Source organism: Lycium barbarum, chromosome 10, assembly GCF_019175385.1.
Source record: "Lycium barbarum isolate Lr01 chromosome 10, ASM1917538v2, whole genome shotgun sequence".
NCBI classification, from domain to species: Eukaryota; Viridiplantae; Streptophyta; class Magnoliopsida; order Solanales; family Solanaceae; genus Lycium; species Lycium barbarum.
Genome location: NC_083346.1, coordinates 19,363,350 through 19,435,438, shown reverse-complemented (window position 1 = coordinate 19,435,438; position 72,089 = coordinate 19,363,350). Strand labels below are relative to the sequence as shown.

The following is a 72,089-nucleotide window of genomic DNA, read 5'->3' as shown; positions in this document are numbered from 1 at the left end:
CTTCCGCATACACATCGCATTTATTTCGCACATTTAAATGATAGCGTTTTTATTGCGCGGTCATTGCAACATGATATAACTTTATTATCCGGGTCTTTTACAATTACACATTTTTCGTACCAGGTGATATTCTGGCACCCTTAGTACATCGTTAATCAAAATGTGTCTCTTATTCAAATTTAGAAGCCAAACTATTTCTTGCACTCAGTCCGTATTTTGACTTACCGGACCCCAAATCAAAGTTCGATTAATTCCTAATACTTTTGGACTACACCATATTTTTATCTCAATTTTTTAGATCAGTCCATGTTTAATTTACTAGTCCATTCTTTTAAACACCCAGTCTAAAATTTGACCCGGTTCACAAATGGACCGGGTCCAATTCATTTTCAGCAAAATAAGGGAAACCCTTTTAGGGTTTCCCCTTCATTTTCCCCTCATTCCTCACTGCCGCTCCCACTCACCCCCTTTTCCTCCTCCTCCGCCGCTCTTCATTTCCTCTCCCCTTCTCCTCCTTTCCCGCTCCCTCGCCGCCGCTCCCACTCACCCCCTTTCCCTCCTTCTTCTCCTCTCTCCACTCACCTCTGTCCCCCACTTCGTCTCTCTCCCACGCTCCTCTCTTTACCAACGAAACCCTATAAATATAAATGCAAGTTGAATCGGAAGGAGGGGGAACAAGAAAAAAAACAATCTTCAAAACTTGATTTCTCCTTTCTGGTAAACTTTGGCCGGAAATTACTCAACGTTTTTCAGAGATCTTCTGAGAAATCAGTAGCTTACCTTAAAGATTCGTACCATTTGACAATAGTTTATCTGTTCTTAAACACTTCTCACACGAAAACTTTCGGGTCTATTTCGATCTGGGGGTTTGAATCTGTTCGAGCGTAGATTCGAGACATCGATACCCACTTCACTGCACCCACAAAAGGTCAGTGTGTTCTTTTTATTCCGAATCTAATGTCTGTGATGTGTTCGTGTGTTGTTGTTTCAGTCAGTTTAATTTTAGTTTAGCAGCTTAATCATATCCTGCACGTTCATGTTTAGTGAGTTTAGTTTTTTTTTCGATTTAGCAAATATTCTTTCCTTAAGTAGTTTCATTTCAGTTTCAGTAGCTTAAGAAATAGTCGTATGTTTCTTACATGTTTGTTTCAAGTGGTCGAACTTCAGTTTAATGATTTGTAGCATTAGGTGTGCTCAAGATTGGTTAATTTGGTTTTGGTTTTAAAGATGTTTGTATGTTCATGTCTCAATTTGGTTTGGGTTTTTGCAGTTTAATAGTTGGTAAAATTTATATGTTTATGCCTTATCTATGTTTGGTTTGATTTCAATTTTGTTAGTGTTTAGACGTCCGTATGAGCTCAAGGGTGTACGATTATATCGACAGTGTTTGGATCTCCAATTGGACATAGTCACACTTGATAAACTTGTTGGATTAACTTAGTCATCTGCTAGTTTTTTCAGTTTAAGATAAATTTCGTATCTAAAATAAATATATCCTTCAATCAAACTCATGTTGATTCAATTCAAAATAACTTGATATTTATATACATGTGTGATCATTGCTTTGTGGCTTACCCAACTCTGTTTACTTCCCTACCCTTTTTTGAATCTGTGTATGTTAATCTTTCCCCGCAAATTTGAATAACATGAGACTACGTTATCATTCCACATGTTTAATTCTTAATCAAAGTCTGAAATATCGAAAAAATATTAATCCTTCCTACCTAAATGTTTTGTCCAACTGTTGGTATCTCAACAACTTTAGATCGAACAACCCTTTTTTTTTGTCCTCTCGATCATGGTGGTTGTTTGTTTCTTGAATTAGCTTGCATCAGTCGAATTCTAAAATTGCATTAAATGACAGAAAGATCAATTCAATCCTGCCTTGCCAGAAACAGATGGTTGAACTTTTAGAAATGAATCTGTGTGATGCTTAGTTTAACATGGCTAATCATTATTCTCTTTTGATCTCTGAAATCCTTGTCAACTTATTTATGATGGCAGATGATTCTTGTGTTTAAGTTTCATTTCATTTGACAGTAAACTTCCAGTTCTTGGACTTATTAGATTCTTTCCCTTTTTTTTGCATTCCCATGTCTAAGTCTCATCTTAGTCTAAAATGTGCTTATGAATTATGTCCATTTATGCCTTCTTTATAGTTGTGAATGAAATGTTCATCATGAACCAAAAATGGTGATCCCGCACTGCTCGTATTACGCTGTCCTAAAATCTGCCCTGTTTCTTTTCTTGCTTTCACAGTCTGGTTCAGTTTTTCTATTTATTCAATGTGGGGATTGGCAGATGATTAAATTATGATGAGATTAATGAGTGTGTTTTAAGGGGATACATTGTTTTGGTATAATTGCTAGCAGAGTTAAGCTATAGTTTATGTTTAGTAGGCTAATATAAATTGGTTGGGAATCATATGCTTTAAATGTTCAAATGCCCCCTTCTAAACACATCTCCCCTCTGCAATCCCTCGACTATGTATACTGTATCTTTTGTCTTGAGCTGTTAGTAGCTAGTTTGCTTATACGAGAGTATGAAAATTCGTAAGTTTTCACATTCTTGATTACATTTAGGAACCTTGCACTATGAACTATGCCCAGTCTGATATTCTATTTGCCTTCTGTGGTGGCTCCTTAATTTGGTAAAAGTTGTTAAGTCTTACATAGGCATGAGAATAGATTGTGTTCCTCTAAAATCTGGTGGCTATTGCCCCTGTATTCACGATTGCAAAGATTGACTTGTGTCCTGCCTATTGACTTTTGTAAACAAGTAAACTGAAGTACTGGTTTAGGTACTATCGACAGCTATGAAAACTGGCAATTTCTTATTACATGAATAGGAAACATCATGTATTTATTAGGATGTATGTATGAGAATATATATGGTATATGCATGAATCATTTATGTTGGAAGCTGAAACTGCTCTGTTTTTATTCGTTGCTTTTGATTGCTTGGATACGATTTTGGATCTGTGCTTATTTCCCTCTAACTGTTTGTTGGTATGGAGTCTTACTGCCCATTTTGTTTATCTCTATATGTCTCCAGTTCGGCAGTGAGCTTTGTTTTGGGATGCCATTATTTGCGAGATGTTTTCCTTATTCTTTCCTTTCATCTAAATGCTGCCCTTATATAATTTGAACCCATATTAACATTCCCTCTTTATATATGCCGTGTAATCCTCATTGTTATTCTTGGACTATGAATTCTCATAAACTTGAATAAGACTGTTTTTCCTCATTATTGACACCATCTGTTTTTTTTTTCATATTCTACACTCTTATGCAACTTATATTGTGCTTTTGTTAGCTGCCTACAACTTTATAAAGCATGTTATATATCTGCATCTATTCATCTTTATATGCTAAGTATACTTGCAACGATTACGTATATATACGTATATGACTGGTATACTTTAGCTTTTACATCCTTATGAATGTGTATACATGAGATATATCTAAATATACACAATGCATACATAATCTATTGATTTTGTTTTGGGTGTATATTTTACGTGTTTAATCCTATTCATCGATTATATACTAATCCTTTCCTTTTTCCTTTTTTTTATGCATGACATATCGCATACGGGTCCAAGCGACTCGTCATCTCCTTCCGCATTTGGCTTTGGGCTGAAAGCCCAACGTAACTCCTCCTACGTCAGCCCAATTCGCAACCACAAATAGAAAACAAAATCTGGGCTGAAGCCCAATAGCCAAACAGACCGCAGCAGCAGTCCGAGAAAATGGGCCTAACTCATTCACTCTTTACTCTCTTTCTTATTTTTATTGTTGTGTATTTTATTTGATTTGTATGACTAACATTTAATTTGTCTTACTAGATGGAATGAACCATAGTGAAGTTAGTGAAACTAATGGGTTTGATTTTAGCAAATGAGTAGGAAGAAATAATATTTAATTCCATAATGCCATTTTCTCCTTTTATATTATAGTACTTATAATATTTATCTATATCATAACAATTGATCTTCAAGAGCGTAAAGCCATGAACACGTATTTTTAATTATACTCCTACTATATTGAGAATCTTAAGGTATTACTGACATACAAGTATGAACTCGAACACATTTTATAAACAATCCTTCGGATTTAAATCAAACGCATACATTTTTTAGCTATAGTTAATAAACATGATATAAAAAAAAAAAAAAAGGGGAGAAGGAAGATTTCATCTCATCCGCACTCTTAAAACAAAAAAAAAAAAAAAAATAGTTAAGGCCTTCCAGAGTTATTTTCAATTATGTTTTAAAACACTACATGTCCCACACTTTCAAAACTAAACTCTTCTTTTATACAACTTATTATTTTTTTTTATGTCTTATTTCTAATAACATTATTACCTTTTACTTTAAAACTTTAGCTATGTTTATAAGTTAATTCCCAAACATTTATAATACTATATTTACCCTTAGCCTGATTAATCATAAGTCCGGTCGGTTAACCATTATTAATGGGTCTTAAAGGGTGCCTAATACCTTCCCTTTAGACTAATTGAACCCTTACCTAAAATCTCAAGTTTCGCAGACCTCAAACAGAGTTAACTTTAAACATAACTTTAATAAACTTTAGGTGTCCTAATTCACCATAAATAATTAGGTGGCGACTCCTTTAAAACAAGCATATTTAGGAATCTCCAATACGTCATACTTTTAATTTAACCCTCCGGGGTTAAAAAATGGGGTGTGACAAGGACTAAATAACATATTACTTATCTGTAAACGTCTTCAAGATGGCATGAAAAGAGTCTTAGACAAGAATTTTACAGTTCCACAAAACAATTTCGTAGCCTACATGCATATATAGGTGAATTTAGAATTTCTAGAACATGGGTGCACCACTAACAAAAGAAGGAAAAAGATGTATTAAGTGAGAATGAATTACAAGTCCTCCGGGTAATAACTCAACATTCAACCAAGTGTAGCATTTAGCCTTCTTGTAGCATGGGTGCCAACAGATAAATCTAATTTTACGAAGAGACCATGTGTTCATGTGCCCCAAATTTAACATATAATTTCCCCTTCTTGCATGGTCGTTGTCCTGATCATCCTCATATCGGCCCCGAGTAAGAATAATTTTTACTGTGCAAATTGTGCTTTTTTGCATCTCTTGGACAATTGAAGAAAATTTCTTCAGTTGATACATAAATGAACCTTGGCAAATGATGTTCAACCCGAAATTGCAGCTGATAGATTATGTAAATATTAGTTAGAATATTTTGTAATCTCCTATTTTAGGTTAGAATATTTTGTAATCTCCTATTTTAGGTTAGAATATTTTATATATTAACCAAGTCAAGGAATGAAAGGAGACACGGAAAATATTTCCTACATGGTATCAGATTAGGGTTTCTTTCTTCTTCCTCCTTCTGCTACGCCCTAGTCCCTCTTTCTTCTTCATCTTTCTGTCACCTTCTTTCTCTACTACTTCCGCCATGGCCAATGCAACACCCACTCCGGTTAAGTCCTCGTTCCACCCGGCCCTCGCGGTCTCGAATATTAAGAATCACATCTCAGTTACTCTTGAGATAGAGAACTCACAATACGGAACATGGGCCGGCTTTTCAAAATTCATGCTCGTTCTTACAATGTCCTTCATCACATTATTCCTCCACCCACAGGTAGGAGAAGCCGGCTCCCAAAACTGATGAGGAAGTCGAATTATGGACGACCATTGACGCCACCGTGCTTCAATGGATATATTCGACAATTTCGAATGATTTGTTAAACACCATCATCGAACGAGACGCTACTGCCATGGACGCTTGGGTTCGCTTGCGTGATATATTCCAAGATCATCAAAACTCTCGTGCGGTGACTCTCGAACAAGAATTCACGACGACTCGTATGAAGGATTTTCCCAATGACTTCGCCTATTGTCAACGTCTAAAGAGCCTTGCGGATCAACTGAAAAACGTCGGGGCTCCCGTGACGAATAGCCGCCTTGTCCTTCAATTGGTTTCGGGTCTCACTGAAGCGTACAAAGGGGTTGGGACACAAATTCGCCATGCTAAACATCTCCCCCCATTCACAGAGGCTCGGTCTTCCCTTGTTTTGGAAGAACGAGAACTTGTGGCAATGGCGTCTTACGGGTTTGGTTCGGTTATGGTAGCCACGGTCGACGACGCGGCACTGCCCTATGAAAACACAAGCTCACGCCGAGGGAAAACCAAAAATTTCCACCTCCATTATTCTGGGAATGGCCGTAAAAGTGGTTTTGGCCGCGACTCAGGCGGCGGTAAAAACACCTCCGGTGGACGCGGTGGTTCAGGCCGTAGCAGCAGCGGTCCGCAGCCAGCGGGCTCCTCTTCGCAGCAGTGGCCTGCCGGACAGTTTGGCCACTGGCAGTGGGTACCGCAGCCTCGCTAGGTTGCTGCTCCTCCCCCCTGCCCATACCCGACCACGTCTTGGGCTCGTCCCCCGCCTAGCCCACCATGACAGCAAGGTATATTGGGCCCTCCTCTAGCCCAGCAGCTATACACGGCAGCAGTGGCACCTCATGGGTCGTATGTTGCAACCGACATCGAGTCCACAATGCACACCATGACCTTGAACCCGCCCAATCAAAATTGGTACATGGATACCGGGGCCACTTCTCATATGACATCCTCGGACGGTAATCTCTCATCTTATTTTAATTTGAGCAATCAAAATAATGGTATTGTTGTGGAAAATGGTCATTCGATTCCAATTCGTGGTTGTGGTCATACTAGTTTACCTCCCCCAAACCCCCCTTTATCCTTACGGAATGTTTTACATACTCCTAAACTCATTAAGAATTTAATTTTAGTATGGAAGTTTACTACTGATAATTCTGTGACTGTTGAATTTGATCCATATGGGTTTCCTATGAAGGATTTTCAGACGGGGATGGCACTAATGTAGTGTGATAGTCGGGGAGATCTTTATCCAATCACCACCATCAAATATCCAACCACCACTCCATCAACTTTTGCGGCGTTGTCCTCTCCTTTTTGGCATGATCGTTTGGGTCATCCCGGAAATTCTATTTTGGATTGTCTTAGGCTTAATAAAAGCATTCAATGTAATAATCTAGTCATTCTAGTATTTGTCGTTCTTGCGTTCTTGGTAAACACATTAAGTTGCCGTTTGATTCTTCTATTTTCGAAACTTTGATATCAATTTGATATTATTCATAGTGATTTGTGGACCTCTCCCGTGTTAAGTTCATTGGGTCATCGATATTATGTTCTTTTTTTGGATGATTTTTCGAAGTTTTTATGAACTTTTCCTTTAGCTAAGAAATCCGACGTCTATGCGAAATTCTTAGCTTTAAAACCCCACATTCATACCCAATTTAAACGTCATATTAAAAATGTCCAATGTGATAATGGGAGGGAATATGATAATGGTCAATTCGGGAAATTTTGTGAGTCTAATGGGATGTCATTTCGTCTTTCTTGTCCATATACGTCATCATAAAATGGGAAAGCCGAAAGAAAAATCCGTTCTATCAATAATATCACTCGGACTCTCCTTGCTCATGCTTCTCTTCTCCCTTTGTTTTGGCATCACGCCTTACAAATGGCAACATATCTTCTTAATATTTTACCAAGTAAATTATTAAGTCATGTTTCTCCTCTTCAAGTGCTATACCAACGAAAGCCATCTTACTCTCATCTTCGGGTTTTTGGGTGTTTATGCTATCCCTTCTTTATTTCTACGACTATCCATAAATTGCAAGTCTGGTATACACCGTGTGTATTTTTGGGGTATTATACGAATCATAGAGGGTATAAGTGTTATGATTTATCGTCTAACAAAATCATTATTTCTCATCACGTGATTTTTGATGAGAATGTTTTCCCATTTTCCAATTTACATTTTCCCACTTCAACTACTTATGATTTTTTGGATGATGGGATTTCCCCTTTTTGGTTGCATCATATGGCTACTAATCTGGATAATCAGCCAACACCACCCCACGCTGCACCCGTGACCCAGCCGACTATCCCTCCTCCCGCCGTGGCACGTACTGCCACCTCCCCTCCGTTGGCAGCGCATGGGCTAGCCGCCTCCCCTGCCGCCCTACCCCCTCCGTCTCCCACACCCACATAAACGTCACCCCGGTCGCCCCACTCTACCAATCCGCCCCGAATGGTGACCCGGAGTAAAAATGGTATTTTTAAGCCAAAACGTACGTTTAACTTGAATACCATGGTTACGAAATCGCGTTTCCCTCGTAACCCTGTGACTGCCCTTCGTGACCCGAATTGGAAAATGGCTATGGATGATGAATTTGATGCTCTTATTAAAAATAAGACGTGGGAGTTGGTGCCCCGTCCACCTAATGTGAATGTTATTCGTTCTATGTGGATTTTCACTCATAAAAAAAAAGTCTAAGGTGCTTTTGACACTACTAAAAAACTGCTAAAAATCGACGGATAAAAAACCGTCGCACTGGGTCGTTTCAAAAAACCGACGGAAAACCGACTCACGGAGTCGGTTTTTTGTATTTTTAATTTTTTAAAATTATTTTAATCAGAAAACCGACGGACGACGTCGGTTTTTTTGGCAGAATTTTGAAAATATAATTCCACCAAAATAAACCGACGTCCCACGTCGGTTTCATTAAAAAAAAAATTAATATAAAACCGACGTCGTACGTCGGTTTTATTTTAAAAATATTATAAATAATATACAATTAATTTTATTTTTTAAAAAAATAATAAACAATTTTTTTTAAAGAAACCGACGGACAGTGTCGGTTTCTTTTTTTTTTTTTTTAATTTTTGTGGTCAAAATCCGGTCAAACATGCGGAAAAAACCGACGGACAGAGTCGGTTTTGTCCGTCGGTTTTTTCTTTAAATTGGCAGCAGCGGGTTTAACACCCATTTCAGCTGCTCATCCCTCTTCCAAATTAACCCCATTCCCCCAAACCCTACCTGCCGCCCCCCTCCCCTCCGCCCGACGCCGCCTCACATTTTGCCGCCGCCCAACGCCGCTGCCTGCGCAGCCCCTTCCCACCTACCCCAAACCCATTTTGAAGGTTAGTTTCTCTTAAATTAGGGCATTTAAAATTATTTTAATCTTAGTTTTATTTGTAGATTTTAGGCCTAATGCCAGTCTATTTAGCTCTGTTAAACATCATTTGCAATGTTATTAATGTTGAATTTGTGAAAAAAAATGTAAACTTTATTTGACTAGTTTACTTGTCATTTTTTTTTTTTGTGGCTTGAGATTGTGCTATATTTCATATTCTTTGTCAATGTATTTGTGTTAGCTTAGTTATCATTCTTTGTAATATTGTTGATGTTGAATATGTGCAAAAATATATACTTTAATTATTTGACTAGTTTTTTTTTGTTGGATTGTGCTTTTTGTTAGAATTCCATAAGTTATTAGAAATGTTATTGATCATTCTAAATTAGAATTGATTGAGATTGTGCTTTTCAAAGTTAGAATTGTTAAGTTATAGTATTTCTATAACCTCAATACTAAAATGTAGATTTTATTTCTCTAGATTTACTTTTCAATTTTTAGAATTGGTTGGAATTGTGCTTTTCAAATTAAGTTAGAATTATTAAGTTATGTTAGAATTATTAAGTTATAATATTTCTATAACCTCAAAACTAAAATGTAGACTTTATTTGACTAGATTTACTTTTCAATTTTTAGAATTAAAGTTAGAATCGATAAGTTATTAAAGTTAGAATTGTTATTGAGAATTCAAAGTTAGAATTAGTTGGGATTGTGCTTTTCAAAATTATATTAAAGTTAGAATTTATAAATTATTAAAGTTAGAATTTATAAATTATTAAAGTTAGAATTGTTATTGTGAATCCAAAGTTAGAAATGGTTGGGATTGTGTTTTCTTAAGTTAGAATTCTTAAGTTATAATATATTTCTATAACCTCAATAATTTGTGGGTATATTTTTGTAGATGGATCGTATGTGGATGTATAATATGAATAATAGTAATTGTGTGGGTGTACATGATGAATTTGTTGAAGGTGTTGATGGGTTTATCACACATGCAATGACACTTATGGGTTGAGGACAGGGCTCGTGATTCCTATGTAAGTGATAATTTTATTATTTAAGTAATTATATATAAGTTTAATTATGATATATTCGTTATATACTAAGTTTCATTTTTTAATATATAGAGGCAATATATGGATCATGTGGACCAGTACAGCCAAACTCAGCCTGAGCATCCGAGCCGTCCTCCACCGGAATTAGAGATAGATTTTTGGTGTAGAGCAGTTGGGGGAGTACAAAAGGGTAGATCGTACGGTCTAGGCCCAAGGAACAACTTAAGTCGCCTTCGGTCAGGATTGCGAGGTGAAGGGTCTTCTCGACAAGCCGAGGGAGTTGATGATGTTCAGGTCGCAGCTATGGCGCAACAAATTGCTGAACTTAATAGGAAATTAGCTGAAACTGAGGCAAGAAGAGTTGAGGAAAGTAACACCATGAAAGCGAACATTGAATTGCTAATGGCACAAGTTAAAAGCCACATCGCATGTGGACAATTTGGTGTGCCCCCTTCTCCCCCCCCCCCCCCCCCCCCCCCCGACCCAGAAGATGATGATGACGGTGATTTCGTAGCCTGAACACCGGATGATCAGTTGTAGTAGTTTGAATTTAATAATGGACTTATGTTAAAACTAGTTAATGGTACTTTTGGTTGGACATTTAAATATTTCTAAACTTTAAAGGTCTATTTAGATTGTATTTGATGTGTTTAGATAGTGTTTGATGTGTTTTATTATTACTTAGGATGATTTTATATGTTGTAGCTCTTTTAGAATTGATTTGCAGCATTTTAATGCTAGTTTTGAGCAGCTTTCGTTACTGGTTTCTGAGTAGCTTTTGGTACTGGTTTCTGTACAGGTGTAGTTGCAGAAAATGCATGATTTGCATGCTGGAAATTTTCCAGAAAACCGACGGAAAACCGACTCTGTCCGTCGGTTTTATGGAAATTAATTTTGCAAATTTTCCAGAAAACCGACGGAAAACCGACTCTGTCCATCGGTTTTCTGGAAATTAATGCTTATATTTTATAAAAAAAACCAACTCACTGTGTCGGTTTTATAATTAAAATAAAAAAAATTATATAAAAAACCGACGCAGTGCGTCGTTTTTTTCATAAAATATATATTATTTATATATAAGATAAAAAATCAGAATTTAATAAAACCGACTGTCCGTCGGTTTTTTTTATTTTTTTAAAATATTTGAATAAAACCCGACGGACTACGTAACCGATGCAGTCCGTCGAAAAAAACCGACGTGGTCCGTCGGTTTTCTGAAAGCGAGGCTATGAAAACCGACAGACGTTAAAAGGTCGGTTTCCCGTCGGTTTCATTAAAAAAACCAACGCAGGACGTCGGTTTTTGTCAACGGTTTTTTCCGTTTTTTTAGTAGTGTGAGAGGCATAAAGCCCGTCTTGTAGGTGATGGAAAGACTCAACAGGTTGGCATTGATTGTGGTGAGACCTTCAGTCCGGTGGTCAAGCCGGCTACGATCCGTACCGTTCTCAGCCTTTCATTGTCAAAGAAGTGGCCTATTCATCAGCTAGATGTCAAGAATGCTTTCTTACACGGTGAGCTCAAGAAAACAGTGTATATGCATCAACCTCTGGGTTTCAGAGATCCCACTCATCCGGATTATGTATGTTTACTCCGTAAGTCCTTATATGGACTTAAGCAGGCCTCGAGGGCATGGTTCAAGCGTTTTGCAGATTATGTCTCTTCTCTTGTTTTTTCAAACATCAGATCTGACAATTCTTTGTTCATCTACAAAAAGGGGTCCGATATGGCATACATTATGTTGATGATATTATTCTTACTGCTTCCTCAGATTCTCTCCGATGCTCCATTATGGCTCTCCTTGCCTCGGAATTTGCTATGAAGGATTTGGGTCCTTTGAATTATTTCCTTGGCATTCATGTCATTCGCCATAAGGATGGCATGTTTCTTTCACAACTCTAGTATGCCGAAGAAATCATTGATCGAGCTGGGATGTCTTCTTGTAAGGCTACTTCTACTCCGGTTGATACTAAACGGAAGGTGAGCAGCACATCGGGTGCTCCATATGATGACCCGACTCACTATCGCAGTCTCGTAGGTGCACTTCAGTATCTTACTTTCACGAGGCCGGATATTTCTTATGCTGTTCAACAAGTATGCTTACACATGCATGCTCCGCGAGAGGTTCATATGCATGCTCTTAAGCGCATCATCCGTTACATTCAGGGTACACTTGATTTTGGTTTGCATCTTTATCCATCCTGAGTTACTGACCTCCTTTCCTACACTGATGCGGATTGGGGGGGGGGGCTGCCCTGACACACGTCGGTCAACGTCTGATTATTGTGTCTTCCTTGGAGATAACTTGATATATTGGTCTTCGAAACGCCAACCTACCCTCTCTCGTCCAAGTACTGAGGCGGAGTATAGGGGGGTTGCTAATGTTGTCTCCGAGTCATGCTGGATTCACAATCTTCTGTTGGAATTACATTGTCCTATTCATAAGGCTACTATGGTGTATTGTGACAATGTGAGTGTCATTTATCTTTCAAGAAATCCAGTGCAACATCAGCGCACCAAGCACATTAAAATGAACATCCACTTTGTTCGTGAGAAGGTTGCGCGAGGGCAAGTTCGTGTCCTTCATGTTCCATCCCGTTATCAGATTGCCGATTTTTTCACCAAGGGACTACCACAAGTCTTATTTGAAGATTTGCGGGACAGTCTCAGCATTCATAAACCTCCCGTTTCGACTGCAGGGGTGTGATAGATTATGTAAATATTAGTTAGAATATTTTGTAATCTCCTATTTTAGGTTAGAATATTTTGTATATTAACCAAGTCAAGGAATGAAAGGAGACACGGAAAATATTTCCTACAGCAGTCTCTCATAGATTGATTTCTTAATCAAGATAGATGACTATTAGATGATTATAAAGTGCTAATAGTTAACAAAGAATTTAACAACCGGGCGAGGGGAAAAGTTTGAAATTGGAGAGTACATAAATGGGTATTAAGATATCTAATAAAAGAACAATTATAATGGAAGGGGAAATGTTGGTTAACCGTATTCAGAAACTTCTTTTTCTTACTATTAAAAACTAGATTAATAAGATATATGTGGATGTATTGACATTTTTGTATATTATACTAATCTTTGTTGGTTAACATATTTTAAGAGGATATAAACGTCCATCAATATTTTAGGGATATTTTTGTCTTTCAACTTTAAATTTAGGATCTTCCACTTTTAATACTATATGATATGATGATGATATATCAAATTTTCAAATTTGAGATGGGTCTAAGTGCATTTCTTTTTGGGGTTTAGGGAGAGGTTTAGCTCTCAGATTGGTACAAGCAAAAAGTGGAATTTTGTCCTAATAATCTAGGTATGGATTCCTAACACTAAACTAATAGTTATACTTCATTTTCATGGAATTTGAGCCATAGAATCATGTAGAACATGAAGGATTAATTGTGTAAAATCTAGCCCTAATCCCCAAAAGGAAAAATTATTGATTTGAACTAGTAAATGATATCAAAATTAGTGAATTTAACCGCGCAAGAAAGAAAACAAAAGATGATAATGTTAGAGAAAACGATAGCTTTGATTTAGTATATATGTTTTATACATTTCTACAAACAAACATTAACGAATGTGATTCACTATTCATGAACTAATATCACAATTAAAAATATATAATACAAACAGAAAATCACAACTGATAAATAAAAAAAATGTCAAAATAGGAACAACTACCACATCACATTGCTATCTTAGTAGAGATTCTTAACTCCTATATGCCAACTTGCATTTTTCTCTATTTAGAAACCAAAAAAAAAAATAAAAAAAAAATTAACAATTGTACAAAGGAGAAAAGGTAAATAAAATAAAACCTTGATTTAGAAATTTACGAAATTATACTCTTTACATGAAAGTTGTTAGACATTATGTTTAGAACCTTTGAATTTTAATAAGGAAATTAAGTAATTAATTCAATAATCACAAGCATAAATTTTATGCTTGTTTGAATAATAGCAATGAGATTTCACGATATCATACCACTAGATTTGAATAAAAAGAGGTCTTCATTTGATGAAAATAAAAAGTACTATCAAATTTTGTTTTAGCTGATTTTATGTTTTTACTAATTTATTAGAGTATACAATAAAAGAGAAAAAATAAATTTACGTGGTCATGCACGTAATCGTTGCAGTTTGAATCACAACTTTTTCTTTCCTTTCTTATTTCTTGCTTCTCTTTTTATTTTTACCTTTCTTCTCACTTGTTACTTTTCTAAAATATATTTTGCAAATTGCAGCCGTGTTTTACAACTTACTGGATGCCATCCAAATTAACCAAACAAATTCCTTAATTTACTCCAATTTATTGTTAAATTGATTCTGTCAACATCTCATCATTCTCTCCTATAAATTTAGAACGACAAATTAATACTTTAATAACTATTTGTATCTATATAATATAAAATAACTATCTATATATTTTTATAAAATAACTGTCTATACGATATTTTGGCCGGCATTCTTAAAGGATTTTAATGTAGAGTTAATTTTAAACGCATAGAAATAGCTTTAAGTTTAATTAGCTACTTGATAAAAATAATGTATCACTCCGTTTTCTCATATTTGATAAAATCTTCACAAGAAAATTCATAAAATGACAGCCAATTCAATTTCTACATATGTTAGAAAAAACAAATATCACTGAAATCACCATCATGACAAAAACACACCCAGAAAGTTAGTATCATCTATTCAAATTCCAATGCCAAAGGAAAAAATGTTACTATTAAATAGTTATCAAAAAATCACCATAACAAAAATAAAGAATAAATAAGAAAATGCACCTCAACAACGAAAGAATATCTTTCAATTTCCTCCTTTTGCATATTCAAATTAAGAATCACATGATTATCACTCGAGGCACATCATCATAATCCTAAAGAAGCCACCTATTGAACATTTCAACATTTCAACTATTATAAACTTGTTTATACAAGTAAATTCAGCCAGAACTAAAAAGTATCAAATAGGTATATCAATCAAATTCTACATCATAAATCCACCCTCCCGATACCGGGAAAAATAGATAAAAGAGGACAAAGAAAATTACCTATATAAGTCAGCCTCTCTTTCTATGTTACTTCTAGTTGTTTTTGTATCACCAAAGCATGCACTGTTACATAGAAAAGGAATGAAGAGCGTACATATATGCCAAAAAAAAAAAAAAAAAATTGAAAGATCATTGCTCCCCAATTTAATGCAAAAAGTAAATGCAAGAGTTAGTGTTATTTTGAAATCGTTACCAGACAATCCCAAGTCTTACTATATGGGGGTAATAGGGAGGGGAAAGATGAAGAAACATAAACATTCAATATGCACCAATTATTCATTTTAATTAGAGAATTAAAATTTTACATTAAAGTCATGTTATTGCTGCTAATGTTATATATTACCGCTACGTGGGCTCTATATTTATTATTTCGTGGGCTGTTTTCCATATTTATTGCTACGTGGGCTGATTTCTACTCCTATTTATTTTGTGAGCCTTTTATTAATCTATTTTGTTAGTACATTATAGGTACATAAATGGGAAAAAAATGCAAATAATAAATAGAAATCGAGACCATAGAGAGGTGTCACATCACCTTATCTATGCCTAGCTTTATATTATATATAGATAGGATTTTGATTACTTCATTGAATCTCCTAGCTTATTGAATAATTATGTATCCTACTTGGATAATAGCTTGGAGGATATCCTAAGTAATTTGGGATTAGGGGTTTTTTGCAGCCTATATATACATGGCTTTAATTTTTTTCCCATTGAGGATTTCCCACGTAAAATTGTGTGTTAGTTTCTTTTTGTTGTTATTGCTTTCATATATTGTTGTCTCATAACATTGTTAACACATCCACAAATTTCGAAATAGGGACCGTTGATTTGAAGGCCGGGTTTGAGTTGACTTTAAGCTGAGGCGTCCTAAAATTGTGGGAATAGATCCCCTAGACTAATTTGGGCTGTTATTGATGAATTTGAATAGACTGAAGCTGTTGGAGCTCGTTTGAGTGGAGTTTGGTACTTCAACTAATGTTCTGGCTATCAAAATTCAAGCAAGTGAGGCTTTAACTCCTAGTTTGCTTGCTTTTCTCAATAACATGTTATATTAATGCTTGTGTGCACTTAAACTAGCTAGTTTGTGTGAGTTGGCAAGCATGAGCTATGTTGAGTATTTATGAAGTCTCTAGCTTAGACCAAAAGGGTTGCTTGTTGCATTTTTACATTGTTTGATACTTTTTATTGGTATGAGTATGCTGTGATAGTTGATATCTATTTAGCATTCTTTATAACATAGTCGAGCAAGCTACAACAATGCTGGATAGGTGGCTAGTCATGCAGTGCTTGGAAGATGGGGTAAGACGTGAGGCTACTGCACTGCAAAAGACATGTAGACAGGCACCTACGCTCCGAATATGGGTAGGATATGAGGTTGATGCACCGCTTAGGTTGGGTTCGGCAACCTATGTCCCATAGCTGCTTGTTATAGTTTTCATGTTGTGTTTTCACTTGCTAGATATATTTGTAGATTATGTTTAGATGCTTTACTTGATATCACTATTATAACCGTATTGCTTAGATTATGCATTTATGCATTACAAACGATTTCTAAAGAATAGCTCCGGGGGTAAGTTGAGAGGGCTAGTCCATGATCTTGTTAGGTCTTTACACTCACACTTCTTGTTTGGGTGTGTGCAGGATGAGCAGGTGCTGCGCAGGTAGCAGACCAGTGACTCCAGTATTCTTCAGTCATACCAGTTGAGGTGAGCCTCCCTTTGATTATGGTGGCCACTTATTCTTAGCGACTTAGTATTTTCTATATTACCGAGCAGCGTCTCGTATTTTATATCCTAGATATTAGTAGCTCCATGAGTTGTATACTTTGGGGTTGTGTGGACAGAATTATATTTTACTTTGATTTCCGCACTTATATCTATAAGCCTGTTTGGATTGGCTTATTTTAGGTGCTTTTAAGCCAAAAAGATTTTTAAGTATTTTTTTTTAGTGTTTGGGTAAGATAAAAAAGTATTTTAAAGCCGAAATAACAAAAATAAGCCATAAGTTAGGATTCTTAACTTATAACTTATGCTTATATGCCATAGGTTATGAGCCCATCCAAACAGGCTCTATATTGATAGAGTTTGAGACTATATTCTCTTTCAGTTTCTAATTAATTTTTGCATGCTTTAGTTTAGACGGTTCTCCTTATGGGTAGTAGCTTGTCAGGTACCTATCGCGGCCTAGGGATCAGATTAGGATCGCAACACTTCAACAAACATGGTTACATCCTTAGTTATGCTTATGCATTTATTGGTTAAAAACAAAACGATATATTTAATCCTTTGAAAAGGATATGTAACTACCCATGACTTTCTTGTTCTGAGATAGAGATTTGAGAAGTGGAATTCTCATTTTTGGTGAAATTGAGATCGGCAAATTTTGTATGCCAATAAATGCAAGCCATCAAATAGGAAAAATACCAAGTATGGACACTTGCTAATAAATGCCTACTGCAAAATATCATCTCAAACCTCATGTTTTTTGAAAAAGGGTGGCAAAAACAATTTCACCCACACCCATATTAAGGATTTTTTTTTTCCAGTTTTAAAAAGGATTGAGAAAATCTGGACTGTAGCATTTACTTGGAAAAATTAAAAAATAACCGTTTTATCAGGGCCAGCTTGCGTGCACGTCGACCAATTCCACAGGATACCTCTATTTACTGCTAAAACAAGAATTCAAACAAAGGGAAAGTCTCACCGGCTTTGCTTAGAAAATATTCAAAACAAGAACAAGAAATACTCTTGTTGTATAGCCCCAAAAGAATGGAACAATCTTGTCTGAATACCAAGTGGTTAGTGTCATACATCCATTGCTCAATTCTTGTTATGTTATCTATGGTAGTCTCAAGCTTTGATGAACAAGTTTTGGTAGACTTCAAAAGTAGAATAACTGATGATCCATTCCAAGTCATGGCTTCTTGGAACAATTCTCTCCATTACTGCAACTGGACAGGCATAACATGCAACCCCTCCATTCAAAGATTCATGATTCTTGACTTGAGATCACTAAAACTCGTTGGATCCATACCGCCTTCTATTGGGAACCTCTCGTTCCTTACAGCGATAAATCTTAGAAACAATAGCTTCCACGGTGAAATTCCACATGAGTTTGGGAACTTGCTGCAGCTACAACATCTCAATCTCACTTGGAATTCTTTTATTGGAACCATTCCTGCTAATCTGAGTTACTGTACAGAACTTATATCACTTGCTCTAGAATTTAATAGGCTTGTCGGGAAAATACCTAATCAGCTCAGTTCACTTTCAAAGTTGAATTATTTAGGCCTTGCAAGCAACAATCTCACGGGAAGTATCCCATCTTGGATTGGAAATTATTCGTCTCTTCGAGGTCTTTCCCTTGCAATTAACAATCTTCAAGGACCAATACCTCAAGATATTGGCCGTTTGTCAAAGTTGCGAATCTTCCAAGTTTATGGAAATCAGTTGAATGGTACAATTCCTCAATCTGTTCTCGATATCTCCTCTCTTTACTATTTCTCTGTTACTCAAAACTTGCTGTATGGAGAACTTCCATCAGATATAGGCCTTACTCTTCCAAATCTTGAGGTGTTTGCTGGTGCTGTGAACGAGTTCACAGGACCGATTCCGGTTTCATTATCAAATGCTTCAAAGCTTGGTGTTATTGAATTGTCTCAAAATAAGCTCAGTGGAAATGTCCCTACAGGTTTAGGACAATTGCAAGGGTTGTACAGGATCAACTTTGAGATCAATCGTCTTGGAAGAAACACAAGTGGGGATTTGAGGTTTCTTGATTTCCTAGTTAACTGTACAAGTCTGCAAGTTTTAAGCTTTCAGGACAATTTCTTGGGAGGCGAACTGCCTAAAACAATCGGTAACCTTTCCACAAGTCTCGAAATATTTGGTGTAGGTTATAATATGTTAGTTGGTTCTCTTCCTGCTGGACTAGAAAACCTTGTTAACTTGGCCAGTTTATCACTGAGTAATAACAACTTCAAAGGCAGTATTCCTGAGTCTTTAGGTAAGCTTCGACGCCTACAAGGACTGGAGTTGAATGGAAACAAGTTATCAGGAATGATTCCATCTTCTATTGGTAATTTGACATCTTTGACAATTTTACACATCGAGGACAATGAACTTGTAGGAAACATACCTCCGGAGCTTGGACAGTGCACCGGTTTATCAGTGCTAAACCTTATAGGAAATAATCTTCTTGGTTCCATACCAAAGGAGCTAGCAGGTCTTTCTTCACTCTCAATTTCTTTGGCCTTAGCGAACAATTCTTTGACCGGTTCCTTGCCAGCTGAAATTGGAAGGTTGATAAATCTCAAGGAAATGGATATTTCGCATAACAAATTATCAGGTGAAATTCCAAGCACCCTAAGCAGTTGTGTCAGCTTAGAGCGCTTCATAGCGGATAATAACCTGTTTCGAGGAAGAATTCCTGAATCCTTGAAAAGTTTAAGAGGTTTAGAAGAAATTGATTTGTCACACAATAACATCTCAGGAGGAATACCGGAGTTTCTTGGGAAACTTCCGTATCTCCGGAAGCTTGATCTTTCTTCCAATGAACTTGAAGGCAAAGTACCAAATGAAGGGATCTTTTCAAATGCAAGTGCAATTTCAATCTCAGGGAATCATGAACTATGTGGAGGTCCTCCAAACTACAATTTTCCTGCATGCCCTAGACAAAAAGATCCATCATCAAAGAAACACACGAGTTCAAGGACAAAAGCAGCAATTATTATTTCAGTTACATTTTTATTTTTACTTTTGTGTTCTGTTGCTGCTTGCTACATAGTAATCAGGAATTCACGAAAGAGAGATCTCAGCGCACGGTCCTCAAGAGAAAGGCAGTCAACTTTAGCTAATGATCCATTTTTGGCAACAAAAATAACTTACCAAGATATATTTAAGTCAACCGATGGATTTTCTGAGGATAATCTGGTCGGCACGGGAAGTTTTGGTTGTGTATACAAAGGACAGTTTAAGGTTTTTGATAAAATTATGGCAGTGAAAGTATTGAACCTACAACAAAGAGGTGCTTTGAGAAGCTTTTTGGATGAATGCAGAGCTTTGAAAAGCACAAGGCATCGTAATCTCCTTAAGATCGTAGCTGCTTGTTCAAGCATTGATTATCAAGGTAATGACTTCAAATGCATAGTCTTTGAGTTCATGGCTAACGGAAGCCTAGATGATTGGCTGCACTCAAAAGGTGAAGGGAAATACCTCAATATTATCCAAAGACTAAACATAGCAATTGATGTTGCTTCAGCACTTGATTATCTCCACAACCACTGCCAAGTACCAATTGTTCACTGTGATTTAAAACCGAGCAACATACTCCTCGATGAAGAGATGACTGCCCATGTTGGTGACTTTGGACTGGCAAAATTTCTTTTCAAATCAGCATGGGACAAACAGACTTCTATTGCACTAAAGGGTTCTATAGGTTATATCCCACCAGGTATGTCACTATCCATATTGATTTCTCTTGCGTAATGTCTATTTCCCTTATCCCACCATGTAGCCTAACATGTAAATGTTTGTGTACCTCAATTTCATATGTCTTTCTGATGCTCAAAAAGTAAATATTCATATGAGATTGTCATTTTCATGTGAGTGAAAATATGTTAAATGTCCCAACATAATTCATCTTTATCTTGCAGAATACAGTTCAGGTGTAAATGTGTCCACTCTTGGAGATGTTTATAGCTACGGTATCATGTTGCTAGAACTGTTCACTGGTAGAAGGCCAACCGATGAGATCTTCAAAGATGGCCTGAATATTCAGCAATACATCAAAACCGCTTTGCCTAGACGTGTTATGGAGATTGTTGATCCATCACTGCTTGTAGCATATCAAGAACACAGCAGAAACGAGGGCAATGCAAGTGATTTGGAAGAAAAGGCAATACTTCAAGATGATGAGTATATATCCCAGCTAAATGCCAGCACTATGGTAGAAGGATGCTTGGTCTCAGTCTTGAAAATTGGACTTCTATGTTCTAGCTCATCTCCAAGGGATCGGATGCCAATAAGAATAGCTTTGGACAAGATTCACACAATCAGGAACTTATTTCTACAATCTAAGAGGAGAAATAGTATAGATAGATCAGATGGTAAGCTTAAAGTATTATCTGCAGAATTTTATTGATGGACGCTAGTATGCACAGAACAATTTTGAAATGGAGATTATTTACAATTAATACTAAGTATTATATAAGATTGTAATTTGTACCTAGAGGAAGATCCTCCTTCTATTATCCACATCCAACTGCATCAAAATATTCAAAACTTTTGACTGAGGTACAACAGTTTATTCATTTTTTTTTTTGTAAGTAAACAATTTTATTTGCCAAGTGAAATATGTAGAAGCGCAAAACAGCCAGATACTTAGATCCTGGACTTGGACACAGTCCCAAGTACCAGGTCTATCTAAGTATGCATATCAAAACAACAAAGTACGAAAGCATAACCTGAAGACATTAAGGGAATTTTTTTAGCTCTCTGAGCCTGCATGCCAATTTCAACTGCAGTGAGCCTTTCAGGTGCACCTCCTGGATGATCATTCTAGTAAGCATATCAGGTGTCCTTTGTTTCTTTTTAAAGATCCTCAAGTTCCCCTCCTGCCATAGATGATAAACACAAGCAGCCACAATTACTCTATACACATCTACAGTCTCAGTCCATGCCAGCTCTTCAGTCCATCCACAAGGTTGTCTATCTATGCCTTGCCACTTAGGAGTTTAGTCCAAATGGTAGTAGAGGAGTTGCAGATACACAGCAGGTGCTCAGTGCATTCATCCGCTCGTCCACATAGAGGGCATTACAGGTCATCCACCACTCCCCAAAAATCTAGTCTGTCCTTGGTACACAATCTCCCCATGAGACTTTCTGGAATTTTCCCCCAAGTTTCAGGTACATTGCCTTAATAGAATACCTTCCCTAACATACTCAGCTGCTTTAAGTCCTTAGCATCCAGGATGACTGCTTAGGATAGATTTCCCATATTGGACATCACTTCCCATAGTAAGCATGGATACACTGCACCTACAATTTGTCTTTTTTGTTGAAAACATTCCAGAGCATTTTTCACACTGCTTCCTTATTCCATGTCACCTTATCAGTAATGTTCAACCCTCCAGCAGTCTGTGGCATGCAGAGTGTATTCATTTTTCAGTTGCCTGCATGAAAAGATAAAGTTGCAGCTAGTAAAAGCTATAGCCTCAAGCATTAGCTGGTCAAAGTTAGGTCCTACACTGTTGATGCAAATGTTTCTCACAAAATATGAATTGTGATCAACAAATTAGGTGTATTCACATCATAGAGCTTGGTACTTCAATGGCTGCTTATGCTATTTCATTTTCTACTTTGCGTTGTTTCAACAGATTTCTATAAGTATCTGTGCACTTGAGAATCTCACGTTTTTGTTCTTAACTCCAACTAGACAGAACCAGTCGCACTCAATCACACCGGGGACCAAGTTTTCTCAGAGGCATTGTGTCTTCCAGGTAAGGTTATCAACTAAAACTCCTCCAAGCTCACGTTAATTGTCAATGCATTTCCATACAGCACACCCCTCTACAGTATGTTAAAATATGTGAAACCGCAGCCTGAGAACGTTTGTTTTCATCTTATATTTCTTGCAGCTATAATATGTTGGCACATCTGGTTTTACTGATTGAATAACAGTGCTCTTCGCATCATACATTGCAAATTCCATTTGTTTAAGCTCAGCTAAACTAACTATCATTAGGCCAAACGAAGAAATGATTGAACACAGGAGTAAAATCTTCAATCTACAACAACAACAACATACCCAGTGTAATCCCACAAGTGGGGTCTGGGGAGGGTAAGATGTACGCAGACCTTACCTCTATCTTTGGAATAGAGAGGCTGTTTCCGATAAAATCTTCAATCTGCAAAAGTAAAATTTCATACTATAAGCGAAAGAAAAGAAAACAGCTCAACTAATCATGTACAATTATGCATCATGGGCCTCAAGATTTTCACCAGAAATATCAAGGTAGACGAAGTGATGTAAATTTTCGCCAGTTACTAGTAACAGGACGACTGGAAGAGCCGTCAAACCTCAAGCTCCTGAAACCAAGGAAAGAAAGACAACGATCAAGAAGAGAAAAAAAAAAGGGATAGATTTTTTCTCTTCAAAGTAACGGAAAGACAATGGAAATACATCAAGGAGGCTGCCTTACGAATTTCTGAAATATCTAGCCGTGAAACTGCGTGTTGCGCATAAGCTATTCAACTTCTGCTAGAAGATTTTATAGTATACTTTTATGGATATGCTAGAAGATTTTATAGTATGCTTTTATGGATATGCTAAACCGATAAACGTTACTCAACTTAGTTATGCAGATTTAACTCTAACTGTTGTTTTTAAGCATCTTAGCATTTTCTTCGGAAGCAATCAACTATCAGGTTTATAAATCACAATTGAAAACAAAGCTAGTTGAGTTGTCAACTGCATGTGTAGCGAGGAGAATCTCTCTAACTAGTTGCACTTCTTTTACAACATCCCCAAAATCCATCCTATCTCTCAGAGGTTTAACTGAACATGCAACTCCAATCTGTACTATCGAGATCATGCATTCCTGCGCATGTTTCATACTAGAATCATCTGGATTGATAAGTCCTTCCTCCTCTTGTCTCTGCTGCTGCTAGGTAGAAGCGTTGGGTCTACTATTTCATCAATTATTTCAGGTAAAGCCATTTTAGCAAAATTGTGAAGAGTCAGTCCATCTTCGAACATGCTGTCAGTAGGTCACTTTCCAGTAAACATCTCTAACAAACGCGGAAACCTTACATCCCATGCTGTACTCTGTACACAGAGGAAAGAAAACATGTAAAATCAATTTGAAAACTCTCTCAAGAAGACACTACTTTGACAAAGAGATAATTACGGTACAATGCCTTTCGGTGATCTAATTTACAAAATAACCAGAACATATATATGTTTTGTATATTAAATATACATATACATATTGTATACACAATTATACATATAATAACATAAATATACATATAATATACATAACCAGCGTATAGGTTTTGTATATTTTTGCTTGCGCCCATAATTAATTTTGGCTTACAGGCCAGAGATTAAATAGAACCTTTGAGAAACCATTTAACAAGAACCATTATAAAGATCTATATCGACTATGAAGTATCTAAAAAGCATGAGTAATGGAATCAGCATATCCACTTGAACTACTCTGATTAGGACGATATTTGCTCATGGCTTCTAAGAAAAACTTTACTAATCCAAAATCAGCTGCATCGCCAGTCATGTCATTGTCGAGAAGAATATTGTCCGGCTTCAGATCACAGTGCATACAATTGGTTTGTGGCAATGGTAATGAAGATATTCCAGTGCATACATCGATAGAAATGTTTAGTCTTTGAACTAGACTTAGGATCCCCACCTCATTATTTGAGGTAGGATGCCAGCCAACTTTTCTAAGCTCCCATTAGGCATGTATTCTAAACTATAAACGGACTGGACTACCTTCAAAACCACAAGTTGAACAGTCAGTATATATCTTATTCTCTCCCGTTCAAAATAAGTGTCCACTCAGCTTCTTTACGTCCTTAAGAAATACTAATTCCTAGAAAAAAAAAAAAGGTAATTTGATTAAATTATCTTTAATTAATAAGACTTTTGCTTATTTATTGTCTTGAGTAAATAAGGGCAAATCTGGACAAATGAAGTTAATTCTTTCTTGACCACGTAAGTGGATACTTATTTTGAATCAAAATAAAAAGATTAAGTGGACACTTATTTTGAACTGGATGGAGTAACAATTAATGATAGCTTTAATTTCATTTCACACGCGATCATTGAATTTTACTTATTAAATTTTTATTGACCCAAATATTTACATCAAATCAATAAATGCAAGATATATGTTTTACATACGCATCTATCACTCAATCATGCGACTTTTTTGGTGTTCTTTCCTTTAATTTTCTTGTTTAAATGGTTAGGCTGCAGTTTTCGATTTTATATTATTACCAATGAGTTTCTCTCTTTAGTTTTCTCATTTTTACTGGAAAAATAATATCCAAACACGCAAAATAATACGGTAGAATATGTGAAATAAATTCTAAAGAAAAAACAAGGAAATACCAAACCTCAAGAATGGGGAAATTGTAGAGAGTGGAAGAAAGAAAGAGAGAAAAAAAATGTCCGAATTAGAGCTTTTGCTTTGAAGTTTAATTTTGGAAATATTAAAACATTACAAGGGCTAGGAAAGTAAATTACTTGGCAGACATGGATATATTTTTAGTTAAAAGCCTTGTGTTGCCCAACTTATGACTTTGGCTTGTTTTAGTCACGACCTATGTCACGGGTTATGATGGCACCTACACTCTCTCCGGTAGGTGAACCATTCCTAAATCGTTTGACCCTTTTCGAAGCAAGTTGAATTTAAGTTCATTGAAAACACTAAGTAACAGTTATAGTAATATAACTAATGCGGAACAAATAACTTGATGTTTGCAATTCCCAAAACCTGGTCTTAATGTGTACATCAGCTTCTAATATGGAATACATAGTTTGAAAATGAAATACAAGCCTCAAATTCTGAAATAAATACTGTCTGTAGAAAAGAATTAGACAGAATACATAGGAAGAGATTTGGGGCTGCGGGTCCGGCTAGTAGCTCTCTCAAAATCTCTGATGATAGCCTCGGTAAGTCACGAGGCTCGAATGAATCTGGATCAAACTCTGCACTCCACAAAGAGTGCAACAAGAGTAGTATGAGTACAACACTAGTACTCGTAGGCATCATAGGCCGACAACGATTAGATAACGCATATAAATAAGAAGAAATCAACAAGTAGAGCAGATAAACAGTCAGGTACAGTCACTAAGCATATTCAAGTAAAAACTCACAGTAATAATAATCACACTAATCTCAATAATCTTAGGTCATAAGCCTAGGTGAAAGTCTCTAATCCTCAGGTTCGTCAAGTTTCTAAGTAGGTACCTTACAAACAAACAACCACTCAAGTAATTCACCAACCAAGAATCCAATGAGATAATATGTTATGCAATAATATGAAGTGCAATGCAAATGAAATGCAATGCTCCCCAGGCCTTCTCTCCGTATCGTACACATGCTAAGGGCAATGCATCAAAGTCATGACCCACGGGGGACCCCTGAAGTCCATGTACCAAATGCCATACAGGCCCACATAGATTATCATTGTTACCATTTTTCACTCAGGCCCACATAGATTATCATTATTACTATTTTCCACTCGGGCCCACACAGATTATCATTGTTACCATTTGTCACTTGGGCCCACACAGATTATCATTGAAACCATTTGCCACTCAGGCCCACATAGACTATCATTGTTATCATTTGCCACACAACTTTCATCACTTTCTCATCATAGTAACCAGTCATGCATGAAAATGGATGGTATGTCAATGCATGGAATTCAACTTAACAACATCGTAAATCATGGAGCTAATAATTACATATCATGAATACAGAACACAACTCAAGTCATTAATATGAATAATCCTTTTCTTTCCATGAGATAAGTGAGATATCAGGTGACTTAGTAAATAAAACAAGAATCACAATTTATTATCAAACACGACGACAAGCCCACATAACAACATCCATACCAAACTAGTGGATTTATCACCACAACCATACCTGAAGGCCTATCATGCTTTCCCCTTCAACATCTACCATTACACACGATTCTCTAATTAGAGTCTAACAAGGGTAAGTTGTAACCTACCTCGAAGCCGAGCAGGAGACATGGACTCGAACTTGAGCCTTCCCCTTCCGAAGTGTCTCTGAATGGTCCAAATCTCGATCCGGAGGAAGATTAAGTCTTCAGGAAGCTCTACCGTGTCCAAATTATCCGAACGAGTTCAATCTAGTCCAAATAGTATTCTACAAGGTTAAACGAGTCTAACGATACCTATATTGCTATGCTTCTATTCGGAACCCTAAAACAAACCCAAAATAGTCAAACCCAAGCCATAAGGGAAAAACTGGAATTTCGTAGCAAAATTAGGTTCAATATTGTCAAAACAGTAGTCTACGAGTTTAAGCGAGTCCTATGATACCATATTGCCATACCTTGATTCGGAACCCAAAAAGATAACCCCGAGCCTCTCAGGTGCAAAACTGAAATTTTATTTCAAAATTAGTTTACCCATAGCTTAATTAGTCTATTTTTAGAAAATCCATTCAAAAAGCCACCATCTTGATCCTCAAATCCATGATTTACAACTTTTCAACTTTTGGGTTCAAAACCCAATTTTCCCCAACCAAACACGGATAAAATCGATAACTAACGGAAATAATCTTAAGGAAACATCAATTAAAGGATAGATACTTACCCCCTTGTTCAGACGAGAACCACGCCGCGAAAATTATTTCAAACACAGCTCTAGAACTCAAGATATGCTCAAAATACTTAATGGACGAAGTCTGATTTTTAATACACAACGATTTCAACATCCACGGCTTGCCATGTGGCATTTCCGCACCTGCGAGCCTATTTCCAGACCTGCAGCTTCACAGGTGCACCCCTTTTTCGGCATCCGCGACTACACCAGAGCAGTAATCCTCTCCGATACTAAAATGGGCATAACTCCTTCATACGACGTCGAAATTCGACGATTCTTTTTGCTATGGCTTCGTAATTATGATACAGATCTAATGGTTCAATCGAAACATGAAACAAATGTCGTTGATCAATATGGTATCCTTTATGCCCAAACAAACTCCGCTGAAAACATCGAATACGAGCGCGACACAATCCAATTCCATCCGAAACTCATTGGAATATCACCAAAACTTATGGACAAGTACAAAATCATCATACGAACTTGTTGAAACTTTCAAAACATCGACATGGGCTCATCTTGACCTGATGTTGACCGTGATAAACTCTAATTCTTTAACTTAACTATTTTCTCAACCAATGACCCAAATCATATCCGATCCCTTCGGGAACTGAACCAACGACTACACTAAGTCATAAATCACTTTCTAGACCTAATGAAATCGACAAAACTTTGAAAAAGACTCATTTACCCCGGACGTTGACTTTGGTCAAACTTCTTCATTTCTTAACTTACGGATTTCCAAAAATATCCTTTTCCTTACCAAAAACTCATCTGAATGCCTCGGGAATTGCGTTACCTTTCCCCGCAAGTCATAAACATCAATACGAAGCTAATGGAACCAACAAATCTCGGATCCAGGCCTTATTTCTTCCCGTGACCATCTTTTCACCATAAATAGAAACCTATTTAATTGTCAAAACTCAACCAAACGAACTCTAAAATTAGCTCCGTCAATTTCTAAAGGTCATAAATAATATTTCAAATCTAAAAGAATCTTCAGATCACTAATTAGAGCACATTTTCCCAAAATAAATATTTTATCCAAATAATTGAATTTCAGAAATTCCAAAGTGAAACCTTCTCCCAAAGTGAACCAAATTACATCCGTTTGACTTCAAATTTTGCAAGCAATCAAAAAAATTATCACGGAGCTTCTAGAATAGACGACACGAAAAATAGAGCATCATTCTCAAAACGACTGACCGGGTCGTTACAATTTTAAACTTCTAATTAGGCATTTCTTCAACCTTGTCAAGCACTTAAAAAAGTTAAAAAGAAAAAGCTTAAACCAGCTTTTAAGAGCGAAAGCGAACATCCTCATAGTCAATCAACATTAATTATTTACGGATAGTTACTACACACTTGTGTGAGTTCCTATTCATCTATACTATATTAAAAGCACGAAGACCTTTAGAAATGTTGATTGAGTTTTTTGCGTTTCATTAAATTACTCTATAATAAACAAAATTGTCATTTACTATTTTCTGAAATTCATCATTAAATTATGTTTATCATATTTCAACTGTCGAACATCAGCTGACACAAAGAAAAACTAGGAGTTGACTTCCCATACAATCACCTCAAGGAGCAACACATGTGTGATAGTGCCAATAGGCAGTGTCTGCGTTCGTGTGACTCCTACCAAAGTTATCATCCAAACTTTATTATTTAATGGGCTTTACATTATATATCCAATTGTCCAGAGATATTTTTTTATGTGAGTTGTTTATATAGTCTGTAAACTCGAAACAATTATTTTAACCTCCAAATATCAATCATTCTTTGGAAAAATTTATCCTTTGAAATTGTATTACTTTCTTTCTTTCATGAATTTTGACAAGTTTTATGATTTATTTTATTTCTGTATTCATGATATCTATATTTATGTGTGCAACTTTTTTATGTGATGCCTTTTCGTGCGTGGATTAATTTCTAAGGTTGTAAATGGTATGTCAATTTGGTTCCATTGCATGATTAGACGTTTAATTTTTTATTTTTTCATGAGTTTAATTAATCAGATCAATTAATTAATGTTAATTATAGCTAGGTAAATCTTATAGTTGTTACTTTAAATAAATGAGTTTGGATTTCACGACTTTCTTTTAAGAAATGAGTTTAAGCTGTAAAGTTCATTAGCATATAGAGATAAATAAAATTTTCATGAAAAAGTATACAAAGTAGTTAAAATTATTTATAAGAATTATTATATTGTATATATATAATTATAAAATTTGTGTATATCATCTACTAGTTTGGTTCAGGTTTTTCTTCGGTTAAATCAAACCAAATCAAATATGATCGGTGTTTTAAAATATAAATGAAACCAAATCAAAGTCGAATTAGTTAATCAATCTGATTTGATTTTCGGTTTAAATAAGTTTTAATCAAATTGTGAACACCCCTAGTCGTTGGGCCTCGGGTATGAAAGGGGAGATACTTGACATGCTAGTTTGTGGCTTTCCTTCCTATATTCTTGTTTTGATTAGTTGAACAAGATATCTATGCCTTGTTGATGAATTTCGACTTGTTATATGCTAGAAAAGCATCTTTTATCTTTGTATCTGTTGAAATCCTATTTGAGAATGAGAATTTATACTCCTTACATTCTTTTTCTCTTTATTTGCTCCCTATATGATGTATTACTGGTGTGGAGCTAACATGTGAGTATTGGGGACCGGGTGAGTTCGACGTTGATATATTGATGAGGACCGTGTAAGTCTGTGATTGAGGTATTGATGAGTACCGTGCATGTTCAGTGTGATAGAGAGATATGGGGTTATTGAGCCGGATTGTGAAGCTATATGTCAAGACTATTGAGTCCGAGATAATAAACATGATCACATGTGTAAGTGGATATGAATCCATCCCTTATGAGTCACTAACTTGGTACCTCCCTTACAGTTTGCACTTTGGTATGAAAAGAGTTGGCCAAATGAGTTAAAAGAGAATTATGTGATAAAGATTATCTTTAATGTTTTTCCTTGCTTTGATTCATTATCTGTATTAGACTTGTCTGTTTGGTTGATTTTAACTCAGAAAATGCTTATGATATTATTTGTCAAGTACATGTCTATGTTTCTGTCATTATTTTATTTATGTTATATCCCGATGTAAACTGTACAGGTTAATGGTAAGATATCTTTTAAAGTAACTCTCATCACTACTCTATTGGGAGCCTTCAATGAAATTTATTGAGTACACATTGGTTTCATACTCATCCCACACTTGTTATATTCTTTGTGCAAGTTCAAATCCCAGTACCATTATAGTCGTGATTAAGTTTCTAGATTTGAGGATCCAGCATTGTGGTGAGCCACGTGCCTTCTACTATATTGGACACGACATCTCTTTTTCATTTATATCATTTCTGTTATGTTTTCAAACTTTATAGTAGTGAGATTCTTGTACTTTAATTTCTAGTTTGCTCATGAAAATGCGACTTCTAATCTTGAGGAGTTAGTTTTGTATTTGAGAATTTCGGCCTTCCACATTGTATTACATTTATCCCGTATTCATCTTAATTCAATGCGTTAGACTTAATTATTTGCTTCCGTGTATTTTATTTTGGGTAAGAAAAACTTGATTCACCTGACTTGAGGCTAGTTGGGTGCCATCGCGGTTAAGGGATAGTTTGGGTCTGAATAAAAAATACGAAAATGGGTCAAAAATACCCCTGTACTATCAGAAAAGGTTTAAAGATACTTGTCGTTATACTTTAGGTCTAAATACCCCTACCGTTATACTTTCGATCCAAATATACCCCTCCCATTATAATTTGGCACAAACTTGCCCTTAATTTTAAAGGAGGGATACGTATCAAGCTTAGAATCAAATGACCCACCCCTAATTTTAAAAGACCCGATTACTTCATTAACCCACCCGTTCAACCCAACCCAACCTATTTTCATTATTTCTTCTTCTCTTTTGTGGCCGGAAAAAAGGGTATATGCGGCAATCCTCCATTTCATCTTCATTGGGAATTATCACTGTGCCAGAGGTTTCTCAGGGATCTGGAAATGGAGGATCGCCAAAGATTCCATTTTTTCCGACCACTAAAGAGAAGAAAAAATGATGAAAATGGGCCGGGTCGGTTCAAACGGGTGGATTTTAAAAGGAAAGAATATTTTAAAATTAGGGGTGGGTCATTTGATTTTGAGCTTGACACGTGTCCCTCCGTTAAAATTAAGGGCAAATTTGTGGCCAAACTATAATGTGAGGGGGTATATTTGAACCGAGAGTATAACGATAGGGGTATATTTGGACCCAAAGTATAATGAGAGGTATATTTAAACCTTTTATGATAGTACAAGGGTATATTCGACATTCATACTGTAAAGGGGCAACCTTGAGGGTGGTAGTTTGTAACGACCCATTTGGTTGTTATGAGCATTCCTTCTTTCCCTCCTAAATACCCCTCGTTTGGACTAGCAATAGTAGCATTTTACGCGCGGAATTAGCGTATAAAGGTGACCTATAGTCAATTTGGAAAGAAATAACCACTTAGGATTTTTGGAAACAGATGCCTCGCACCTGCGTTTGGCAGGCCACTCCGGTGAGTCCGCATCTGTGAGAACCCCTCCACATAGGCGAGGAATTCAGAGAATTAATGAATCTGCATATGCGGAAAACCTTCCGCAAAGGCGGCATCGCGTAGACGAGCAGTGGCTCGCGAGAGCGGAGATCGCTGGTCAGAACATATATTCACTACTAAAAATCAGCTATTTACCTACGTGGGTTACCGAGGGACAAATTTCATGTAGCTATTCCGAGGGACTTTGCCATGGAGTACCTCAGAAAAGTCAAATATTTTAATTTTTAATTATTTTTTAAAGATACATAGGGACGTCCCTCGGTAAATTATGCAACTTTTTTACATTCAACATTTATTTGACTATACCGAGGGACTCTCTCGGTACATAATTAAAAACAATTTAAAATTTCCGAGAGAGACCCTCGGTAATATAAATATAAACATTTTGAATTTCCTTTTTCTTGTACCGAGAGACACCATCAGTATATTAATAAAAAGTAAATGAAAATTAAATAAAATGTAACGAGGGAGTCTTTCGATAAAGTAGACATAATCATTTTGAGTTTTCTTTTTTAAAGTACCGAGGGACATCTCTCGATATATTTAAATATGTAAAATTTAGTATTCAATAAATAATTATTTTATATTTTTTAAACAAATAATAGCGATGGTGTCAATTTATAAGTCCGTCGGTAATTGTTTAAAGGTTTTTTTTCCCTTTTTTTTAGTAACATTACCTTTTTAGACTTATCGTAAGAAAATTAGTAGTACCACTATTTATTGTACTAAGTAGGCGTTTGTCCATGAAAACCAAATATTCATTTTATTTGGAATTTTGAAGTTGGAGCTGAAACTGGAGTTGAAGATGGAATTGTGTTTGGTTATGATTTTTGCAAAGAATATTTGATTGTTTAAATGTATTGAAAGTGAAAAAAGTGAAAATAGGTTTTTATGTGTTTTTCAAATTCCAAATACAGCCTGAAGTTGTATTTGAAATTTTCATGGTCAAACGTTGATTTTCAAATAAAGTGAAAACGTTTTCTGGAAAAAAGTAAAAGATTCTCAAGTAAAAGTGTATTTGTGATAGTACTCTAAAGAATGTTATAGGTGATAAGTTTAAAAAGTGATATAACAACAACATACCTAGTACATTTTCACAAGTGGGGTCTGCGGAGGATAGAGTGTACGCAGACCTTATCTTTACCTTGGGAGGTAAAGAAGCTCTTTCCGATAGACCCTCGGCTCAAGAAATGTTTAAAAAGTGATAGTATAAATAGAAGTGTTTTTAGTGGTATCCTTAATAAAAGTTGATTAATTAGCTTATAAATTGACAATGGTTAAAGTGTGTTGTATTAGAGGTATTGTTAAGCAATGTTAGTGATTGATAAGTCTATACATAATAAATACAGTAAGTAAAGGTATATTAGTGGTATTCTTAAGTAATATTCCTAATTGGTTAGCTTGTAAATTGATAATTACATTAAGTAGCAGTGCATTAGTGGTATCTTTAAAAAATATTATTGATTGATTAGCTTATACGTCAATAATTACAGTAAGTGGAATTGTATTTGTGATATCCTATTAAGTTACAACCACTTAATGAGTCTAAATGATTATTAAAGATCTGTAACAAAGTCTTAGTATTGTTAACATGTCAATTAAAAAATTTCTATAAAGATGGCAGCTCGCCCCTTCCTCCATTTTGTCATCGCTGCCGCTAAGGCATCCCCCGTCATTATCAATTATTGTCACCGCCCACCATTATTAACTATCACTATTCAACCACTGCCATTGTCTATGTTTACAATCAACATACATTGCTACTAGTCACTATTTACAATCATAGCCACCAACCACCATTTCTACTACAACGATCGTTCATGACTACCTGCAATCACCACCATCAGTCATCACTATATATCGTCAATTACCGTCATCATTCACAACTATATATCGTTAATTACCGTCGTCATTTAACAACACTATTAGCCATCACTATCAATCGCCACCACAAATCACTACTACCATTATTCATTACCACTAGCTACCACCCAAAAGCTGACACCATCTTCAATTGACACCACCACCACCACCTATGGTCATGCCACCACTAACCTTCATATAATTTATTTTTTGATAACATAAGAGATTAATTTAGTATTATATTAAATTTCATACTATTTTTTTTAAAATAAAGAATATTTAACACATTCAGATGTCGGAAAGCAAACAATCTTAACTCTTAATAATGTAGTATTCAAACCTGAATACAACATCTTAATATTCATATGTGTATTTAGATCTAGACATATAATTCTTAATGCATATCTTAATATTAGATGTGCATTCAAATACTGACGTTTTAATCTTAACAAAAACAAATGAGACCTTAGTTTTTTTTAGAAAACAATATTTATGAAAAAAATTGTATAAGTTTAGTGATTCTGTTTTTTTGTTTGGAGATAATTTGATTTGACATTTCCAAACAAAATTTTATTTTTCACTCTTTTAGGATAAATTCATCCTTTTTAAAACAATCTCAATTTTGTCTTAACAAATATAAAATAACTTTTGTTAAGTTAAAATTTGATTCAATTGGTGGTTCGATCTAAAATAGTACTAATTTAAATTATAAATATTTAAAGTGAGTTTTTCGCAACATTTCTACAAAATTTTATGGTTATTATCTCAATTAAAAATTTTTATTTACTTATTATCTCCAAGATTATAAGAGGTTTAATATATACATTAGAACCAAAAAAAAAAGGTTGAGAGAAAACTTAAAAGGAAAAAAGAACAAAAGCGGGAGCTTAAGCGCCAAAAATTCAGCAAAAAGAAAGATATTGCTGACCTAGCTTATTTTCAGCAAAAAGAAAGACTTTGCGCCAAAACTTACATCTCTTCAACTTAGGTTTTGTTCAAAGTTGTAACCCATCACCATTTGTAAAAAATGGACTTGTCAACAGCGAAAGTGACACCTATGTTCCCCTCCTTTTCAACTCCCTCCGCTTGAATTTTTTAAAACCCATCACCATTTGTAAACTGACCTAGCAAATTTCTCAGTATTTCTGGTAAATCTTTCTCTCTTTTATTCTTTCTAACTGTGTTATTAATTAGTCCATGAAGTATAAATTTTGTTGCAAATTGTAGTTACTTAATTTGCAAATTGTGGTTGCTTAATTTTCAGCATCCGAGAGTTCTTGCCTTCACTACCGCTGCTGTTGCTGAAAAAGAAAGACCAGAACAGTTTTGTCGTTGTCAGTTGTGGTTCCCTTCTTTCTCTCTCTCTTTTTCCCCATAATTCTATTTATTTTTCTTTTGAAATCTATGATTGAATTGGTTTGGTTTTTTCATAATGAACTGGTTTTGTTCTTTGAGATTCCATTCATCCTCGTTTCTCTGCTTAGGCATTTGTTTTCTAATTCCTAAAATCTTTGTGTTTTTTGTTTTGTTGTTGATTGAACGATTCCTTTAATCCCTTTTCCGGTTGTTCCCTGCCTTTTATGTGATTAAGCATTTTATTTGTAGACTATGGGGAACTGTATATCGAATTTGATTTATTTACTTGATCACTAAAGTTGTGTATTAGATGTAGAATTATTCTGTGCATCTTAAAGTATTGATGTGAATTTGTTACATGTAGATGGAAAATGAACATCGTAGATGGATGTATGATAGGGTGTTACCTAATCAGCGGGGGTTGAGGGATGAATTTAAGCAAGGCGTTGAGGGATTTCTTAATCAGGCAAATTTATTTTGTCAAAAGGACGGGACAATTAGGTGTCCTTGTGCGGATTGCATGCAATTGTATAGAATGAGTTATTCCTATCTATACATGGATCTATTCCTGAGGTGAGTTTATGAATGCTAACATACTGTTTTCAGCTTTTACAACCTGTATATTCTATAAGCAGTGTTCCTTTCAAACTACCTGGAGTTTTTTCCACCCCACAAAACTCAACAGACACAAGCTGGACAGGTATGTTTAAGTCGTGTCACCTCACTATATCAGTCATGATTGCTCCTCACTTTAGGTTTAGTATTGTGTCAATTGTTGCCAATCTGCCATAGTTGCAATTTCTGTGAGGTCTGTTAGGAATTTTGTTCAAGGTGATGAAATGTCCACTCCAATAAAAACAAACTTAATCCTCAACAATTATACTTTCAAAATAATCCCAAGTCTTAGATACTAGTAATGATAAGGGATGGAATGAACCTTCATTTTTTTTTTCATGATAGGTTTGTGTTTCTATTGGAAATGTTAATGTATAAACGCACCGACTAAGTTGACAAATAGCCCTCCCCAATTTACCAACATGTTTATCTTCATCTTCACTGTTTAGATATCTACATCTTTTCTCAATGGATGTTGAAGGCAGATCATGTTCTTTTTAGCCTTTGTCTATGGGACATAAAGTGCTTCGATTTGTGACAAAAAAGGACCTACTTATTTCTCGAACAATAGTTCCATGAACCTGGCCAGCAACTTCTTGGGCTTAGGTGCATCGTCACTTACCATCGTCAAGAATTTATGTAATCTACAGATTGGGAATTGATCTTTTTCCCTGTTATATTGCCCCCATCAGATCCTCTATATTTTAAGAAAATTGTGTTCCTATAATTTGTTGGATTGTGTGTTATATACAGCTTTTCTTTCTGTATTTCTTCATAAAGATAACATTTTTTTATTTTAATGGCCGAGGCAATATTGACTTATTTCTATTCTAGTTATTTCAATGAAGATAAGTAAGAAGAGCCAAAAAGAAATTTGCCTTCTGAACAGAATCAAATTTCACCTTCACTCGGGCTAGTTTTAACTATTTTTTTGCCGGTTTAAGATTCAAATATTTTGATCTTGGAGATTCTGCCCATCCGAACATCGGCTGGGCAGCTTGTTAAAAAGCTACTCCCGTTTGTTTATATACTAAATTTTACTTTTAATGTAGAATCGGTATAATCAAGCGATGGAGGATCTCATTAGGAGTCAGCCGACTGATGATCAAGGCAATCCAATCACGCCATTAGAGGAACAAACTATCTCCTGTTGGTTAGACGTGGTCGATGGTGTAAATAAGGGAAAAGCGTATGGTCTTTGCTCCGAGAAGAACTTTCACCACATCCAGTGTGGATTGCAAGGTATAAGGAGTTCTGCCACTGTGTCAAATGAGCAGCTCGAGGAGATGCGAGACGAGCTTCGGGAACTTGCTAGGAAATATGAGGAGGAACAGAATAAAAGGTTGAAGGAGGAGCGACGTAGGATAGTGCTTGAGTCAGACGTCAAAGAACTCAAGGCCCAAGTGTGTAACCTCATCAAGTTGCCCCGTTCTCCACCCCCGAGCCCCGATCATGATGATGGAGAGGATGTAGAGGATGAGGAGGATCGGGAGCATGGAGATGATGAGGATCAGGAAAATAGAGAGTATGGAGAGACTGAAATGGAGTATTAGGGGTCAGTTGTTATTTTTGTTTGTCCATTTGGTGAACAGATGCTATGTGTGCCAAAAAGAGTCAGAGTCAGTTAACATCTATTTTTTGCATTGCCCTGTTGCAGCAAAAACCTTAAAAGTAGCTTTTCATCATGCTACCAAAGATGAAGTAAGCATGCAGCTCTGATTTTCATTGGTTTAATCTTTTACCTTTCTCTATCCGAGAGCACAATTTTTTTCCTTTTAATAATTCCTCAAATTTCTCCTCCTTCGCTATCTAGGTCACTTACACTATCAAATTACCAAAACAATCTACTGTGGGTGATGTAATTAATGATCTGAAGATAAAGGTAAAATGGTAAACTTGGTATGGTATTGCCTGGTTTCAACTTATCTCTGAATTGAAAACTTACTCTTCTCCTTTATTGATGCTTCTATACTGTTAGCTTTACTTGATGCTACTCTACTGTGCTGCATAACAGGTAGAGTTGTTAAATTCAGATGCAGAATTAAGACTGCTAGAGGTCTTCTGCCACAAAATTTAGAAGGTATTGGTTTCAATCCTTTGACATTTGCTTTATTTTATACTTCTTAACTAGGTCCTTTTATATTGTTGCCAGAAATATTTGCCTCTGGAAAAGTCCTAGTCGTTATGACATAAGCTCAGAAACTGTTGAAGTCGACAAATAATATAAATAGTTTACTGATATATTTGTTTGTAGGCATCGTCTTTGTCTGCATTAAATTTTCCTTTTGTTTTAATGATCTTTTATGCAGATATTTCCAACAAGTGAGAAGATAGATAACATAAATGACCAGTACTGGACATTACGGGCCGAAGAGGTTCTCTCTTACACTCCCCTTTCCAAATTCTCCACTTCTGTCCCTACTGTATCTGCATGTGTCTTTATACTGTGGCCATTATGGTGGGTAAGTTAGTGAGTTTTATATTTATCATCAAGGAGTTATGAAGGAGTAACGTGCCAATAATATTCGATACCTGACATTTAGCATTAGCTATTACTACTTGACACTGTTAAATTGCAGTTTATTAGTTTGGATCTTTTCTATCTTCCTTGCAGATTCCTGAAGAAGAGAAAAATCTAGGCCCGAATGATCGTTTGATTCATGTGTATCACTTCACTAAAGAGACTGCACAAAACCAAATGGTGAGATTCTCTCCACCCATATCCAACCTCACAGGGAAAAGGGGAAAAAGAAAAAAGGAATTTTGTCTCATGCAGCGTTGTTTATTTCTTGACATTTGAAACAGCAAATTCAGAATTTTGGGGAACCTTTTCTCTTGGTTATCTATGAGGGTGAGACTTTAGCTCAGGTAAATGTGCGAATACTGAAGAAATTGCAGGTCCCAGATGAAGAGTTTGCGAAGGTATTCTGCAACTTGACATTGCTTGATCTTCCAATGAATGAATATTGTATTTAGACTAATTCTGTATAATCTCCTCCCAATTTAAGCATATATTGGTTAGTATTTGTTGTGTGTGTGTGTGTTTTTCCCAGTGGGGTGATCGGGAATGGTTTGGATTAGTATGTATGTAGCTGATGCTTGGTTTCTTACTTTTGTTTTGCATATAACTTTCAGTGGAAATTTGCATTCCTCTCACTTGGCCGCCCTGCGTACCTCGAGGACTCAGATATACTGTCCAACCGTTTCCAGGTACAAAGCTCTAACTCCCTCCACCGCTAAAAGAAATGTGCAAAAGTGAAGGAGAGAAAAATCCGTCATCTACTCTCATATTCTCACTAAATGACACTGTAATTATGCATATTTGGATATTTTTGTTAATATGCAGCGAAGGGATGTTTATGGTGCTTGGGAGCAGTATCTCGGCTTGGAACATCCTGACAATGCCCCTAAAAGGACTCATGCATCATATCAGGTAATCTCAATGTTCGGTTCTTAGACATGGGCATACTCTGTATTTGGTAAAAGAAACAACAAATTAACAACTTAAATATGTAAAGTTAGTTCCAGAGAGAGATTTAACTCGCGGATTCTGAGGTTTCTTTGTCATGTCCTTGTCGTGTTGCAAGACCAAGATTTGTCTTTCTGTGCAGCTTATGTTCGATAGTTGTCATTGCTCACAGGATGAAGGAAAACTTTTAACTGCTTAAGATTTATCTGATTTACTGTAGAATACCCAGCTTCTGTCGGTGCTTCACCCGGGAACATAACCTAGTTACACTAGTAGAATCGTTGGAAGGAATTGGATAGATCAGATTTCTAGTATTGAATGGAAAAATGGCTTAACAACTGTATAAACAATTGATTTTCCCATCTCTGGCACATGTTTACAACAATTTTTGGAATCAGTTGGACAATCCCATATAGCTTAAAAGGAGCAGTTGAAAGTTGGAGCTTATGGAAAGTGAACAAAACCATCAACAAGATCTGGTAAATGATACCTGCATGTATTTTTTGGTGTTTATGGACAGAGAGGAATAGCAGATGCTTTGATGGGACTTCAACTCCTAACTGTTCTCTAAAATCAAAGTGTTTAGTTAACCTTTTTAGTTGGAGCAATCTATCCCCTGTGAATGATGTTACCCCCCTTTTAGATTTCATTGGCTCCATCTCAGTGGCTTAGTAGTCTTGAGTCTTTTGCTCATGGTTTTAAACTCCCAGCTCTTACTAGTTTTCTTTTGCAGTGTCTGGAGTTTTTAGCCTTTTCTTTGTAAAGTTTGCATCTGCTTGATGCTTTTGAATATGAATATAACAACTTAGTTCATCAAAAAAAAAATTGTTGTTTTTGTTCTAACTTATGTTACTTTGGCTTGTTTGAAGTCTAGTGGGATGCTTGTGATATATTTTTGCATAACGTCGAAGTTGGTTAGATTCGTACGATGTTTGTTGGCTTAATTTCAATGTATGAATTATTCCGGAGTATTTTTATTATTGTTTGATGGCTATTATTGGTTGTGTTTCAGTTTCTATTGAATCGTCTATTGAAATATAACAATATAGCAGGTGGTGTAGAAAAAATAGGCATTGCTTGCCAAAATAATACTAGAAATAATGAGGGACTTACCGATAGAGTCCCTCGGTAACAAGTGTAATTGCAAATCTCAGATTTTCAGGTTACCGAGGGACGTCCCTCATTATTTTTAAATATCAAAGTACTTTTCATTGAGCTTATCGAGGGACATTCCTCATTAAAATGAAAAATATAATTGTTAAATATTTTATTTATCGAGGGTTGTCCCTCGGTGTATTTAAAATTTTAATTTAATTAACATTAATATACCGATGTATGTCCCTCAGTAAATAATATATCAATATTATATATATTTCTTAAGTACCGAGGGTCGTCCCTCGGTATATTTAATCTTGCATGAATGTGAGGGAAGGGAAGTACCGAGGGATGTGTGAGGGTCTCCATCGGTATTTGCCGAGAGTGTCCCTCGGTATTATTTACCGAGGGTCAAATTACCCACAAGCCTAGTACCGATGGTGTCCCTCGGTAAATCCTAGTTACCGATGGACGTCCTTAGGTAAATTCCGTAGGTAAATCAGGATTTTTTAGTAGTGATTTATTTTCCCGTTTTGGTATTGGACCTCATTTTCACCCACTAAACTTTATGAAGCTTATTTTAGAGTAATTTCAGAGGATTCCTTGGTTGCTTGGTGAGGGTAAGATCTAAACCCTATGTTATTACTCTTTTTATTTCCTTTATCTTCCTATTAGTTCTTTCATATTTGGGTCTAGGTTTTTGGAGGGAAACTCTTTTGATTTGTAAAACCCTAGGTAGGTAAATGGTTTTCTTTAACTGAAATCATGCTTTGTTTTAGAAATGCAGCTTAGTGTTTAGCTTGGGGAAGTTATTTTCTAATTCCCATGGCTAATTCAAAAATGGATTTCTCAAATGGGTTAGTGTAGGATTTTCTTGAAAAATTAAGGGTTTTGGTTAGTAGAGAAATTGGAAGCTCATTCGGGGTTAGTTAAGTATGAAACTTAGGTAGTTAATCGTTGGAGCTTTAAGTAGACTAGTTTTGCAAAAAGTTCTGAATTTGCCCTTGCGGGCCTAGGGTCATTTTCTTAGAGTCGTTGGAGTCCTTCTAGGAGTATAGTAGTTTGAATGTTCATTGTATCACTTGTTAATGTAGAATACTTGCTTGAATAGACTTCGCTCATTCAGATGTGCACCCAAAATGGAGAAGCTCAAGATGGATGTTCATGGTTCGTGTTCAGCAATGGAGGTAGGTTACGGCTTACCTTCTTAGACTTTGATTAGCAGATCACATGTGATATGTAGTTATTGATAGGGAAAGCATGATAGGCCTTCGGCTATGATTTTGGTGTTAAATCCATTATGTTGGTATGATTTATGATTATGTGGGCTTGTCGCTGAACTTTATGCAATTTTCGACCTGTGGTGTACTTTACTACGTGGTTGTGGTGATATGGGAGGTGTTAGTTCTGTTTGCTGTGATCAGGATTAAATATTTGATACGTTTTTATGGCAATTTTGATAAATTGGTGCAAGCATTGAATTAACTTTATGGTGTTATTGAATTCCCTATCATATTTATTGGCATTGATTACATGTGATTCCTCATTCTTGCATTCACACATTTATACAAGATGAAAGAGTGATGGAAACAAATTCAAAATGGAAAGAAAGTAACATGATTATTGCTATAGTCCGAGGTCTGTACCAGATATAGTGGCAGAGTCGAGGCCCGCTGTCTATTCCGGGGTGGCTAGTACATGGACGCCACGGGTCCCCCATGCGTCATGACTATTGAAGAAACAAATGGTCATAGCATGTGTGTACAAGTTCAAGGTATTGGCCATTGCATCACATTTGCATGCATCTCTTATCATCTTATCACATTCTTATTGGTGTGGTACTTGTGTTGTGATCTATGGTTGAGGAGTTTCTTAGAACTTGCCAGACTTGGGGAATAGAAGCTTAACCTAGGATATGAGTTGATGCTTTGGAATATGTTGTGTCTGTTGGTTGTTATTGACTGCTTTATCTGTTTACTTGTTGATTCATGTATTTCATATGCGTTAGCTAATCTTAGGCGGCCTATGATACCTACTAATACATATGTTTGTACTCACGCTACTCGTGCTACACATTTTTATGGGGTGTAGAGTTTCTCCAGGTTGAAGTTTGAGATATCGGAATAGATTTTGAGGATTTCACGCAGATGTTCTGGGTGAGCCACTAGCCGGTTCTACTTCTGAAGTCTCCTCCTACATACCCTATCTATTTTTACTTGTACGAACAGTGTTTATGATTTTAGAGTCTGTATGTCTTTCAAATACTGTAATTTGTCGTAGAAGCTCTTGTACCGTGTAAGATCAGATTTTGGGACAAGTATTTATAATAGTCATGTTCGTTACTTGAAGTGTCACTATGATTAGATTATGCTTCTAATTATTTTAATTCTGCACTTATTTTCTAAAAAAAGGTAATTGACTTGGGAAATGGTACACCTACTATAGGGAATAGTGTAGGTGCCACCACAACCCACGATTTGAGTCGTGACAAGTTGGTATCAGAGTCCTAGGTTACTGACCTCACGAGTACAAGAGCAATGTCTAGTAGAGTCTTGTAGAATGGTATGTAGACATCCGTACCCATCCACGAGAGACTATAGGACATTTAGGAAACTTTTCTTCTTTCACTCCTATCGTGCCACTTCAGTCAAATTGGTATCTAGTGTAGGGTATTTTCGAAATGATGCATATGCTTGCTTTGTGATTAAGAAGTAGTTTGACGAGTTTAGGGTATTGTATGAAGTTTTCAGACTCAGTTGATTTTTCCTTCTGGTTCAGGCCTCTCGCGTCCTCAAGGGAAATTGTCCCGTCGGCGGAGACGCATATGCGTAAGATGGGCCGCCATGCCAAGAGCCGCATCTGGGTGACATGGTCCGCAGATATGGGGCCGCATTTGCGGAGTGCTGTCCGCAGAAGTAGACCAAAATCGATATACCTGATGTTCACATGTGCGAGTGCATCCACGCATAAACGGACCCGCATCTGCGCAGAAGGGTTCCGTATCCGTAAAGCCATTAGGCAGAAACCAGTGAAGTTCTCTCCTAATTTCGAAACTTATTCCAACATTATTCCCATATCAAATTCATTCAAACCAACATTTCCTGCACATAATCAAAGCCCGATAAGGGGGCAAATGTAGCATAATATCGAAGCTTGACGAGGGCACAAATCCAACATCCAAAAACCAAAGAAAAACAACCAAAACCAAAGGAAACAATATCCAAATCATCTAATAACCAAAAAGCAATAAATTGTCTGAAATAAAAGCCCCAACAAGGGCTAGACTAGTAAGCTGAAAAGGGCTATATCCTGTCGTGCTGAACTCTGGGCCTCGTCCTCTCTATCTGAGCTGGTATCATCACCACCGGAACCACCCTCAGGCATTGTCAGGAAGGATTACTTCTTATTATCATCCTCGTCCTCAACTAGTAACTTTCCTTTCGGATTCATCAGCTTGAAGATCCCCTTGATACCCCTCTACATCTTCACCAGCAACTTGCCCCTTGACTTGCTCTTCTTCTTCTCGGCATCAAAATCTCGGTGAAGCTCATCGTGGACCTATGCTACGGCGGTATTTACTATCTCGAGGGGACTAACCGACGTCTTAAGCCCTTTCTGCGCCTCCAAGTATTGTTTCATCTCCTCCCGGGTGAACTGGCTAGCAACAGACTCCGAGGGATCAGCCTCTATGGGAGGCCTGGGAATTCCGAACACCAACTCTCGAATAACCCTTAGGTGGGTATCAATCGAACCAAAGGGCCCTTCCGGCTATAAAAAGGGCTCATCATCAGCATCCTCACCGGTCACCTCGATCTTCCTTTTCTTACTGTGCACCGCGTTACCCTCTCCGGTGATCTTAAATGGGTGAAACCCCTATCTAGGTCAATCCAATGATATGTGGGATGCTTAGAAACCCCCTCCTTCTCGCACAAAGCTATAATCAGAGAAGGGAACATTAGACTCGGCCCACCCTAGTGCAAGTATTCCCGAATCACGTGATAATCCACGTTCACCGAAACGACCTCTAGAAGACAGTCAATCATCAGGGAATGAACGTACGTGCATTCGATAGTATTACCTGAAGGGCATATCCTACTGGTGATGATGTACTGCCACTTCTTTGTCTCCACAATAAAGTAGGTGTTTTTTATCCTCGTCTTTTTGTGAACCTAAGTAATCTTGTCCTTCTGGCTTTCTGGAATGAGCTTCAACACCAACCAATGCCCGTTCCCACAGATATCTTTTGCCTTCATAGCATCCACCGGCTGGTTGGGCAAGTCGTAATTTTCACGAAGCGCTCATAAAATTCAGGTAGTCATTCGGGCACTTTGCGCATATTGATTCCCTCTCAGAAAGGAGTTTCTTGTCTTGCATATTCTCAAAGTAACGGTGCTGGAAATCACGAGACATGAGCTGGACGGTTTCATATTGATCCTCATCATCCCTTTTGACCTCTTCATAGCCTAAGGTAATGTTTTCATTCTCATTTTGATCCATCTTTCACCGACTAGTACCTGGATCGATCAAAGTCAAGTTAGTTCGGAATTTGATTCATGTTCAGCAATTTAATATTGTCAAACGAGCCAAAGAAACTAGCAAAATTAACCCCTGAAGACACTGTTGTGATGCTGCTGTTTTCATACTTTCTGTGCACGTTCCGCCTATGCGACAGAGGTAACGTAGAGGCTAGACCGCTTCTGTGAGATAGGTCTAGCAGAAGCGAGGTCGCTCATATGTGAACTTGTCTGCATATACGGATGAGGCAATTCCAGTTGGATACTGCACCTTGCACAGCATAATGAGCCGAAGCAGAACCGCGCCTGCAAAACTTGTTCCACAGGGGTGAGGTCGTCATCAACCTATGAAACACAAAAGTTTTTTTTTCGAGTTTCCTATTGATTTTGGACTTAAAAATTCCCATTTTACCCCAAATCTTCAAGCATGCATGGTGATTAAAAACGGTGGACTATGATTTCAAGCAACAAATACCCAAAATTCTAGAAATCTTACCAAAAACTATTTGAACACCCCATCTAATTGTTCTTCAGTTTTCAACCCAAATTTTGAGCAATTCTTGTACTTTACACAGTGATAAACATGCTCTTACGCTAAACAACAACCAAATCTAAGGATTTCACAACCACCCGCATATAAATCCACATCAAGAAATTTTAAATTCTTACCCAAAATTCTTAACATTTAAGCATGAATAAACCCATATTTGTAACTTTAATTCGTCCTAGAGTAAGAAGGAAAGCAAAAAGTATACCTTGTTGTGAAGATTTGAAGATTCAAAAAAGGCAATTGAGTTCGAAAATTCCTCCTTTCTTGAGTAATTGGCCCTAATATTTTTGGTCTCTTTTTAGTTTTGTGTTTGCAATAGAAGTGGGAGGAAGAAAGAGTTTTATGGGGAGTGGGGCGTGTTGAAGGGGTGTAATAATTGTGAGTGGGTTTCAGATGTAGAGAGGAGTGGGGGTATGAGGAGTTTTAGAAAAAACATCTCTTTTACCTCATTTGAAATTGCTCAACTTTCGCCTTCGCGGATTGGGATCCGTATCAGCAAATCCTCCTATACGGAATGGTCACCGCCTCTATGTACCTTGCCTTTCTAGATGATCCGCGTATGCGGATGTTCTCTCGCGATAGCATGCCCGCCTCTGCGAACTCTTCTCTACTTAGAGGTTGTCGTCTATGCGGATAGCCCATCGTATCTGTGGGTGCGCACTTGCGAATATCTCCTCACAATAGGCAAATTTTAAATGGGGTTATTTCCCCGAAGAGCGTTGAATAGACACAGTTTGACTCAAAATCCACCTCCCTGACTCTTACGTGAATCTTACGAAGCATATCAGACCATCGAATTCCTATCGTGTGTTTAACCAACCAAGGTTTTAATTTTCAAGACTGCATGAATGGATAAGGTTGAAGATTCGATAATACTGACCCTATTGTCTGTCAAGAGAAGTGGCCTTGCAACGATCGAATTTTGGCAAACAAGGTTATGCAACAGATTCCATACAGAGAGCATTTACTACCTACACGTTCCACCACCACCAGCATTGAATGATGTATCGTAATTTTCGGCGGCATTATCAAAGGGGAGAAGACAGTCGTGGATAGTATGATGGAGTGACCAAAGACATGGGACAATTTGGATCCATTGGGGCAGGCGTTTGCAAATCCGGACCGTGACGTATTTGCGGATCAATCCTCCTTAGTCAAGAAAAAGGTAAAGACCGGCGTCAAGAGAATGATCGATAGTGTGTTGTACTTATTTTATAATTTGAGCCAAGGCTTTTTTGATATGTTTTATTTTGGGGAGTTACGATTTCAGCAGGATATACTCATTCCTATTATTTTTGCCGAGATACTTCAACTCTTTTTACCGATATATGTACATCCTCTCGCTACCCTCCGTTTGGGGACGAACGGTTGTCTAATTGGTATCTAATGAAACGACTCGTTTGGCCGTTATGAGCATTCCTTCTTTCCCTTCAAAATCACCCTCGTTTGGACTCATAACAGTAGCATTTTACGCGCGGAATTAGCGGGTAGAGGTGACCTATAACCGATTTGGAAAGAAATAACCACTTAGGATTTTTTGAAATAGGTGCCTCGCACCTGCGTTTGGCCGGCTGCTCCAGTGAGCCTACGTCTACATGAACTCCTCTGCGTAGGCAAGAAATATGGAAAATTAATGAATCCGCATCTGCGAAAAAACCCTCTGCAGAGGCGGCATCGCGTAGGGGGGCAGTGGCTCGCGGAAGCAGAGATCGCTGGTCAGAACAAATATTTATTTCCCCATTTCAGGATTGGACCTCATTTTCACCCACTAAACTTTCTAAATCTTATTTTAGAGGATTCACTGGTTTCTTGGTGGAGGTAAGATCAAAATCCTGTGTTATTACCCCTTTTAGTTTCTTTATCTTCCTATTAGTTCCTTCATGTTTGGGTCTAAGTTTTTGGGGGGAAACTCTTTTGATTTGTAAAACCCTAGGTGGGTAAATGGTTTTCATTAACTAAAATCATGCTTTGTTTTGAAAGTGTAGCTTAGTGTTTAGCTTGGGGAAGTTATTTTCCAACTCCCATGGCTAATTTAAAAATGGATTTCTCCAATAGGTTAGTATGAGTTTTCTTGGAAAATTGGGGGTTTTGGTTAGTAGAGAATTTAGAAGCTCATTGGGGTTAGTTAAGTATGAAACTTAGGTAGTTAATCGTTGGAGCTTCAAGTAGACTAGTTTTGTGAAAAATTACGAATTCTCCCTTATGGGTCCGGGGTCATTTTCCAGTCGTTGAAGTCCTTTTAGGAGTACGGTAGCTTGAATGTTCATAGTATCACTTGTTAATGTAGAATACTTGCTTGACTAGATTTTGCTCATTCGGATGTGCGGCCAAAATGGAGAAGCTCAAGATGGATGTTCATGATTCGTGTTCGGCAATCGAGGTAGGTTATGACTTACCTTCTTAGACTTTGATTAGCGAATCACATGTGATATGTAGCTATTGACGGGGAAAGCATGATAGGCCTTGGGGCATGGTTGTGGTGTTAAATCCACTAGGTTGGCATTTCTGATTATGTGGGATTGCTGCCGAACTTTATGCAATTTTCGACATGTGGTTTACTTGAATACGTGGTTGTGGTGATCTGGGAGGTGTTAATTCTATTTGTTGTGATCGGGATTAAATATCTGATACGTTTCTATGGTAATTTTGATAAATTGGTGCAAGGATTGAATTGGCTGCTTTACTTTGTTTGTGAATTTCCTATCATATTTATTGGCATTGATTACATGTGATTCCTCATTCTTGCTTTCGTACATTCACACATGATGAAAGATTTATGGAAACGGATTTGAAATGAAAAGAAAGAGAAAGAAGAAAGTAACCTGATTATTGCTATAGCTCGAGGTCTGTACCGGATATAGTGGCAGAGTTACAGCCCGTTGTCTGTTCCGGGGTGGCTAGTATATGGACGCTGTGGGTTCCCCATGGGTCATGGCTATTGAATTGACAAAGGCTTATAGCATGAGTGTATAGGTTCGAGGTATTGACCATTGCATCACACGACAATGCTTCTCATTTGCATTGCATCTCTTATCATCTTATCGTATTCTTGTTTGTGAGGTACTTGTGTTGTGATCTATGGTTGAGGAGTTTCTTAGAACTTGGTAGACTTGGGGAATAGAAGTTTAACCTAGGCTATGACTTGATTATTTGAGATATGTTGTGCATGTTGGTTTTTATTGACTGCTTTATCTGTTTACTTGTTGATTCCTGTATTTCATATATGTTAACTAATCTTAGTCAGCCTATGAACTAATATTAGTTAGCTTATGATACCTACAGGTACATGTGTTTGTACTCATGCTACTCTTGCTACACCCTTTTTCGGGGTGTAGAGTTGTTCCAGGTTGAAGTTTGAGATATCGGGATAGATTCCGAGGATTTCATGGAGATGTTCTGGGTGAGCCCCTAGCCGGTTCTACTTCTAAATTCTCCTCTTACATACCCTTTCTATTTTCCTCTTACAGAATATGTTTGTGTTTTTGGAGTCTGTATGTCTTTCAAATCCTGTAATTTGTTGTATAAGCTTGTACTGTGTAAGATCAGATTTTGGGATATATATTTATAAAAGTCTTATTTGTTACTTGGATTGTCACTCTGATTAAATTATGCTTCTTATTATTTTAATTCCGCACTTGTTTTCTAAAAAGATGTAATTGACTTCGTAAATGGAAAGCCTACAATAGAGAATAGTGTAGGTGCCACCATGACCCGCGATTTGTGTCGTGACATCGTTACAAAAAGAGATGGCGGGAAGTGGACTAGTATTTGGTTGACTCGATATGAGGACAGTAGGGGTTGTAGTATCTGCATCCGTAGTGACATGCATAGAATTAACTGTTCTCCCACAAAAAGTCTCTAAGCGATCATAGTCCAACATATCACATGCAAAATGGGGTGGAAATTTAAAAATTGTAATATCTCCACACTGATTCAGTGAGCAGCCATATTTTTGGAAGCTAGCATATGACCAGCTCATCGAGTGAGAAACATTCGAACAAACTCATTCTATATATAAAAAACCAAATATTTTAAATGTGTTCTTTTACATTCATAAAGCAATGAACTTCGGGGCTAGTACTTCTTCTTATAATTACTTTAGATACAATTAAATTAGATATATTAAGAACTTCTTTAATCAGTTTAATTGTGGCTAGCTGTAGTTTGGACGAAATGCCACTCATAGTACATTTCCTTTGTAATGATGCATATTAGTTATTTATAATATCGTTCTCTCATTCAAAAAAAAAAAAAAAAAAAAGTAAGAACTCCTCGTTGTTACAAAATAAGATAGGGAAAAGTTAGTACGGTAATTGTATTTATAAAAATTCTTGACTAATTGCCTAATTAAAATTCTTTTGGTTTATGATTTGGTTAACCCATCTTTTTAGCTTTATTACGTGGGTTTGCAAAGAACTCATAATATCCGGTTAACCTCATTTAGGAAAGTATCTATTCAGTCTCAAATTTGTAATTTAGCATTTGGAAAAATCTAATTATATTATTCAAGATCAAGTGTCTAGAGCATTTTTTTTTATTTTTTTTATTTTTAGGATAGAGGCAGATTCAGTTCATCTCATGAAATTGAGTACTTACCATTTTCGAACATATCTTATCTGTCAAAACTCATTAACTTCATATTACAATAATCTGATTTTTGAATATTATATTTGGTAAGAACATTATGAAAGCAGTCTATTTAAAGGGTTTTCCCCTCTTGTGAGAAGCAAGTGATATAGCAAACTAAATTAAATTAAGCTTCTATATTCTTAATTTGCTCAAGGTTTCTTACCACCCATGACTTCTTCAAGACAAGAATTTCTCGAGTGAGTTTCCTTTCAATTCCTTGTCATTTATTCTTTAATTTTTTTTTTCTTGTTATTTTTCTCACAGATTTCATGATGTTTTTCTGGTGCTTTCAATTCTTAGCGAGGTCAAGAAAGCATTCGATGCACTTAGGTCCAAAAAGGAAATGCTCTACTTGGAACAACAATTGTCGAGTGTTACGATGAAGAATCCAACTTGCACTTCTGGTACTGAGAAACAAAACAAAAATTTTGAAAAGTTGTTGGAGGAGACTGAACAATTAGCAGCAGAGGTTATTTTTCCTCTCATCAAATATTCATTCATATAATGCTCTAGTAAATTGATTATTGACTTTATTTGGCCTTCTTTTTTGCAGTATGAAAAGTTGGTAAATTATGTCAAGCATATGAAGACAACATTTGATGAAAAAAAGAGTTAGCCCGAGAAATTTCCAATGGAGATTGCGTACTATAGCTTATTGCCTTAGTAACCAGGAAAAAAAGTTGGGTATCGTTAAAATAAAATAGCTGTGGTTCTCTCTTTGGAAATTCTATCATGTTTCTCGTACCTTTGACTTTATTGGAATCTATTCTGATTTCTCTCATGAAATCAGTTTGTAGCTATATTAAGGTATGAAAAGTTAAATAAACAAAAATTAGCCAATTATCGCGTTCAATCGTATAAGTTTTTTCCATACTTGATTCTCATGCACCTTGCAAAAACAAGTGAAATATTAGTATTAGATTTAGCGCTAAAGCGGCATGGTCGGATTTCTTTTTTTTAGCCAAACACTAAAAGTAGTTGCAAATTTTACTTAACAAATTCAGCAATATCTAACCTACAGTAGTAGGAAAAATACAAATGAGAATTATTGGCAGGGGCTGATCTAGTTATTCTGTGGCAAATTCATCTGATCCGAATATTTTGTTATATGCGGAGGATTGAGTAAGTGAAATTTGACAAAGTTTCAACAACTATTAAATCCAAACTCATAATTTTAAAAATACAATAAGCTCAGTGCACAAAATTAGTGTTTTAGGAGCCCGGGGTGGGGTGGGGGTGGAGGGGGGGGGGGGAGGCGAAGTGTTTTACACAGCACAGGGCTAAGCATAAGCCCCGTGACACGGGGCGTAAATCCCATGTGTATACCCGTATGTCTCATATATCTTCAATTTTATAATTGCATTACTAAAAAAATAAGCAAAAGTAAAATTTTCATTAAAATTCTGCAAATAAATTCAAATAAATGACCAATAATATAAAAATTATTACAATTATTATTTGATATACGTAACAACACAAAAAATGATACTAGCCTAGATAATCTTTAAAATGACATATTCATCCACTTCATCATCATCCACATCTATTTAGTCCTTTTCGCCTCAACTAATATTTGTACTGATTTTTATTTATATATTTAAAGGAGAGAGGGTAAAAGTGTAAGAGCAATGACAAAAAATGGATAAAATTGCTTCAAGAACATAGTGTTATGTAATCTCTATCCTATCAATTTCAGACATAATTATCTAAAAAAATTATTTATGACTGTGTTAGTTTCTATAAGAGCTGTTTTCTTTATTTATATATTTAGAAAAAATTACTACAACATGAAAACATGATACCATGAAGTATAAATATCATTACATCAATAATAAAAAATCATTATCTGTAGCAAAAATACTTTTAAACAATAAAAATCAAATTTAACGCCCAGGGCTTATGCCTTTGCACCTGGGGCTTACATTTTTGTGCCCGGGACTTACACTCCAAATTCTAGGGCATACGCCCTATGGATCTACGCATTTCATTCGCACCCCGGAGCGTTTTTGGTACGCCCAGCCCCAGGCTCACCCCCAAAAACGCCTTTGAAAACACTAATTAAAACCTTAGAAATTGAACTTGTCAAGTTAACATTCAATATCCACGCGCCTCTATTATCAGTACAATCCATAAAAATAAAAAAAAATAAAAAAAAACGACAAGCCATGCAAGCAGCTTAATGGAAGTAATTAACCAATTCCATGTTTTCACTAGTTGGACACAACAAATTTCTAATCCTCCTTTCAATTATTGGACATGCACAAGGCATAATTAGCATCCTTAAAAATATATAGCTGAAAATTTATCTGTGGGGACTTGTATCTTGGGTAGGTTCAAGATGGTCCCTTGAAAATATTCATGAGCAATTTTGGTCCTTTAAGTTTGAAAAAATTGAGCATTTTTAGTCTCCATCAAATGTTTAATGAACTCCGGCTGTTAGATTTTATGGGAATTGTGAGAAAATATTTAACCAGAAATATTAGAAAAGTCTCATCATAGCTAAAAAACCACAAGACCAAAAAGTGTGTGCACCAGATTAATCACATCATCTTTAGTTTACAAAATTAATACTTTAATCTATGAACAAAAAGTTAAAAAAATATTTGCTATTACGCCGAATTTTGGATGCTTTTCTCTTCCTTTTTTTGTTTCCCCGCTCTTCTTTACTATCTTTTGGTTATTTTCCCCCCTTTTTGGACTTGTTTTATTTCCTAAGCCTCTTAATGAGTAGTTATTGCTTTATACTACGTAAATCTCAATTCATTATCAGTTATCTTAAAAATCCTCTTAAAGCATTTCAAAGACTTTGTAAAGACAAAAATAAAGTAATTTCTTCCAGGTTTTCCCATTAAGAATATAAGTGACTTTGTTCGTTACTTGTTTCTTTTCTCTCTTGTTTCATTTTTCTTGAGTCATGGATGTAAGGATTTTCACAATTATACATGGTAAACATAAATTATCTAGTAAAAATTCTAATATTATTTCTGGATCAAGGAACTTAATGATTTTCACAAAACGTAAACTATCAGTAATTTAATAAAAAAAGACATACTCGAATTTATAGCATTTTCTTGATCAATCTAGATATTCAGATTTCTTCGTTAATGGTTCTTCTTGACAGACTGTTTCTCTTTTTTTCCTTAACCCTACATAACAACTCTGATGGGAAAAAACGTTGTTCTCATACTGACATCATTGAGCTTGAGCAGTTGTTCTACACTTTCCATCAACGTGTAGAAGTTAAGAGGAGGGGGAGTTATATCAGTAATAACTTCCCTTTCATCCAATAGAAATTTAGAACATTATTTATTTTCATTTATTTATTAAACCACAACATTAGTTGCCAAACGTGGGTCATAACTTACATTCTCCCACTTGGCACACGTGACATTATTCACTTAATGGTTTAATAAATATTTCGATCATCAAGTGTACTGCTAGTGCTAAATCCAACATTAGTTGTTGCTAGTGAGTAGAGTCATGGCAGTCATACATCACCTATTCGATATAGTTTCTTCCATGTACTACAATAATAGTCTATTACCCAACACAACCTTTAAGAATATGTGATGAGTCCAACAATAATGCTTAGAATATCCTTAACTAAGCCGGAACCTGCTGTCGTCATTCTCAAAATTATGTATACAAGAGGAAAGGGGGAGGGGGGGGGGGGGTGTATATATATATATATATATATATATTTCCATAATGCATCCACTGCAAACAATAATGATCATACTTTCAAAATCTTTAATAATTGTTTTGGGCAGTAATCCTTTTGTCAAAGGATCTGCAATATAAGATTGATGCTAATATTTTCCATTAACACTCTATGTTTCTGGACGTCTTCTTTAATGATAAAGTATTTTAATTTCACATGCTTAGCACCTTTTAAATATTTGTCATCTTTAAGATAGAAGACTGCCGCAGAATTATCGCAATAAATTCTCAGCGATTGTTGTTGACTAGTCCATGTCCTGAAATGAAGTTCTGCAGCCAATTAGCTTGAATTATGGCCTCAAGGCATGCCACAAATTACTCAAGTTTCATAATATTTCTCATCCAGCTAACATGAACAAATGACAAAAATGCGAATTTTCTATTTTCAACACAACAAAAATTTCTGAACCTGAATATCTAATCACATCATAGTGACCAGATTTCAATAAGCAAGCATATAATATTTTGTTACTTGCGAGTATCGTAAAACTTTGTTTGCAGCCTTCCAATGGTCCATTCATGAATTAATTTAATATGGGCCCAACATTCAATAACAAAAAATAATGTTTGGTCTCGTACATGTATAGGCATATATTAGGCTCCCAACTATTGATGCATAAGGAATATCTTTTATTTGCTTACATTTCAATTCATTCTCTGGATATTGATTGAGTCTAAATTTATCTCCTTTCTTAATTGGAACAAGACTAGATGAACATTTTTTCTTTTATCTATCTAACACTAATTAATGTAGGTTTTCTGAGACAACCCCAACAATTATTGTGATCTATTCCAAAATATTTCTATCCCAATCACGTAGGAAGCCTCTCCCATATTTTTAATTTCAAAGTTATGCATTAAACCAAGATCGTTAGTAGCAAGTGGGATGTCATCAACATACAAGACTAACATAATAAACTTACTCCACTGACCTTTAGATATATGCACCTATCAACAGTTTTTTACTTGAACATAAATGCGACAATAGTGTAGTTAAACATAAGATACCATTGCTGGAAAGCTTGTTAAAGTCCGTATATTGACATCTTAAGTTTAAACACCATTTTTCCTCTACTTTAATGGAAAACCCCTCAGTTTGATCCATATAAACTTCTCCAAATTCCTATTCAGAAAGACAGTTCTCACATTCATTTGTTCTAGCTCTAAGTCATAATGAGCTAGCAAAGCCATTAAAATTCTGAGTGCATCATTTCTAGAGACGAGTGAAAATGTCTCCTTATAGTCAATTCCATCTTTCTGAGTGAAACCTTTGGCAACAAATCTAGCCTTGTGACGTCCGATGTTACCATTTGAGTCGCATTTGGTCTTAAAGATTCATTTACACCCGACTTTTTTGCAACCTTCTGGTAATTAAACAAGGTCCCAAATTTTATTTTGTTCCATAGATTTCAACTCATCTTTCCTAGAATCTATCTATTTATCATAAGTATTACTTTTAATGGCTTGTGAAAATGAAAGTGGATCATTATCAATTCTCAAGTCAATTTCTGACTCGTGTAGATATACAAAATAATCATCAGAAATAGCAAGTCGTCTTTGGCTTTGAGATTTTCTTAATTCTACTTCTTGTGATTTATCTACTACAGGTTCATCAATTATGAACTCTTTGTGATTAGCAGGACCATTAATTTTTTGTTCTTGTTGATTGTTAGGTTGTACACTTTTTTTTTACCCCTCTTCAGGAGCTTCCCCCTTCTCGCTCCCTTGGTGACTCGAACTCACAATCTTAAGGTTGGAGGTGGAGAGTGCTTACCATCTGACCAACCCCCTCTTGTCCACCAATTTCAGGAACAACAATTTTAGAAGAAGTGCATGGTAGAGGAACGTGCACCCTAACTTCTTTAATTTCCACATTATGTGTTTTTCACTTCAGTAAATTAACCATTCTCAATGAACCTAGCATTTTTAGTTTCAACTATTCTCATACTATGATTATGGGAGTAAAATCTATACGCTTTCGATTTTTCTGGATAGTCAATGAAAAGGCCACTAATTGTTCTTGAATCCAGCTTCTTTTCTTGTAAGTTATAGACTATAACTTACGTTGGGAAACCCCAAAAATTCAGGTGCCTCAAACTAGGTTTTCTAAAAGTCCACAGTTCAAAACGTGTCTTTGGAATTGCTTTACTATAGGAACCCTATTTAGCAAGTAAACAATGGTCCTTAAAGCATATATCCATAACGAAATGGGTAAAGATAAATAACTCGGCATACACCCAACCATATCCATTAATGTACGACTACGCCTTTATATCATACCATTTTGTTGTGGTATTCAGGCATTGTGTGTGGAGGCTCGCATCCGACATACTGTGCGACAAAAATGTACCACCAAAACTAAAAGACAAGTACTACAGAGTGGTATTAGACCAACTATGTTGTATGGGGTGGAGTGTTGGCCAATCAAGAACTCTCATATTCAGTGTTATGATGGATGTGTGGGCATACTAGAAGAGATAGAATTAGAAACGATGATATCTAGAACAAGGTGTGACTGGCTTCGGTGGAGGACAAGATGCCAAAGCGAGACTGAGATGGTTCGAACATGTGAAGAGGAGAGGCACTGATGCCCCCGTTCGAAGGTGTGAGAGATTGGCTATGGATGGTTTTAGGAGAGGTAGAAGTAGGACGAAGAAGTATTTTGATTAGATAGGATATGACGGCTTACCGGGTACATGACCTTAGATATGAGGTTGTGGAATACATAAATTAGGATAGAAGATTAGGTAGGTAGTAGAAATTTGTCTTTCTTATCCTTTCAAACTAGTAGTCGTAGTATCACTCTTATAGTTTCCTGTCCTTCGGTTTCTGTTACTACATGTTGTTTCTTGTACTTCAATTATCGTATTACTTTGTCGTACTTACTGTTTCCTTTTCATTCAGTTGTTTATTTTTCCAAAATGCTTTAATTTGGTTGCATTGAGCTGAGGGTCTATTGGAAACAACTTCTCTACTCTGCGTACACTCTACCTTACCCATACCCCACTTGAGGGACTACACTGGGTATGTTGTTGTTGTTGTTATGTCAGGAATTGTCTATTGAGCACTTATGCCACGCTTTTCGAGAAATTTAGCAAATGAATCAGAAGTTTTTCTAATTTCAACATATCTTTCATAATACTCACCACCTCTGCTTGACTTGATTATTTTCACCATTTTGTATAGTTGTCTTTCGACCTTATTAATAAATACCTCTAAGACGTATACTGCTTGAGATTTTTCACACAACAAATAGACATCTATACCAGTTAAAAGTGTTCGGCTAACATATTATCAAGATTTAGCTTGTATTAACCATTAAAAAGAATACCAAAATCAATGAGACAATTATACTTATTAAAACATCTATATCGTACGTTAAGAGAGCACCGAGCTTTGTGATGGTTTACAAGGCTAATGGAATGGGTTCCTTGGTTCTTTATCCTTGTTTCCTTTTGAACCAGAATTTCGTGCAATTCATGCACGTTCCATTTGTATTTCATGGTGTTTAAGTTCATCTGGAAAGGATCATACTCAGACAATAATGATTTGATGATGAATTGTACATGCAAATTTTCATCCACTTACATTTGCAATGTCTTAAGTCTTGTTGCTATGTTTGTCATTTCAATGACATGCTCATGCATGGTACGTGAACCATCAAACTTCATGGTGGTCATGGTACCCAAAAGTGTCCCAGAAAGAGACTTATCAGCGGTTTGGGAGCATTCTTCCACAAGTTTTTGAAGTTCTTTAGCACTTTCAATTTTGTGAAGAGTAGTCTTAATGTTTCTCGCAATATTCATTCACACAAACATTAGACTTAATATGTTAGACCACTAAAAATACTTATAATAGGACCTTTCTTCAGCATTGCTAATTTCAATAATAGCAGTTGGCTTCTCAATATAAATATATATAGTGCTTCGTGTGCTTGTATGCATTACTCGTTGTTAGACCTTGTATTTTTTTATGATTGACAAAATGGATGAACCAAATATGTGAACTAGGTCTATGGACATGTTCCATCTCAGAGTCCAGATGCGAGTAGAACTCTTGACTTAAAAGATCTCGGGATATGGACGTAGCGGACAGGATATAGGAGTCCTTGGAAGAGTTATCTGTGATAAACTTGACTCCTACAGTGCATATATGAAGCCGTGTGACAAGAAAAAGGTGGCATCCATCTCAAACACTATCTCTCCTTATGAGCCTTTTCAAGTAAGGTATTTGTGCTTAGCCGAATTGCTACTTATATATATATATATATATATATATATATATATATATATATATATATATATATATATATGTGTGTGTGTGTGTGTGTGTGTGTATGTGTGTGTGTGCAAGTCTTCATTGGAAGAAACTCATGCACTTACATAGAGAGAAAATTATAAATCATTAACATAAGCGAAAGTATATCTGAGAGATTTCTTATTGGTCACTGAAGTGCTACCCGATACGAATGACCTGACTAAAGAAACTGTTTCATAGCTTATTCTTTATAGCCTTCAAGTATAGTCATTTATTAGGATTATTTTCGAGGTGTGCCCATTTCCAGCTCTCTTAGAAGCAATGTTTAGGTAAAAACAATTGACAAATTCAACTCCAAGTTGAGGGCAACTCGGGGTGGGAATCAACAGTCTAGGTAGATTGTTGAGTTGGGAATTAGATTTTGTTCCTGGGTTGCAGAGTTTTTAATCTGAATTTGTTGAGGCTCATAGTGTTAGTGAAGTTTGGGAAAAATCCTACAGAGGTGTAAGTAGTGGTTTTTCACCTGTGTGAGTCATTCCGCATAAAAACATCATGCCTTTACTTTTATGTTCTTTATTATTCCGCAAACTGAACTTGGAATAGATAAAGTAACCCGGTCCATCCTCTAGGCGAAAATCAGGCATAACTTAAGATTGTTATTTAGTCGTACAAACTATCACCTGCGATTTCTAAGACTTGCCCCAAGGATAAGCTGGGAGGGCGAGTCGATAATCTTGTTGGATTTTTAAACTCGGGCTTGTTGTTTTTTGGATGCATGCAGGAGTTAAGACAGCAATCAGGTAGCTAATACCTGACTATTTGACTTTTTTCTATCTAGTTCAGTTGAGGTGAGCCACTTTAAATCATGGCAACCTCTTTAGCAGACATAGTACCTATTTTCGAGTTGTGTCTCATGTTTGTAGTCAGACATAATAGCTCCATGGCTTAGACACTTTATGGGTTTTCTGGGCAGACTTAGCTTTGTATTCCACACGTATCTATATATCGAGACTATTAGGAGATGCTTCTTTATTATTTACTCTTCCGCATGTTTAGCTTAGTAGGGTTCGCCTTATGAGTAATAGCTTTTCAGCTATCCTGTCGTGGCCTAAGTGCCAAATTTGGGTCGTGACCCATCCAGTAAGAGACATTCGAACAAACCTATTCTATATATAATATAAAAAAATAGTTTAGATGCGTTCTTTTACATTCATAAAGTTATGTACTTCTAGTGTTAGCGGTTCATAATTTAATTGCGTTAGATGTAATTAAAGCAGATAAATTAAGAACAGTTTTATTAGATTAATTGTGGCTAACGGTAGTTTGGACCGAATTCTACTCATAAAATTTATTTTGTAATGATGCATATTAATAATCTAAAATATCTTTCCCTTGTTCAACTAAAATGATTGTAAGAAATACTCATTGTTACAAAATACGATCGGGAAAAGTTAATTCGGGGTAATTGTATGTCTAGTAAATAAATTTCTAATTAATTGTCGAATTAAACTTCTTTTGGTTGATGATTTGGTTAACCCATATTTTTAGCTTTGTTACTTGGATTTAGAAAAATTCAGAATGACATTCATAAAAAACTCAAAACTCAGAGTAATGTTAATTCTCTAAGAGCATGTTCTTTCTTTTCTTTTCGGGAGAGTACCAAGATTTTAACATAATTCTGATTCTGATCATGTTGCCATGTGATCAGACAGATGATCCTAATCCGAATCTCTGGACCCCATTCTTGTGGTGTTGCACAGTTCAAGATTCTACCATGCTCATGTTCTTAAGCCTTAAAAGGGCTACGACTTATCAAGGAAATTTTTGTCATAGCGCCCGAACCAGTGGTACACTAATCTTCTACTCTAGCACGATTAATTTTTGAGTAACATGAACCACTATAGGTTACGAACTCTTTTCATAAATGTCACCCCCCGAACCATGGCCTAGGCGTAACACGACACTCGGTGCCTAACTGCATGTGATCGAGCGAACCCATAGGCTGGCTGAATAAACATGTGATATCAAAACATGCTAAAATAAGGAAATGATACTAGCATATGTTGATCTGCTAAAAGCCTGACTAAAATAATATTAATTGCGGAAATACTGTAAAAGTCTGAATAAATAGCCCACAAGGCTAGCACATCAAAAGTCTACTAATATTTGACTGATTGGACTATGTCTATGAAGCCTCTAAGAATACTGAAAAGATAACTTTCTAAAATATTGGAAAGACTGAAAGCTGGAATGCCCCGAAGGAACTGGGCTCACCAAGCAGCTGATACGAGTAGTCCTAGCTAGCTGAATCGTCAACCTGTATATCGTACCTGCATCGCGAGATGCAGGCCCCCAAGCAATAAAAAGAGACATCAGCACATTTGAATGTACTGGTATGTAAAGCAAACTGAATGAAAGACTGTAAGTATGAAATTGAAACTAAAACTGATAACTGAGTTGAACATGTGGAGCAAAGATAAGAATACTCCCTATTTTCTGAATGAAGAATCACCTGTATGACCGTAAATATAAACTGTGGCCTAGGGCCCAAAAATACATATACAGGTGTTCAACATTAAACAATTTACAAGACTGAGACTAGCTATAGCTGATAGCATGATAACTAATTCTGATTATGGAACTTAAGAAAATAACGGATTATGCACTGACCGAGACTCATGTGATGTCAATACACAAGTCTATAATGATCAGGTACTGAGTTCATGATATTCAAAATGATCACCATGAACGAATTATGAAACTATAACCCTAAAAGGTAGCAGTTCTACAACTATTCAAGAAATTAGGACTAAACTGTATTCTGAGTCAAATTTCTGATGAGCATGTAGAATAAGGCGTAGGGAGAATCATAAACGTTCCCTAACGTAGAAAGTTAGCCTCACATACCTGTAATCGCTCCAATCTAACGAACTAAACTGCCTTTCTGACGAAGAACATCAAAACTCTAGCTTTGAATCACTTGAGAAGGATTTACCTTGGAAATTCAATGTTTTGGTTGAAGAATCATGTTACTAATCATGAATAAATGTTGGAATTACTTAGGAATCGTTAGAGATATCTTACCTTGACGTGGGAGGATGAGGAGAGGAGAAAAACGGTTGCTTAGGGCTTTAGAACGAAGTTGTAATGTCTAATAACTGAAATTTTAATTTCAAGTTAAGTGTTGAATTTATAGCATGGGGCATTTCGGACCCCCAGGCTCGCCGAGGGCGGTGTATGGATTTCCCCTGCCTCGCTTTGGGGCGAGCTTGGCGAGCTCCCTTGTCCATTTTACACTTAGACAATTTTCTTGATTTGTTTCCCACTTTTGAACCCCTACCTCACTGAGCACGGTCTAAGGCGAGCCCTTCCTAAAGATAGTTTTCCGGAAGTGTCTTACCTATTCGTTCTGTGTTTTACATTGAATTTCCTTTCACGATTTCTCTCTTTAATTGGTTTATTAAATTTGTCTTGCACAAAGTTACTCCATTGTATTTATTTTTAATATTCAACAACAATATATATCTCAACTCATTCACAAGCAGGATGACATTAGGGATTTTGCAGTTAGAGAGGTTATTAATAATAATACACCGAACATATATTAAGCAAATTTTAGAGCTTATTAATTAAGTTACTTGCTTAAACCAACATTTTTATAGAGACTTCAATCAAATTGTAAATTCTATGGCTAAATGAAGTATTCAAAATGATGATCCGCGTATTTTATCTCCTGAAGAATTGTTGTTATCTGCAAGAGGGGCATATAGGATGGAATTCATCGATATGGTTTCTATAAGACATAAGCATAAGAAGAATTCATTTTGGTGATGTAATTTTCTGTGAAGCTAACTGTGTGATTATATAGTTGTTTACCCCGGAATTGGATAATCAATTAAATTTGTATGTGGGTATAGGATATGTGCTTGGATCTTGATGTATGTTAGATAGGGAAAATGCATAGGTGGGAGTTCCTCAATGAAATGGCTAATGATGGCGATTCGCTATGAATACAAACGCTCGTAAACAATGTGGGATAATTGATGGAATAAACACAACATGAATATAAATAAACGGCCTTGGCCGGATCAGATATTAAGAGAGAGATTGCATATATATTTTTCTATTGCAAGTGTTCTTGGAAAATAAAGAAGCCAACCCCCTTAAAGGAAGGGGATATGCCCTATTTATAGTGGCACTCCCATGATTCTCATACAATATGAGTTAATAAAATAATTATAAAAAGGACTGCTCTGCACGGATTTGGTGGGATTAGACTGACGGCGTCGTCTGACACACGCATGGTAGTTGACCATGACTGGACGTTACTAGCGCGTGACCCGTCTGCAACGGCCACACGGACAAACGGTCACTCGGGCTAACGGCCATGCGGACCAACGGCTACACGGACCAACGGCTACTCGGACCAACAACCGTACGGACCAACGTCTATACGGACCAACGGCCACGAATGCTCGGGTCACCGGGCTTGGTTGTTCCAATGACCAAGAAGGCAGATCAGTTGGTCCCCTCGCTCCACCGGTTTGCCTCGCATCCGGTTTTTACCGTATACAAATAGCCCCACACTTCCCGGATCTCCGATCTATCGGAGTAACGGGGAGTGGATAACTTCTGAAACTGGTGGCCCTGTCAGCTCGTCGTTACCTTCTTATTTCTTCGTTTTGAATGTTTGCCATTATTTTTGTCATGATCGTTGGTCCGTTTTAGGACAGGTCCACTCATAGTCGTTAATTCACCGTGCCCGTGGGACTTATCCGATGCTTCAAAAGTTCAGATGTCTCCGAATTATGATAGGCATTTTCTTTAGGGTCGGTATTTTTTCAACCTTGGCAAAGTTTTTGATGTAGCAGTCCCCGTTTTGGGGGAATTTGCCGAGCTTTGGCTTGGGTCATTGTGACCTTGTCGCCTTTGTCGAATTTCGGGCACAATCCTCGATATAGAGTATGTGAGTGGGGCAGCGCCGGAATACGGCGGTTACCATCGGGGCGAAGTCCTTTTAATAGAAAGACACCCAAGGTTTTGTTATACCAGCTTTTGATAACTTTGCATTTGCAAAATGTTTGTACGTATGAGAATTTTAATTCCTTCTGCCTTTGCTGTAGCAAATATACAACGGGACACAATTCGTTACGACCGTTTGGTCCTTACATTGAAGGCTATGGCCGGTGACCGGGCCTTAGCTTTGCCGTTAGCAAATACTAAATGGGACACGATTCATTATGATCGTTTGGTCCTTACATCAAAGGCTATGGCCGGTGACCGGGCCTTAGTTTTGCCGTAGCAAATGCTAAATGGGACACGATTCATTATGATCGTTTGGTCCTTACATCGAAGGCTATGGCCGGTGACCGGGCCTTAGTTTTGCCGTAGCAAATGCTAAATGGGACACGATTCATTATGATCGTTTGGTCCTTCCATCGACACCGAATGCAGAAGGTCCGGTTTTGGTTTTGCCGTAGCAAATATTGGGGGGACACGATTCATTTTGATCGTTTGGTCCTTACACCGAAACCTAATGCAGAAGGTCCGGTCTTGATTTGTTGAGCTCCTCCGTTTTCCATTAACCAAGGTAAACCTCGATGTGGGTATAAGTCACCTAGTGCTTATCCGAGCTGCAAGATCAGGCGAGCGCTACCAAGCCCCCACTCGTAGGCCGTGACCCCGAGTTCCCGGCCGTTTGTCCTTATTTTTGTTAAGTAACACGTTGTACTTGTTTCCTCATTAAAAACCTTGTCGAAAAACCCATTTTGGGACAAAACCGTACTAAGGAAAAGAGTGCAACACGCGTTTTCAGACCTAGATCCTAACTTTATCCGGTACTTGACTTCCTGCAAAAATAAAAAGGTTAAACATGAGGTGTCCATACCTTAGCAGTAATATCCCTTCAAATGAGCCACGTTCCGGTTGTTGCACAATCGCTGCCCGTCCACGGATTCCAGCTGACACGATCCTTTGCCCGTTACCTCGGTTATCTTGTACGGTCTTTCCCAGTTTGGACCCAGTTTTCCTCCGTTGGGATTCTTGGTGCTCAAGGTATCTTTCCGAAGCACCAAGTCCCCAACGTAGAAATGTCAAAAAATGGCTCTCCGATTGTAGTACCTTTCCATTCTCTGCTTCTGGGTTGCAATACGGACCAACGCGTTTTCGCGAAGTTCATCTGTGAGATCGAGTTTCACAGCCGTGGCCTCCTCGTTTGACTCCTCGGTGGTATACCTGAACCGGGGACTCGGCCCGTTTATCACCCCCGCCCAGAGAAATGACTCGGGCCATCCCTTGATTTTTCCGACCTGAAGCTTGGTTTTCGAGAGTATGGCCGATACCTTTCCCTCGATGGTCCGGCCTCCGGTTCGTAATTCTTTCGTGATCTCTCCGAGCTTTTGTCCATTTTTATGGGCCCCGGGGGAAGATCGAGTTGGTCATCCTCTATCCGAATTTTTGACTCGTATCGGTTATGGACATCCGCCCAGGTCACAGCCTCGTATTCCAGCAAGCTTTCCTTTAATTTGAACGAAGCCGTCGAGCTCTGAACATTGAGCCCCTTTGTGAAAGCTTGTGCGGCCCATTCCTCCGGAACCGGGGGGAGCTCCATTCGTTCCCTTTGGAACTGGTTGACAAATTCGCGCAATAGCTCCTTGTCTCTTTGGGCTATACGGAAAATATCCGCCTTTCGAGCCTGCACCTTTTTGGCTCCGGCGTGTGCTTTTATGAAGGCATCGGCGAGCATTTCGAAAGAAGCGATTGAATGCTCGGGCAGATGATCGTACCAAGTCAATACTCCTTTTGACAGAGTTTCCCCGAACTTTTTCAGCAACACGGATTCGATTTCATCATCTTCCATATCATTGCCTTTTATAGCACAGGCGTATGAGGTCACGTGTTCGTGAGGGTCCGTTGTGCCGTCATATTTTTGGATATCCGGCATTTTGAACCTCTTTGGGATCAATTTCGGAGCGGCACTCGGAGGAAAAGGCCTTTGGATGTACCTTTTTGAATCCGGCCCTTTCAAAATAGGCGGAGCCCCCGGGATTTGATCCACCCAAGAGTTGTATGTCTCCACCCTTTTTTCGGTCGAGTCCACCCGCTTCGCCAACGTTTCGATCATTCTCAGAACCTCGGTGGATGGACCAGCTCCGGAGCCATTGCTTTCAACCATCCGTGCCTCATCTCTTCTGGGTTCAGCAACACTCTTCGCCTTTTCCGGGGTCGTTTTACCTCTTCCGTTTTGCAGATGGGCTATTGTGATTCCCTGTTCGGCAATCGCCGCTCTCTGTTCCTGCAACATTTCAAAAATTAAACGCAAGTCAATATTATCATTCGGGGTATCCGGTTCTTTCCGGACTTGTGTCCCGGACAAAGTAATTGAATTGTTAGTATTTAAAGGGTCAGTGGGGTTTGGCGATCCTCGTGACCCGCTGCCTTCATTTTCGGCCACGATCTCGTTGTTGTTGACATGACCAGATTGCCCACTGTTAGCCATTTGGTCCGTTTTTTCAGAGACGGACAGTAGATGTTTCTGATTTTGATGGGTAAGATAGAGATCAAGATCAAAGACCACTATTATCCTAACCCCACGGTGGGCGCCAAACTGTTTACCCCGGAATCGGATAATCAATTAAATTTGTATGTGGGTATAGGATATGTGCTTGGATCTTGATGTATGTTAGATAGGGAAAATGCATAGGTGGGAGTTCCTCAATGAAATGGCTAATGATGGCGATTCGCTATGAATACAAACGCTCGTAAACAATGTGGGATAATTGATGGAATAAACACAACATGAATATAAATAAACGACCTTGGCCGGATCAGATATTAAGAGAGAGATTGCATATATATTTTTCTATTGCAAGTGTTCTTGAAAAATAAAGAAGCCAACCCCCTTAAAGGAAGGGGATATTCCCTATTTATAGTGGCACTCCCATGGTTCTCATACAATATAAGTTAATAAAATAATAATAAAAAGGACTGCTCTGCACGGATTTGGTGGGATTAGACTGACGGCGCCGTCTGACACACGCATGGTAGGTAGTTGACCATGACTGGACGTTATTAGCGCGTGACCCGTCTGCAACGGCCACACGGACAAACGGTCACTCGGGCTAATGGCCATGCGGACCAACGGCTACACGGACCAACGGCTACACGGACCAACGGCTACTCGGACCAACAGCCGTACGGACCAACGGCTATACGGACCAACGGCCACGAATGCTCGGGTCACCGGGCTTGGTCGTTCCAATGACGAAGAAGGCAGATCAGTCGATCCCCTCGCTCCACCGGTTTGCCTCGCATCCGGTTTTTACCGTATACAATAGTCCGTTAAGATTTTTTGTATTTTTGGTATATTAATAGATGATAGATGGATGTAATAAAAAAACCTCTATCCTTATTCCTCCATATTGAAAGGGAAGGACATAGAGCTACCTTTTACTGTTGTAAATCATCTAAGATATATGAGAGGGACACACCATCTGTTACGGGCTGCTTTCATTGTGCGTTGGCATCCATAACGCAGTGCGCCCAAAGCGGGCAACACGAGTGCCAGCCGTTCAAGCATCGTACGCAGGTCGTGCAGGCATCATGCATTGTCATCAATCATCATAAGGAGCTATAGGCAGAAGGAAATGGAGAGAAGCAAGGACCATCTAAAAATGTTGTAATGCATTTCCAAAGAGTGCCAAAGGATTTCATCAAGGACTTGGGGTGAGCCCAAGGGTCTAGCCTATGGGCGACAGCCGCCTGCTGGCCACAAGTGTCAGTGCAGCACGTTGTCGAACAGTATTAGGATCTTGGGATTTTGGGTGATAGCCCTATTTCTAGGATGTTGTTGAATATGCTTTCCAAGTCTGGCTCCATTCCGATATTGTTCACGGATGAGCATGACTTAACCAAGGAGTAGTGGCATTGTCGTAATTATCCAAAGCTTCTGAAGGCCATATCTCTTTCCATGGATATGAGAATTGGATGAAACTTCTTGGAGGTGTGAAAAAAGTTAAGGTGAATCTCTAGGAGCAAACAAAGCCTCATTTGGAGTTCGTATCACTGAGAAACACCCACCATGATTCTCTGGCCAAAACATGTCGTTTGGAGGCATCTGGGTTTATTTCTTTATAGCATATAGAAGAGGGGGGAGGGGTACAGGTGTTGCATGCTTAGCCAGCTTCCCCTGGTCATGTTTTCATCAAGGCGTACCAAGTGAGCAGCCTTGAAGGAGAACCTCAAGGTCCTACATAGGCATCTCTAAGGGGTGTCCAAGGTACCCATACGAGATACGCAACACTATGGGCGGCGCTCGGCTTTCGGGCTAGCTTTGGGTATAGAGAAAATGTCGGTGGCTTGATGTATGGATCGATCATACCATATGTACTATCCTTGCTAATGATAAAGACCGCCATTTTCACGCCCTGAACCATTGTCTGTGCATAACACAACACTCGGTGCTTTGCTACATGTGACCGAGAGAACCATATGGTTTGCTGAATCAACATAGGACATATGATGATGCATAATATAAGTTAAATCATGAAAGTCTGAATAAGCATGAGAATTTGTAATCAAAAGTCTGAAATAATGTTTTATGCATAATAATGGAAATCATGATAATGTAGCCGACAAGGCTAAACACAACGGAGTATCTGACATAATATGCTAGACTAGTCTATGAAACCTCTGAAACATGAGTCTGAACACCAAAATTGTTTACAGGGACACGGCCCCCATGCATACCTCTACTGCATGACGTAACATGAAAGTAAAATAAGGATAACACCCGAATAAAATAGGGCTCACCTATAGCTGATACATGTGAAGTCCTAATGAGCAGATCCTGTAAAATAATGTCTGCATCGTGAAATGCAGGCCCCCTTTGTAAGTATATTTGAATTGTACTTGTATGTAAAGAAACTAAATGAATAAACATGGCACATGAAATAATAAGAACTGAAAAACTGAAACTGTAAGCTGAACATGAACATGAGTAGTATCTGACATGAATATAATATAACATGATTAAAACATTATTAAATAAAAGAGCCTTAGTATAACCGACATGTAACCACCACGTGAGCATATAGCGTCTGATCTCTGCCTGATCAGCTAAGCCATCTCATACCTTGCCGGGGTACGAGACATGAACATGACATGAATTGATCCATAAAACAACCTATAATGAGTAAACATGAGGAAATCGTCCTAACTGGGCGGAGCAATCCTTATCCTACATTGGCATACGTAGTTTCATGTATTAAACCTTCTCGATAATATATTCAACTCCCAAAACACGAACATGAATCTAGTTGGCTTAGAAACCCATGGATTTCATAAATGACTGTAAACATGATTTGTAGGTGTAATATAACATAGTATAACTTGTGTGAAACATGGAACCACGCAGAATTTCATGGAATTTAGTATAATGATTCATGACTTGTATTTAAGAACCCATGGAATTCAAAGCATGGGCATTCATGGATTACGGATAAGATCATGACAATCATAATGATGTATCATGAGTACAATTAACAAAACTGTGAAAGAAGCACGATAAATAGTTATACATGTATTTAAGGTTTTCATGAACTAAAGTGTAATCTTGATTCTGAAGCGAAACGTGTTTCATAGATTGTACATGATGTGGGGAAGAACAAAAATGTTCTCACACATTTAGATAGAAACCCTACATACCTTAGTTGCTTCAAAATTTAAAGGAAAATTCTGAACTTTTGAACAAGAACCCCAAGAATCTGAACTTGAAAGCTTGAGAAGGGTTTTCTTGAAATCCCTAAGACTATAGTGTAGAAACTTGTTAAGAATCGATGTATAAGTGTTGGAATTACTTAGGAATACAGGGAGAGACTTACCTTCATGTGGGAAGATGAGGAGAGGAGAGAAAAGTCATGCTTGGGCTTGGAGACCTGCAAAATGGAATAAAAATTCGAAAAAACATGATTTTAATGAACCTCGGGTGCGTCTGCATTGGCATCTGCACCGCAGATGGCCTTCTACTATTGTAGATACTAATGCACTTTCAAAAAAGGAAGCTAGAAACTTCAGGATGGAAAATTTGACACAAATGCATTGGGAAATGCATCACAGATGGCCATCTGCATCGCATTTCGCATTCTGAATCACAGACGCTTGTCCCGCGGACTGCTCTATGACCCTTTAGTAAAATGGTCATAACATTTTGTACTGATTTCCATTTAACCTCCCCCATATATGGATGACAAGGTATTTCAAAGGGATATAACTTTCTATTAAAGAAGGTTTCTCAAATTCTCAACGTATTTTCACTAAATCAGACTAAAAGACAGACTTATCGAAAACCTCGTCGATTCTATAGAATCTTATACACAACATTATCCGTCTTGATTCTGAAACAACTATTTCCACCCAAAGGCATCCCAATTGGACTTCATATGGCTAAAATGTCATGATAACACTCATTTAACACATTCACACCTAATCCGGATTTATGGGATGTTACATCCATGCCGATTGAGCACCCGAGGCACCACTCTGAAAGCCTCGTGTATTGACTTGTGTGCTTAGATTGGGTTCAGTGCTAGGTTCATTGGCCTAGGCGTGCAGTCGTGAAGCGACGCTGCATTGTACGGGATGCAAATATGTCATCAGGGCTATGTTTATCAATGTCACACCTTGAACATCTTATGAAAGATGCATATGACAATAAGGACAAGGACTTAAGATTTTCCCTACTTGGACGAAGCACAAGCCACGTGCACAGGCACAAGGCAAATGTCCAGCTTGAGGATTAGTCTACACACGTGGGAGTAATGCTTAGCGCTAGGCGAGGGACTGACATGTCTGCAGCCAACCTCAGTGTGTGCACAGACAAGATCCAGCATATGAAATGCACCACAGGAGCATGCAAACAAGTCAATATTGAGGCCATGACATCGAATAGGCAGCACTGCTGAAGTTAAGCCTCTTAGGCAAGGTTTGCCTTAGGCACTGGGTCCTGCCAAGAATCCTGGGACAATCATTAAGCTGACTATGGGTGCCGCAAAGGCTATTAGTGTGACGTTGATGCTAAGAAAGAGTCGGCCTATGACACATCATATGACGAATTTATAAAAAAAAAAAAAATTGCACAACTCTAACCAGCAACCAAACAATCCCTAAGTACTTAATCTATGAACTAATAAATTAAAAGAAATTTTGTCTGTATGCCCAATTTTTGAATATTTTCTCTTCGTCTACCCCCACGCGTTTATTATCATTTGGTTCTTCCTTTTTTTTTTTTTTTTATTTGGGTACGTTTTTGGCGCCAAACCTTTGTAATGAGTAGTTATTTCTTTAGATTACGCAAATCACAGCTCATTCAATTAGTTGTCGACAAAAATAGAAGCTTGTACTCTTAAAGAACTTCGAAGACTCTAAAAGCCAAACAAACAAGGCGACTTTTTCTAGGTTGTCTTCATTAAGAATCGATTTTTTTTATTACTTCTTTAATTTCTTTCTTTTTTAACTTTCTTGGAGTCATGAATTCTCAAAATGTTGGATGCATTGGGTCAAGTTCTGGTCAAGCGAAGGGAAAAGAGTCAATTTATCGACATTCAACAAAACGAGTTGAGAAACTAGAAAAGTGAGTTTATTTGTTGAATGACGAATTGTATATCTCTTTTTCTTTGTATTAAATTTATGAAAGTTTTCCTAATTATTTGAGATTTTGTTTCCAATTTATCGTGGATGTGATTTTCCTTTTCTTATGATGTATTTGATCTGCTTGATTTTTAGTTTGTACATCTTCATCTTATTTTATTTTATTTTATTTTTCGTCTGATTTAGTTGATACTAACTAATTTAACAGACTCGCATGTTTCACCTCATTATTTTTCGAAAATTAAAACAGAATGGTTGATACAATCACTAAGTAAATTATAAAATTTATTGATAACTTGCCTAGTTATAATTTTTAATTTATGCTCAATACGGATTCATTAATTGTTTTGCCTTTTTTGGAATACAGATATTTACTTACCAGTTGCATTCATTCTCTCTCTAACTTACCAATCCTAATGCGTGAGCAGGTCGTGCAGGCGTCGTGCGCCGTCATCGGTCATCATAAAGAGCATCAGGCAGAAGGGCAATGCGGGAGGCAACGACTATCTAGAAATGTTGTAATGCATGTCCAAATAGTGCTAAAGGATTTCATCAAGGACTTGGGGAGAGCCCAAGGGTCTAGCCTCTGGGCGATGACCGCGTGCGGGCCATGATTGTAAGTGTCGTACGTTGTCGAGCAATAGTTGGAATCTTGGGATTTGGGGGTAAAACCCCCATTCTAAGATGTAGGTTAATATGCTTACCAAGTTTGGTTCCATTCCAAGATCATTCACCTACGGGTTTGACTTATATTTTCTCTTCCTCTACTCCGCCCCCCTCCCCTCCCCCCTCCCCCCTCCCCCCGTGTTTACTATCATTTGGTTCTTTTTTTTTTTACTACGTTTTTTATACCAAACCTTCTTAATGATTTACGTAAATCACAGCTCATTTAAATATTTTGTCGATAAAAATCCAACATTGTACTCTTAAAGCACTTCAAAGACTTAAAAAGCCAAAAAACCATACGTCGACTTCTTCTAGGTTCTCTACATAAAGAATTAAATTTTTTTCATCCCTTCTTTATTTCTTTTTCTTGTTTTACTTTTCTCTGAGTCATGGATTCTCAAAATGGTGGACCCATTGGGTCTATTTCTGTTCAAGAGAAAGGAAAGAGTCAATTTATCAACATTCACCAAAACGAGTTGAGAAACTATAAGATTGAGTTTATTTGTTGAATGAATTATTGTCTATCTTCATTTTTTATATTAAAATTTATGACAGTGTTCCTATTTCGAAT

The 72,089-nt window shown here is 37.1% G+C and overlaps 2 protein-coding genes across 2 annotated transcripts; both read left to right on the top strand.

Moving 5' to 3' along the window:
* Positions 1–15,771: 15,771 nt before the first annotated feature.
* On the top strand, positions 15,772–21,466 carry LOC132615313 (probable LRR receptor-like serine/threonine-protein kinase At3g47570). The gene is made up of 3 exons (XM_060329893.1): positions 15,772–16,160; positions 16,800–20,609; positions 20,812–21,466. Exons 2-3 carry the CDS (start codon positions 17,927–17,929, stop codon positions 21,297–21,299), a joined length of 3,171 nt encoding a protein of 1,056 aa, XP_060185876.1. The 5' UTR covers positions 15,772–16,160; positions 16,800–17,926; the 3' UTR covers positions 21,300–21,466.
* A 16,487-nt stretch (positions 21,467–37,953) lies between these two features.
* On the top strand, positions 37,954–39,445 carry LOC132614433 (ubiquitin C-terminal hydrolase 13-like). The gene is made up of 5 exons (XM_060328888.1): positions 37,954–38,348; positions 38,588–38,674; positions 38,779–38,895; positions 39,109–39,183; positions 39,320–39,445. Exons 1-5 carry the CDS (start codon positions 38,277–38,279, stop codon positions 39,428–39,430), a joined length of 462 nt encoding a protein of 153 aa, XP_060184871.1. The 5' UTR covers positions 37,954–38,276; the 3' UTR covers positions 39,431–39,445.
* The last annotated feature ends 32,644 nt before the right edge of the window (positions 39,446–72,089 follow it).

Coding starts and splice junctions, on each gene's coding strand:
- LOC132615313 (XM_060329893.1), top strand. CDS start 17,927: ATGGAACAATCTTGTCTGAATACCAAGTGGTTAGTGTCATACATCCAT. Junction 20,610..20,811: donor TATAGGTTATATCCCACCAG/GTATGTCACTAT, acceptor TTTATCTTGCAG/AATACAGTTCAGGTGTAAAT.
- LOC132614433 (XM_060328888.1), top strand. CDS start 38,277: ATGCAGATATTTCCAACAAGTGAGAAGATAGATAACATAAATGACCAG. Junction 38,349..38,587: donor GGACATTACGGGCCGAAGAG/GTTCTCTCTTAC, acceptor TCTTCCTTGCAG/ATTCCTGAAGAAGAGAAAAA. Junction 38,675..38,778: donor AGACTGCACAAAACCAAATG/GTGAGATTCTCT, acceptor CATTTGAAACAG/CAAATTCAGAATTTTGGGGA.